General features: G+C 47.3%; 2 protein-coding genes across 4 annotated transcripts; one reads left to right on the forward strand and one right to left on the reverse strand.

Moving 5' to 3' along the window:
* The first annotated feature begins 7,176 nt into the window (after nucleotides 1-7,176).
* On the forward strand, nucleotides 7,177-26,897 carry EEF1AKMT1 (EEF1A lysine methyltransferase 1). 2 transcript variants are annotated; one of them, XM_031465719.2, is made up of 5 exons: nucleotides 7,177-7,232; nucleotides 18,827-18,989; nucleotides 21,910-21,992; nucleotides 25,568-25,851; nucleotides 26,732-26,897. In XM_031465719.2, the coding sequence occupies exons 2-5, from the start codon at nucleotides 18,837-18,839 to the stop codon at nucleotides 26,866-26,868; spliced, it is 657 nt and encodes a 218-aa protein (XP_031321579.1). In that variant the 5' UTR covers nucleotides 7,177-7,232; nucleotides 18,827-18,836; the 3' UTR covers nucleotides 26,869-26,897. The 2 variants fall into 2 exon arrangements, with proteins under 2 accessions (XP_031321579.1, XP_031321580.1); XM_031465720.2 differs by lacking the exon at nucleotides 7,177-7,232 and adding an exon at nucleotides 7,266-7,394.
* Nucleotides 26,898-27,795: 898 nt separating this feature from the next.
* On the reverse strand, nucleotides 27,796-52,688 carry IL17D (interleukin 17D). 2 transcript variants are annotated; one of them, XM_064493289.1, is made up of 4 exons: nucleotides 52,417-52,688; nucleotides 52,240-52,276; nucleotides 30,416-30,585; nucleotides 27,796-29,410 (listed from the first exon to the last, which is right to left on the reverse strand). In XM_064493289.1, exons 3-4 carry the CDS (start codon nucleotides 30,496-30,498, stop codon nucleotides 29,092-29,094), a joined length of 402 nt encoding a protein of 133 aa, XP_064349359.1. In that variant the 5' UTR covers nucleotides 30,499-30,585; nucleotides 52,240-52,276; nucleotides 52,417-52,688; the 3' UTR covers nucleotides 27,796-29,091. The 2 variants fall into 2 exon arrangements, with proteins under 2 accessions (XP_064349359.1, XP_064349358.1); XM_064493288.1 differs by lacking the exon at nucleotides 52,417-52,688 and having other exon boundaries at nucleotides 27,796-30,585; nucleotides 52,240-52,391.
* Between the last annotated feature and the right edge of the window lie 4,097 nt (nucleotides 52,689-56,785).

The raw sequence follows: 56,785 nt of genomic DNA on the forward strand, positions 1-56,785 counted from the left end.
GCCTTCGAACGTAGTGTTCACACCCAGGTTGCGTATGGTCTGTGCGCCTTCGCATGTGACGCTGTGCACGTCTGTATAACTCTGCTCTTAACAGTTGTAGTTAACCAAACCGGAGCATCTAAATTACATCCAACCTGTGCGTGCGCTGTTAGACGCAGGTTGATGCAAAGCGGGGAGCTTTTTGAGGAACATTTCTCTTGATTAGATCACAGTTGAGTAACAACTGAGGTGGAGCAGAAGTGTCTTCTAAGAGACATCTAGGAAAGAACTGGTACCGCTCGTCATGAACTGCACGTGCTGTTAGATTCCGCAGCATCCCTTGGACAGCACACTGTTAGATTTCTCCTTTCCCCTAAAGAACCTGAAGTCAGGTGCAGCGGTCGGCACTTCGCCTTGGGCTCGGTGTTTACGTTTCCTAGCTCCCACAAGCTCAGCAGTTGTGAGCTGTGTGTATCTGTGTGCATGCAAAGCGTGTCCCTTTGCCTAAGGGCCCTGGACACACAGCTGACTGGGTAGGTCCACTGACTGCTACAAAATCGTAATCAAGTTGTTATTAAAAATAAGGAAGAGTTGGAAAGGAATGCCTTGGTAAATAAAAGGACATCTGTGTTTAATAGCTTATCTAGACGGAAATGTGTTTGCTAAATTTGCCCAGGTGCTGCTGCAACACGGTAGTCTCATTAGACCGCTTTAAATTAAGACAATATTTACTTCAGATTGGACTAAATAATATTCAAGATCACATCAGAGTGTTGATTTGTGGCCAACTGGAAGGAAACACCACCATTTCATGGAATGGGGATGCCACCTGCAGCAGCCAGACTCTTCCCAGATAGTTGCTTGTGTTTTTTGCTGATTGGATGCTTGTTTCGTCTGGGTCTTTTGTTTTATTTCATCCAGTTTTGTCTTTAGCTGTGGTTACTGGCTTTTCAGTTTGGTGGGGTTTTTTTTGGTTTTTTTGTTTGTTTGTTCTGCTTTTTTTAAAAATGCTCTTGGCCCAGTGGGTGTCTAGAACACTGGCTTAATTCTAGTAAACTAATCTTTACTGTTAGAACTGACTGTTAAGTAGTCAAAAGAGTTTTAAAAACAGAAGCATTATTTGTGTCCCCTTTTATGTATGTTAAAGGAACACTGTCAAGTATCTGATGTTTCAGTTATGCTGTGTTGTATAAAATTGCTGTTGTTCACGCAGTACCTTTGACCTCCATTTCCAGTTCACTCTGCTTGAGTTTACACTCCTTGGCCCACGTGTTTGTGAAGGCACGGTCTCTGCAGTCTTCGTGCCTTTGCGGTCTGTGTCCATGTGGCAGCACCGTGCCTGACTCCCTCAGCTGTTGGCGGGGTTGGTTTGCATTTGTGGTCCTCGTAGGTAGAGACCTGAGACAGTATTTGACAGCACCCTTTCAACACAGTTGTTCGGGTCTTTCTGCCTCGCTGTGTCTTCACCTGTTGGGAGCCAGTGGCATGGCGCCATCGCTGCACTGAGTTTCCACCTGGTATAAAGTACGACATTTTACATGAAAAAACTCTGCGACTTTTTCAAGCTAATTTTAGGAATGTAGTCTCATTTGGTTGTAACCCATGTATCTAATTATCTTATATTACTCTGTTCAGAGGAGATGGTTACTACTTTTTTCCCCCACAGTCTGTATTTCAAAACCAAGCATCCGTATAATTTCCCCCAGTCAGCATTATTTAACTCCCCTGTTTTTGACTGATCTTTCTCTTTTACCAAAAATGTTAAGTCTTTGTATTTCTAATATCACCAAATTTCCCATTTCTGTTAATACTTGTACGAAGGGAGCTGGTTGTCAGTTGCAAGGATTTCAAGTTTGAGTATCTTAATTCACAGTGTCAGTTGAACCTGTAAAATACTATTTTTGTCTCTTACGGTTTTCCCGGGTTCTGTCTGCCGCCTCTGTCGTCAGAGGCGTTGTCCTCAGACCTGAGGGAGTGAGCTGTCTCTGCCGGGCGGTTATCATTGTTAACTGCTGAATGAAATAGTAACTGCTGAGGCAGAAGGAGCCTCAGTACTTCTGAGGGGTTTTATAAAACCGGAGAATGAGGAGCTGGTTTGAATAGGTATTCTTTATAAGTTGCTGTAAATTTCTCCTCAGAATAACTCAGCTGATTTGAGGCTATAATAATGCTTTAAATTATTTTAAAATGTAAGTGGATATTTTCTGCCTTGGTAACTATGTTTTAAAAACACTGCATCTAAGACTTCTATAAAAATTTAAAATTTAAATTACATTAAAAATTTTAAAGATTTTCTAAAATTTAAAAATGTCCAACTTAGGTTTACTGCTGAGCTAAAATTGATTTGAAGTGCCGTGGTTCAAGGTGAACTTTAAACATTCTAACTTAGATGTGAAAATGTGAAATATTCCTGATTGATTGTATGGGAACTCATGACATACTTAGCCAAAGAATATATTTGGTTCAGGTAAAGGTAAAAGCTTAGTAATGGGCATCCATTCTGTTCTGAAGAGGGCGGGTGAGGTGACTCTCCTGGGCCTCACCCCCTGGAGAGTCAGTGTTTGTAAAGGTGGCCTTGGGGGTGGTGGGGTGAGGGGCTTGTGCAGGGGCCTCTGGAGCCTCACACCCAAACCCCCAGACCGACTTTGTCCACCTCGCCCACTGTGCTTTGCTCCTGGCCTGGTCCCAGCTGCCCCAGCAGGGGGAGGTTTTGTTTTGGGGTTTCTATCCCGCCTGTTCTCTCGGCGGCTTCGGAGCTGTTAGGAGCCGTCAGATCCGTACTAGTAGCTTTCCTGGCCCGAGATGAAATACTGCGTCTGCACGAGGTACCTAGTGGGGATCTGGCCTCACGTGTGCTGCTGAGCCCAGGCTTCCTGGTGTGGCGGCTTTTACCACATAAAATTATGACAGGTTGCAAACACTGGTATTGTGATACTGTCTTCTGTACAAAGGGGAAAGTGAGCTTGTGGTTTAATGGTCACAAAATGTTGGCACAGCTACCATTCAGCACGTGTAAAATTTTTTAAATTTATAAATATTAAAATTTTAAACTTATACTAAGACTTTTCAGTTTTTTTTAAGAGACCCAGGGACAAATATACTGTTTAAATATTTACCTCTATTAACATTATTAATAAAGGTATAAAGTTGCATTTAGTTTTTCAAAAGATGCTACAATACAGTATTGGGAGATAAATCACAGCGATGTATTGAGCCAGTTACAAGCTGAATATCAAATTGATAAAATTTTATTTGTGTTTTTTAACCTATAAATAGGAGTTAAAATGTGTCTTTTCACTAAATACTTTTATTACATTTTTGTTTTGACCATGTGTGATTTGTTCATAGGTATTTAGACTGTTTCATGAGACTTCTTGAAGTGGTGACAGTTCATTTACCAGCCTAGGATAATTGACACTGGGGACATTACACAACCGTAAAGTAATTTGAAATTAAAAACACTGAGGACATACCTGTTAAAACAGTTAAGACAAGGATTTGTGTTACCTTCTGGGAGAACCCCCGACCCTAACAGAATACCCAGGATTCAGAAGAGCACAGTTTATGTACTGTAATATTGAGCATATTTATTTTTATCTCAGCTCATGGTCTTAGAAACAATTTCAGAGTTACTAGTTAAATCATTGGATTTGGGGCATATTTGTAGTGTGTATTTTTAGCAGTTTTGGTCGTTCTTTTTGGTCTTTCAGGGCAAGTGGAAAAGTACCATTCTGCTGTGTGTCAGACAGACTTTCCTTTTTACCTAATCCTAAACCTTGTAAACATACACAGTGAAAAGTTAATTTTTTAAAGAAAGAAAATCCATTTTGAAAATATATTTATTTTAAACTTGATTTTACTTTGAATGTTCATTGATTTGTAACGGTATTTCTTAGGTTATATTGAGACTTGGTTCCACTCCAAGGGTGGTTAAAGAACAACGAGGCGGTCTAGGAACTGAGTCGAGCGCATTCATTACTAGTGGGGCTTAGGCCCAGGCTAATCGTCTGTCCTTGGAGAGAGCCGCAGATGATTTTAAAGGTCCCAGATAGCGAAATCTGATCGTTTCTTAAAAAACATCTTTAAAATAGTGGTGCTCTTTGAAGGTATAGTCTGGTTATACTGAGTCACTTATGAATGATGACTTTGGTGCAGTGATTAGAATACGAAACATTTCTTAGACAGTAGTTTCCCAGATTAGGTCTTGTGCATTCTTTGTAATCTCAAATAGCCGTTCTTTTAAAACTAAGTGGAAGCGAAGGACATGTTTGGTGAAATTAATGAGAAATTCCTGCTTGGAGATTGCATGCAGTTCTAATGGCAGCATACATACCAGTTCTAGCACGTAAATCAGCATCCTCCTGAACTCTCATTCTGAAACTGTTTTTAATGTCTAGCATGAGAATGAACTGAGGTAGGTCACTGATGCTTCCAGAGCTGATAAATGAAAAACACTGAAGCAAAGAGAGTTTAAGCAGGGATGTGCTAAATGTTTTTGTTTCCATAGTAGTCAGCAGTTTTGTTTTTAAGATTTGGTAGTGTTCATTTACTACTTTGCCAGGTTAATCTTCAGGTGCTCCTTTTACTAAGTCCAGGGTCTTAAGGCCTTCTGACTTGTACACCTGCTCATAACTGGACTGCTCTGCACAGTCCTTTCTGAGGGCTGACCTGGTAAAGCCGTTTGAACTGGCAGAGTACGGGGTGGAGGCAGAGAGGCCTGGGTTCAGTTCCTGGCTAAGCTACTTAGGGTTCACGTTGATTTCCACGGGTCTGCCATCCGAATCATAGGACCATAAATGTTAATTCCCAGAGAAAGCATTTACAGCATGGTGGTGGATACAATATACTAGTAGATGCTCAATAAACCCCATTCTATTTAAAGGTTATTTGTAAGAGCACATTTTGTTCCATTAGATAAATGTGTCCTCACACGGAGACTAATACCTGATAAGTCACTCACTATTTTTAAATCCTGTGGCATCAGTACAGTGCGATCTCACAGCCCTAGCCACAGCACTGCGGTGCTGCTGTGACAGAGGTCACCATGTTATTTACTGTATCTTTTCTCAGTGAGAACATTGATTAAAGTCAGTGGTTTCAGTTTCAGCTGAATATGCTCATATTATTACTACAACAACAAAAAATCCTAATTAACAGTGATTCCCAAAATGACACTAATTCTTTACAACTTAGCTTTCAGGAAGTAATTAAAGAAATAAAACTAGTTTCTTTACTGTGAGAAGTCGCATGTTTTAGCACACTGGTGGATGTCGTGAGGCTCTAGAGGATGATCCCAATCCGCCTTTCCTCCGCTCATTTAATGGTCTCTTCCCAGAGCGTCTTACAGGACTACACTTCTCGGAACAGCCTTTGCAACATACTGAAGTTAATTTGAGTAATTTGATCACAAAGCACTCAGAGAATGGAAGAAAAACCTGAATCTGTTTTCTTGCAGTTGTAAGTAATTACTGGTTATTTTTAAAAAAGGAAAACCGAGTCTAGCTCCAGTTTTATCTTCAGAGATCTTTCCAGAGTAATCGCCATTTCTTTTATGCACTATTTCTGAAGAGTAAAAAGATGAACGGAAATCACTTCTGAATACGCAAAAGGGAATAGTTCCTAAATTGATGTTGATTTGAAAGTATCTTTCAAGTCTGGTTCACTTGACAAGTAATTTCCCCTTCAATGATAATAAAATTGTCTCTTAATATTTTAAATTTTTTATGATTAGCTAAAACTATTAAATTACAATGCAGATGTTTCACCAGGGGAATTTTAATTTTCATTACTGTGTCTGAGCAATCAGCACTGTTGGTGGAGGTGTAACTATTTGAACTTCCCGACAATTATGGTTCCTTTAATTATAAAAATAACATAGTAATACACATTACATGCTGGAAACTGTTGTGTCTCACATGCTATGAAAGCCATTGAAACTTTAAAGGCTTAAAAAGATCTGTTTCAAACCAAAAATAATTAGCTTTAACAAACCTTTCTGTTAAGTAAGCCAAGGCAGTTTCCTATGTATGGAACACTACCTCTGTAAAAAATATACTGCCATAAAAGTTGGTTACTAATTGTTTCTTGAGCCTGTTGATTTCTTTTGGCTTGTTTTATATATTCTCTCTCCTGTGCCTTTGCGAAGTTGCACCTGGTTTGGAATATATGGCTTAGTGGACTTGTCATCAGTTCAAAGCAATCAAAGAGAAAATAAATCGTGGGTTGCTGCTATAAGCCTGGAAACAGTATTTAAAATAGAAATTACGGTACTTTCAAAAGTACCGTTAAGAAAAGTTTGTAAACATTAAAAAGAAATTGTATCCTCACCTTATACCAGAAAGGATTTAAAGCTACTTAGCGGAATTTAAGTTTACCAAGATTATTAAATTGGTAAAGAAATGAAGGAAAGGAATGTCAGAACATAATACAGATTGACAGCCTTGAGGAATGGAAAATATGCCACTCGCGATCTGTAACTGCCGAGGTGGAGGGGAACCTTGCTCAGTGAGTGCCTGTGACGTGCCGGGTCCTGTGCTAGGTGTTTCGAGCCCACCGATGAGTGCCCTGGACGCTGCAGGCTCTGAAGGACTAAGAGCTGACCAAACAGCATCCTACAGTTGGAGTCATTTTCGTAGGGAGTGTTGTTGCTTCGTAATTAGATTATTTGCCGCATCAGGAGCTCGTCTTGTTCCAGCAGGGAGACAGCTGTCTGCATCTTCTGCTCAGCCTGATGTTACCTCTCTTAACGCAAACCCTGGGCTTGCATTAGCCACGGAAGGCAAGTCACAGGGGAGGAAACAGTGCCGGGCTTAGAAGGGTTTTGTCTCATGCTATCGGTTTTATAAAGCCTCAGTTTAACGTTTGAATTTCTGGATTAGACTGAGTAGACTGGACAAATGGAGATTCGATTAATGTTTGTGAAACGTATTCCCCTCAAGTGCAGAGTAGCAGACCCCCTGGTATACGCTTTAACCTGAAGGGAATCTAGTCAAAACCTTAACTATCTTTTATTACCGCCGTCCTCGGAGGCACCTGCGGAGCTCGTGCGGCTCCGGCGCCACGCGACCCCAGAGGTGGTGCGAGACCCACCTCCTTCCGGAAGCGCCGACTGGGCGGCGTGCGCACGCGCGGGTGCAGCCCCGCCCACGCCCCGGCGCGGCGGTGCTACTGCGCACGCGCCCCCGGCGCGGCGTTCCTGCCCTCGCTTCCGGCCCGGCGGTGAGCGCACGCGCGGGCGCGAGCGGCTGGAGGCGGTGAGTAACCTGGGCGGCTTGGGCTCTGCCGTGCGCCCTGTCCGGTTTCCCAGCGCGGTGGGCGGCGGTGTGGACCGCGGGCCGGGCCGGGCCGGGCCGGGAGGTAGCTGAGGAGCGGCGGGCGCGTGTGCACCCGCACTCACCGCGCGGCTTCACCTCAGGGTTGGTTCGTTGTTAAAGCCCCCGGACGGGTGGAGCGTCGGAAGGCGGGGGGAAGGCCCCGAGTGAGGCGGGCGCTCCTTGACGGTGGGCGGGCTCGGCCCCGGCGCGGCTCCCCGGCTCGCGGGACGCGGGGGCTCGGGAAGGCTCTCCGCCCGGCGCCGCGGCCGGAGCTTGCGGCGCTGCGTGCGTTTGTAGACGGGGAGGGAGGGTCTTGCTGTGAATCTGATACGTGGAAGTAGAATTTGATAGTTTCCAGATGCGATTGGAATCCCGCGTTAGCTTCTGCGCGCTGGATGACGTTCGCTAAGAACGGCTCACCCGTCGGCAGCCTGCTGCGCCCGCTCCTCCGCGCGCCGCCCTGCGCTCCTGCTGCTCCCCGTGCGGTGCCCCCCCTTCCCTCCCGTTGGGGCCGTCCTGCCCGCACGTGCTCTCGATTCAGGCCTCGTGGAGCTGGGCTCCGCCTCTCCCGTCGAGGGCTCTCCACGATCATCTGTCTGTCTGTCTAGAGCAGGGTCGCAACCCCAGCGCTGTTGACCTTTTGGGCCAGATAGTTGTTTGTTCTCTAAATTGCTGGGGAGTTGACCAGCATCTCTGGCCTCTCCCCGTTAGATGCCGGCGGCACCCTCTGGAGAGGCCTGCAGACCTGGAGTAGGAGCCACAGAAAGCCCAGCATCAGTTTCATAGCAATACGGTGGAGTTCTTCCCAGCTCCTTGGACTGAAAAGTCTCACAGCGGTTTCACAAGCCCACTTAGGAAAATTTTAAATTATGCTAAAGATACGATAGTGACTTAAGTTTAAAAAATTAGTATGTTAAAACTAGATTCATTTAATTTGATCTTTATTGATGTTTATTACATAAACAGATTTCAGCTTTTCCCACTTAACAAGTGATGCTCTCGTGAACTCTTAACAATGTAGGAAGGTGTCTGGTTGCTAAAATTGCAGCCCCTACACTTCCCACATGTCTCCATTGAACTTCTCTTAACCATTATCCAAAATATATCAAACTATTTTCTGTCTGCCTCACCAGAATGTAAGCGCCTAGAAGACAGAAACTTTGCTTCCCATCACCACGAATAGTGCTAGTGCAAGGTAGTGCCTCAGTAAATGATTATCAAATGATCATCAGCTTTAAAATAAACTTCTATTATAGGGCCAAATTCATACTGACATATAGATTGAAATTTAATTGCATTTTACAGCCATGCTACTAGACAGTTATCTTAAACTGCTCTTTGGAATTCTTTGTTTTGAACTTAAAAGTCAGCTTTTTTTAAACGATTTTCATGTTTTCTAAATGAGTAGATGACACATTTCAAGCTGCAAATTAAAAGCCTTTCTCCACAAATACAGCTGTGGAAAAAGTTTAGTATTAATAAATAAAAATTCAGATATTCCTGTCTACATGAAGGATACACATATATACATACATTTGTGTATATGAATGTATATGGACATACACACATATACTTTGTCTTGCCCTTCAGTTCTTCTAGGCAGTATTGTGATGCAGCTTGGATTATGAACTGGTTGTACACTTCAACTCTCAAAGGAGACACGGAATTTTAACAGTTGTCTGATTCTCAGTCCTTAAATAACATGCCAAAATGAAGCCTCTTCATACGTTGCAGATGAATTTGCTGTGTGTTATGTCTTTCTCAGCTCAGCTTGTGCACACACTAATAATATGCCCTTTTTTCTCTTCTGGGACTCCCACAATGAGTATATTGGTCTAAGGTGTACCCCATCTCTGTTGATGTTTCCATTTTGTTTTTACATCGTCTTAACTTTCTCCACATCTTTTAGTTCTTTTGCATTCTTAGGACAGTTCTTTTAAAGTCTTTGTCTAGTGGGATTGCCATCTGGTCTTTTTCGGGGATGGTTTCTGTTTACTTTTTTCCTTTGAATGGACCATAATTTCCTGTTTCTTTTTATGCTTTGTGATTTTTTGCTGTTGTTGAAAATGCTGGAAATCAGATTCTTCCCCTTCCCCAGGATTTGCTGGGGTGTTGTTGTTGTAGGCAGGTTGTTATTGTGCTAAGGATCAGCCTGAGGAAACAAGTTTTTCTCATGTCTTTTTTGAGCCTGCACTGTTTCCTGGGCATTCATGGTGATCTAAGTTCCTCTGTGTGTTTGGTTGCTTTTTATAATGGTCTAGTCCTTATATCTCTGGGTCCCAAAAGGGGGAAAAAAGAAAAATGAAAGGATGGGAAAAGGTGCTGGCCCTTTAAGTCCTCTCAGAGTTACTTCTGCATACAAGCTGCTCCTGGAGCCGTTGTGTGTTCTTAGATTTTATGTTTGTCTACTTGGCATTGATTAATTATATGGCCATACTAATGGCCAGAGTTGCTTATATCTTCCCTGCGAGTTAGCCATCATGGGCACATGAAAGTCACATCACAGACCTCCCAGCCACGCATCGTGGGATGTGTATTTTCCCTTCCTGCCCACTGTCTTAGGAGTAGAAGTGCTGTCCAAGTCCTCCCCCCCCCCGCCCCCTCCCTCCTCTCTTCTTTCCCTCTGTGTGAAACAAGTTTTGTGTGGACTTTCATGGTGTGCTGTGCCTCTCATTTCTAGAGGAGCTGTAAATAATACTAAACTCTTCTTTCAGTGGTATTGACCTCTCTATGCCCTCACACAGTTAGCTGTATAAATTAATCCTCGAGCAGAAAACGGGGACCTGTGCACAGCTTGCTGACATGGGAATGAGGAGTGGGGGATGGGTGGTTGCTGCCTAGGTAGGTGCCCAAACTGACTGGAATTAACCACATTTTAAGTCTTCCTCTGGGAGTTGCAAGCCTTTAAATAGACTGTATCTCTAGCATCCAAAATAGTTACATCAGACAGATTGTGCCAGTACCATTATCTGGGTATGGAGGCAGTCCTCCCAGACTCTTCTAATGACTTTTAGATGCACTCTTTCACCATTCATTTCCGTGGATACCAGCTTGATGTCGTTAATCTCCAGAACAGCCTCACCTCTCTGACCACTTTATTTTGAGTATGTAAAATGATGGATTTGCTACATCTGCATTTTGCCTACAGTTGATATAGTGATAATTGTATTTCATCAAATCTTAAGAAAATCTGCTGACAATTAAACTTATACTCATTTTAAAGTCAATTGTTTCGAGGGAAAAAAGTACATCTTACACCTGAATGTGATGTATGTGACATAGTCAAAGCCAGTCCTGCTCCCTGCAGGCAGCATTCACTGTGCTCATCAAGTGCTGGTCAAGGTTCCTGTCACACTTCATATTATTCCCTTTAAGTGGTTGATTTCCTGTGGTCCAGTTTCACTCATCCTCTCTTCTGCCAATTTGCTTTTTGTAAAGTAGACAGTCATATGAAGGTTTTGAAGTGTCTTATTTAGTGGTTACCACGGATACCATATTATTAGTGATAACTGCAACTTCAAAGAGGAATGGTGGGTAGTATTTGTGTTCCTTCTGTGTGCCAAGGACTATTAAGCACTTTATAAATAGTAACCCATCTAACTCACAATAACTCTATTAAGTAGGTATTAATATTTATTATCTCCATTTTTATAGATGAGAAAATTGAGGCATAGAGACTTTAAATACTTGTTCAAAACTGTGCAGTCAGTAAGTGGCAAAGCCATGATTTAAACCTAGGTAATTTGGCTCCGGAGTCCATGCTCTTAATCCTGTATCGTACTATTTTTCTGAATGTCTAATTAACAGCAGAAATGCTTTTTCACAGTCAGTATAAAGTTTTTCATCAAATACCTGCTTTAAGAGTTGTTTAAATTATCTAATCCAATGAAGTATTAGATGGAACATCTGTATCTTGAGGTGGAAGTGTACACAAATTACAGATAGTTTACAATGGAAAATTTCAACCATTTAAAACTACAGCCTGTATAATAAGTTTTGTATTATGATACATGACCCAGTACACACATGTATGTTTATGCTAAAACATTTCACAAAGCAATACTTCTACTATAAGCCATATACTGTGATGCTTTTTTTTAATATATTTTTAAAGGAATGTTGATGTGTCCTATATTGATTTTGCAACTTAATGGAGAATCATTGTACAGTGTGAAAAATATGGAAAGAAGAATAGATGAGTTGTTCTGTGAGATTTATTCTAAGTTCTTTGAAGAATCTTAGTACTCGAGTGGGGCATCAAGTTGTTTGGAAGCCATTTCACGCACTTTTTACTTACAGAATCAAGTCTCTGCAGATATGTAATAAACATTTTAAAAATTATGTTTGTTCCTCTCCAAGCCTATTCCTCACTCCCAGAGGTAACCACTGCCTTTAATCTTCTGTTTTTCATTAACTTGCTTTTATCTTCTTGTTTCTGAACTTCATTTAAATAGAATCAAACTTCTAGAGATAAAAACTGAAAAATCTGAAATTAAAATTACACTGGATGGGATTAACAGCAGATTAGACAATAAAGAAGAAAAAATAGCAAACTTGAAGACTAGAAATAGAAACTATCACAAATGAAATACAAAGAAAAACGTTGTTGTCGTTGTTGTTGTTGTTTTAATGAACAGAGCATCAGTGAGCTTTGGAATAATTTCAAGCTACCTAATATACCTACGTTTGGGATCCCAGAAAGAGAAGGACAGCAGAAAGTTATTTGAGAAACAATGGCCAAAAATTTTCCACATTTGATGAAAACAAAGATCCAAGAATCTCCACTTCCCCCAAAATATTTGCTATTACTAGTCTTTTTAATTTTAGTCAATGTGGAGGGGTATAGTAGTATTTCATTATGATCATAATTCGCATTCTCTGATAAACTAATAAGGTTGAACACTTCATATGACTTTTGACTGTTACCTTTTGTAAAGTGCCTATTTAAGTCTTTTGTTCATTTGTCTTTTGGTATAAATGGAATTCTAAAAAATGTTCAAGTAATGTACAGGAAGGCAGAAAACAAACAGGAATGAAAAAAGTTAACAAAGCATATAATAAAATGGCAGACTTCACTTATATAGCAAGAATAACATTAAATGTAGTCTAAACACACCAATTAAAAGAGGTCAGCAGAGTGGATTTTTAAAAATAATCAACTATATGCTGTCCACAGGGAACTAACTTCAAATATGACAGTCTAACTAGGTTGAAAGTCAAAGAAGGGAAATATATATACACTATGCAAACATTAATCAAGAAAAAAAGGAAGAGTAGTTTTATTAGTACCAGATAGAGTTCAGAGCCAAGAATGTCAGCAGCAACAAGGGAGAGACCTAAGGTAAACAGGAGTAACGCATCAAGAGCACACAGCAGCTCTAAATGTGAAAGCACCGAACAAAAACAGTTTTAAGTACATGAAGCACAAAGCAAAAACTGGTAACACTGAAGGGAGAAATAGACAAGTCCACCGTTCTAGCAGGGGGCTTTAATTTTTCTTGACTGACTGAACTGTTTGATAGGAAGCCGGCAGGTATATAGGAGAACGTAACACCATCCACCAGAGGCTCTGTTTGCATTTACAGAACATGCTCCTCAACAGCAAAATGCACATTCTTTTCAAGCACCCATGGAACATTCTCCAAGGAAGACTCTATCTGAGCCACAACAAAAAGTTCAAAACTTTTAAAAAGAATTGAAATTATATACAACTAGGAAAGAGATAACAAAATCTACAAACACTTGGGAAACATATTATTAAGTAATATATAGGCCAAAGAGAAGTTCTCAGGAGAAATTTAAAAATACATTGAACTTAATGAAAATGATTAAGAAATACCCAGTTTTGTTGGATGTTGCTGAAAGGTAAATCTGTAGTGCAACAACACTCCACAAAACTTGATATTTTTTTCCATTTTCATTCAGTGTATTTTTTAATTTCTCAGTTATTAAACTGAGAAAGTTTTCAAATCAATGTTCTAAATTCCCACCGCAAAAAAGTAGAAAAAGAAGAGCAAAATATACGCAAAGAAGGAAGGAAAGAAAGCAGGAATCAATGAAATTGAAAATTTAAAAAGTAGAGAAAATCAGTTAAGCAAAAAGCGGATTCTTCAGAAGGATCAATAAAACTGACAAACCTCTAGTAAGACTAAGAAAAAGAGATAAGGCACAAATTACTAATATTAGGAATGAAATGGGATATCACTACATATCCTAAAGAAAATACAATAAAGAAATGCTACAAACATTAGGCACATAAATTTAACAACTTGGATGAAATGGACCAATTCCTCAAAAGCAACAGACTATCAAAACCCATCCAACATGAAACAGATAATATCAATAGTCCTGTAAATATTATTAAAGAAATTGAATTTATAGTTAATGACTTCCCATAAAAGAAATCTCCAGGCCTTAGGGTCTTAGTCTGCTCAGGCTGCTAAAACAAAATATCAGACTTAACAGAAATTTATTTCTCACAGTTCTGGAGGCTAATAATTCCAAGATCAGGGTGTTGGCAGATTCTGACTGGTGAGAGCCTGCTTTGTAGACAACCGTCTTCTCGCTGTAGCCTCACACGGCACTCTCATTTGTAAGGGAACTAACACCATTGATGAGGGTGGAACCCTCATGACCTAATCACCTTCCAAAGGCCCTGCCTCTAGATACCATCACACTGGGGATGTGTTTTTGACGTGAATTGGGGGGGGGGGGGACACAGACAGTCCATAGCAATAATCAAGTTGGTCTTAGTCTAGGAATTCAAGACTGGTTCAACGTTAGAAAATCATTGTACTTCATCATATCAATAGGCTAAAGAAGCAGCACATGATGTGGGAAAATTGATGTGGGAAAAGCATTTGAAAATTCAACACCTATTCATGATAAAACTCGGCAAACTACAAATAAACTTTCTCAGTAAAGAGCATGTACAAAAATCCTACAGCCAACATCATTCTTAATGGTGAAAGACTGAATGAATGCTTTCCCCCTTGAAATCTCAGACAAGCCCAGGATGTCTGCTCTCACCACTCTTGTGCAACAGTACTAGAAGTCCTAGCCAATTCAGAAAGGCAAGAAGAAGAAAGGGCATCCAGATTGGAAAGGAAGAAGTAAAACTATCCCTATTTATAGACATGCTTTTCTAAGAAAATCCAAAGGAATCCATTAAAAGAAAAAAAAAAAAAAACACTTCTAGAGCTAATCTGAGTGAGTTCCTCATTGTTACAGAATAGATCAGAATGTAAAAGTCAGTGGTATTTCTATACTGACATTTAACATATTAAGACTAAAAATCGAAAACAATTTACAATCACTCTCCTGGAAAGAAATGTTTAGTATAAATCTAACAAAATATGTACAGAATCTGTGTGCTAAAAGTTTTTAAAGGCTAATGAAGTAAATCAAAGAACTAAATAAATAGATGTACCACTTTTTATGAATTAGAAGACTTAACATAGTAAAGATGTTAATTCTCCCTAAATTTATATATAGATTTAACCCAATTTCTATCAAATTCCCAACAAATTTTTTTGTAGCTATAGGCAAGCTTATTCTAGAATCCTTATGGAAAGACAGAGGGTCTAGGCCATCTAAAATAATTTTAAAGAAGAATTAACAGGAAGAATCATGCGCCCTGGTTTTAAGAATTTATGTATAGCTATAGTAAAAATAATCGAGTTAGCATGGTACTGTCAGAGACAGACACGTAGATCAGTTGGAAAGAGTAGAGAACCCAGAAATAGACCCAGACGAATATGCCCAGCTGATTTTTGACAGAATGAAAAAGCAGTTTTTAAAATATCCTTTCAACAAATGGTGTAGAGCAGTTGTATATCCACAGATGATCCCCTCCCCCCAAAAAAACCTGACCTAAAACTCACACGTTACCTGAAAATCAGTTATTTCAAAATGAATCATAGGCTTGAATGTAAAACTATGGGACTTCTAGATAAAGTTATACATAGAAATTCTTTGGGACTTAGGGCTCGGCAAATCTTTATCAGACTTGGCACCAAAAACAAGATTCTTTAAAAAAAGTTTTTTGATGTATTTGATTTAACCAAAATTAAAAGCTTTCACGCTGCAAAAACCCATGAAGAGGATGAAAAAAACGAGCTACAGACTGGAGAAAACATTTGCAAGCTACACGTCTGACAGAGGACTGGCATCCAGACTATTTCAGAGCAGGCAGGGTTTTAATCCCCTCTGAAATTGGTTATGGACGTGGAAATCCTAGTTGTCCACCCTCTCACTGCAGCGGGGAGATAGTGCAGCATTGGTATTGCAATTTTGAGTGTGGTGTTGGGCTGGAAAGCAGTATCATTTAAGCTCTGAAAGAAAGAAAAAAAAAACCACACAAAAGAACTCTCAAAACACTGCAGTGAAAAACCAAAATCCAGTTAGACTGTGACACAAAGACATGAACAGACATCTCACCATAGAGTCTGTATGGATGGCAGATAAGCACATGGAGGGTTCAGCATCTCTAGGACATGCAAATGAAACTATAACGAGGCGGCATCACCCACCCCTTGAAAGGGAAAATAACAAATACCAAATCCTGGTGAAGATGCAGAGAAGGCGGTGGAAATGTCAAAGGGTATGGCCAAAGGGAGGATGATTGGCAGTTCTTAAAAAACTAAACATAAAACCACTCACAAAGACCACATGTGTTATGCTTCTCTTGGTATGAAATCGGCAGAATAACCAAATACATAGAAACAGGAAGTAGATTAGTGGTTGGCCCAGGGCCAAGTGTGGCTGGGGACAGGGGACTGACTTCTAAAGGGTATGGGGTTTCTCTTGGGGGTTGAGAATGTTCTAAAATTTTAGGATGGTCATGATTGAAGAACTCTGAATATACTAAAAATTACTGAATGATACATTTTAAGAGTCTCATGCTCTACCGACTGAGCTAGCTGGGCGCCCTGAATGATACATTTTAAATGGACAAATTGTAAGGTAATTTAATTATATCACAATAAAGTTATTTTAAAAATTGAAGTTCATTTAAGTATTTCTAAAATAATCTACATGATTACAAAGAGAACTGCAGCCTCTCTGGCCACAGTGAACCTCCTATTTCAGGAATTCAGTTCTTGATTTGATGAGACCATCTTTTATAATTCAACTTTATGAAATAAATCATTTTGATATTCTCAGACATACTGTTAGCATACAGTCAAGCATCCTACTGCTGGGCATTTTGTCCCAGAAATGAAAATTTGTGGCTGTACAAAAACATGTACATAAATGTTCCTAACAGTGCTATCTAATACTCTAAAATCGGTAATAATCCATGTGTGTTTTAATGAGTGGATGGTCACAGTGTGCCCACACCGTGGATTACTGCTTGGCAGTTAAAAGGAGTCAACTGCTGTAAGCACAGCCTGGGTGAATCAAAAGGGAATTATGCTGAGTAAAAAAAGCCAATCAGAGGTTATATAATACATGGTTCCACTCATATGGCATTCTTGAAGTAATACAATAATTGAAATGGAGAAGACATTAGTGCTCTCCAGGAGTTAGGAATGGGGGGGGCAGAGAGGAGTAGGATCTTGTCTGTCGTCTGTTGGTGGTGGTCACACACACCTACGCGGGATGGCACTAAAACAATACACACAAGTGAGTGCCCGGGGGACAGGGGAACGCTGAGGGGGCGGGGGTGGTACCAGCATCATCTTCGGGTTTTGTAAAATACGTAAGATGTTACTACTGGGAGAAGACAGTCCATGCGTGGACTACTCTGTACTGTTTTTGCAACTTCCTGTGAATCTAAATATTTCAAAATAAAAATCTTAGGAATGAGAATTGGGTCAGAAAGTAGGAATATTTTTATGTCTGGATTGTCAGATTAATTTCCAAAAGGAGACTGTGTCTCCTGGCCTGTCTCCAGCAAAGGATCCTGTTGGGTCAGTTAGCCAGAATCCCCCTCACCCTGATGTTTCCTCATAGAAATTTTCTGTCCACCGGCCTGCTGCCGGCCCCTTAGCTGTACATTCCCTCTTGTCCAGGCTGTTGAGAGTTGAACCCAGGTCTGTAGTAAGTCTTTTCCCCTATCACAGAATTCCCAAATAAAGTCTGTTTTCATGGCTTTACCATCCAGTTCTGGTGTTTCTTTGATACCTGACCCCTGTATTCCTGAGATAGACCACACTTGGTCAAAATGTGGTATCCTTTTTATTATTTTTTTTATTATCCTTTTATATATTGTTTGATTCAGTTTGTTAATATAAAGGATTTTTGCTTCCATGGTCACGTGGAATATTGGTCAGTGATTTTACTTTATAGTGACTGACAAGTTTTCTTTTGTTTGGTGCCTCTGACCTCACCCAAAGAGAGGTCTGGCCTTTGCCATGCCCTGGGGAGGTGACCTGCAAACACTTGGACTTACCCAAGTAACAGGAATGTCTTTGTTATTCATGGATGACCCTCAGGCCTCATCAGCCCAGCCTCCGGGACAGGGGAGCTGGGGACTGACTTTGACCAGGTGGACAGTAACTCAGTCACACCACTTAATGAAGCCTCAGTGAAAACGTCCACTGCAGCGCAGCCCCGGCGCCACGTGCGCGGCCTCGGGCCATGCCCCCGGGAGGTCCCGGTATGGCGCTCTGACAGATGGTCCTGTGCGTCTCTCCCCACGGCTGGTTCTGCTTTGTATCCTTTCCCTGTAATGAACTGTGAGTGTGATTACTTTCCGTGAGTTCTGTGGGTTTTCTGGCAAATTACTGGATGTGAGGATGGTTTGGGGAAGCTCCTCAGTTTGCAGTTGTCGGTGGTTTGGGGCAGACCTGTCTGTCCGGAGGGCGGGGCCGTAAAACCTCACACTTGGCTGACTGGGTGCACCCCGGGAAGTAACTGGGCCTGGCCGTCAGGTCCTACGAAACGCCTTTCTTGCCTCCCTCCCTGTTTTACTTTTCTTCTTCCCTTTCTCCTTTCCTCCCTCTTTTCATCTCTCTTTCTACCTATACTTTTTTTTATCGATACTCCACCTGTCCCATCAATGATATCCATGAGCGTAGGTTGCTAAACATGACATTCACACGTAAACAGATCTGATTCAGAGAGCCCACTGTGAATCATCTGCATGTGGCCGTGGTGGGTACTGGCAGAAAGCAGCACGTCTTTAGATATTTATGGTAAAGTTTTCCTTCTGCAAGGAATCATAAAAATGTGAAAACCTCGTTGTAAAAACTGAATACGTTTACAGAAAAAGCCTGCATTTATTAAACTGGAGTTCAGTAGGAGAGCTCTGCAGAAGTTTGATCTCAGAAATTTTAAATATGTGTTTCCTTTATACAGCTCACTTCCAGTTTGGATCCCTGCTGTGAGATAAAATTCTATTTATTTATTTATGTATTTATTTGTAGGAGAGGGTAATTAGGTTTCTTGATTGATTGTACTGGGAGTGCAGTGCAGGCCCTCATGAGTGCTAAGCGTGCTCTCTACCACTGAGCTGTACCCTCCCCGCTACTGTTATTTGATGGAAAGGAGAAAACCGATTCACATCACTTACACTCACTTACCTGCAGGTGACAGAAGATGTGTGAAATGAGTGACTCTGAAGATGACGGTGTCCCCCAGCTGTCGTCCCATGCCCTAGCAGCTCTGCAGGAATTTTATGCTGAGCAGAGGCAGCATGCTGACCCCGCTGGTGATGACAAGTATAACATTGGAGTAATAGAAGAGAACTGGGTATGTAAATGATTTCATGTCTGTCAGTAAGTGTGGGGTGGAGCCCGTCTGCACGCAGTCCATGTTTGTCTGTGTCCCACCTAGTTCCAGTCTGTCTCACCTGTCACTTAGACTTCAGTGACCTGTTCAGGAGCTGAGACAGAAAGCTGACCTTGAACGTTGTAAGGCAGTATAAATGCAGATTTTCCTAATTCTGACCCTTGGGCTGCTTGGTGATCAGAGGAGGAGACTTCTCAGGTTGGGGAGCAGCACATTGTTCTGTCCGCAGCCGTGCTCCCTTCCTGTACGCAGATGCATCTGCTGGTTTTTATGGAGCCCAGCAATCCTTGTGGAAAGGGAAGAACTGCAGTAGTGGGTAACTGGATGTACACATATAGGAAAGACTGATGAAGGGGAGTTTTTAAGAAGATACAGTTTCGGGTAAACAGTGGGTATTTTAATTGTATTTTTATGGTCAAAATAAAAGAGAAAAAAGTGAGTTGAGGAAAACTAATCTAAGCTGGAACCTAGAAATTTAAATTTTTTGAAGGACATAGTTGAGAAATAGACGAGGCTTGAATTTCCTGTCTGTGACGACCCCTTGATAACAGATCTGTCTCCCTTCATCACTTTGAACTGGAAGCAGGCTTGTGCCTTTGTGTGTGTATAAGCAGTCTTACGTTTGGTACCATTTGGATCTCCTAGGTTAAAGGCAGTTTTTCTGTCTGAAACTGCGTTGACCATGTTTCTGTACATTGTCTCTAAATGTGCCGCCTGCTCAGGCGCCTGTTTCTCACTGTTTCCCTTCTTCGTGTGTTTGTCTTCAGCTTGATTCTTTGGGCAGGAAATACTAGAAGCTTGAAGTACATTATTGTTCTTGAGACGCTCTATCTTTTTCTCTTTTCCTTCTGCTTAATGTTTTAAATACTGAGTACTTTTTTATGATTCTAAAAGCAATCTAAGATGATTGTAGAAAATATATTAAAACATGAACAAAAAACCAAGTCATAATTCCACTACTTGAATTAACTATTTGTATATTTTTCACACTTTGTTTTGGTTTGTTTTGTTCATAAAATTAAGGAAGTCTCCCAGGAAGTTTAAAAAAAAAATGATACAAATTGCAGGAAAGAAAACATTCTAAAACTGGAGGATAAATCCAGGAGGCACAGTTCCAGAACTATTGGAGTTCCAGAAAAATTGGAACTCCAGAAAAATAGAGCAGAAAACAAAGGGGAGGAAATCTTCAAAGAATAATACCAGAAAATTTCCCAGCACCAAAGGCCCTCACTAAGACACGTGATTATTATGATTGTGAAGATCCTGGATGTAGGTGACAAACCAGGTCCTTCAGCCCTTCAGAAGGAAGGCAGGTTACCTGCAGTCTCTGGTCTGCAAGTCACGCTGCACTTCTCAGTGGCTTTATTAGAACCTAGAAGAAAATGGAGCAGGGCCTTCAAAATTTAGCCAGGGTTTTGTTTAGCCTGGAGTTCTATCCCCAGCTGAGCTGTCAGTCAGACGTGAGGATAAAATGAAAACGTTCCAGACATGGGAAGTCTCACAACACCTGCCTCCCATGTACCACTTCTCAGAAGTTGCAGGATGCTGGAAGAGTCAGGGATAGGCTCAAAGAAGCCAAGTGGAGGAAACAACCACTCATTTATTAACTCTGGGAAAAGCAAGAGGCACCAGCCAGAAGGAATGCAGTCACAGCGTGTCGCCTGGCTCAGCGCTGGACGCTGGCGCTTGACCGCAGCCAGCCAGCACGTAACTGCGGGGAGGTAGAGGTAGAGGAAGGGTGTGTATGAGACAGTGAAATCCTCATCTGCCATCACAGGTATGTCATAAAGTAGAGTTATCAAGAGATAGCAGCTAAAGCATAATATTTAGAAGTATGGGGGTAAGCGGTCCGAGCCAAGAGCTGAAAATTGCTTCTGAGGATTGGGGCTCTGGTGGGGAGACACGGGGCCAGGACTGTTGTTTCTTCATGCGCCTAGCAGTGCTTTGGACCCTCAGAACGGTATTCATGCAATACTTTGCTCAAGAGCAAGGTTTAAAATTTTTGGGAATGATTGGAAGAGAGCCACAGCCCTCGCAGTGGCCTGACAACGCTGGAATGAGGCAGAAGGGCAGCTCAGTAGCCAGCGCTCAGAAAGCTGCCGTGTCCCGAATCAGGTGAGGCCGCGCCCTCCGTGCCGCGTCCCTGGGGCTCTCGCCAGCCCTCCTGAGCAGAGGGGGTCGGAGCTCGGCACTCAGCCTGCAGCCAGGAATGGCGGACACAGAGCATGCGCGTTTCCACGTACGTATGTGCGTCCTGCCTCTGGGAACACCGTCGAGCCTGGACCGGGGGCTGCTGGTGTGCACTCCTGCGCTCACATGCTCATACCACACTGGGAAAACAGGCCTCTTCCATCTCCGAGGAGTCCGTTACAGTCATCCTTAGTTCTTTAACTGTGAGCAGAATATTAGGAATCACTAGAAATTTAAAGAAAATTACCCATCCCATGAATAGAAGGAGTAAGATGAAAAACGAACAACTTACCCCTGAGGCCGCAGAGAGGAGGCACAGGCTGGATCTTTCTGGTGACGCCCTTAGGCGTCCAGGAGCTGGCTCGCCGTCCTCTGCCTCGTGGTTCTGTTAGTGGGCGGCTGGGCCTGGAGGCTTAGTCAGGTTCAGGTTTGGTGTTTTGGGCACAACTTACAGGATGTGGGAGCGTGCCCTTCTGTCAGAAGAAACATGGTCTCTTGTGGTGCCAGCAGCCACTGGGACTCACTGCCTCAGGTCCATTAATTAGTTAATTTGGGCTTTCTATTTAAAATAATTTCAAAGAAAAATTAGGTCAAAAAATTTTAATACATGCACACCGGTGTAACAGGTATAAATTAAAAGAACAGAATACATGATGGTTCTAACATGATTTTGCCCGTTCGCCTGTCACAGCAGCTGAGCCAGTTCTGGTACGATCAGGAGACTGCCCGGCGGCTCGCAGAGGAGGCCGGGGCAGCTGCAGGAGAAGGTGGCAGGTGAGGTTCAGTTCTGTTTCTCTTTGTCTTTTACTCATATTTCACATGTCCTTCCTAGATGAGAGATGATTGGTAACAAGTCTGAACTATAATCCACAAAACTTGTAGTTCGTGATTTGCAGAACTTGAGGAATTAAAAATTGCTTCGATGTCGCCGCTGGGGACACGTTCAGAAGTTTATTCGTTGTAAGATGTCTTATCTCAGTTCCTTATTTTAGCATATTCTAGCCTGTTTCTTACTTTAAAGTTAGCTTTAAGAGAAAAAACCTTACTGTTTAACCTTTTTGAAGTTTTAACAGTATAGGTTTTCTTTGTCAATTGGGTGTTTATTTTTATCAGAACTTTGCATGCAAATAATTTTAAGTCAAAAGGTCCTAAAAGACTGTTCAGACACACATCCGTTGTTAATTTTCCTTTTCAGCTCCCTTTCAATTGATTCTTTGGGTATTTGCAACGTATTTCTAAGTAACATGTTTATGTTGGCACCTCTTGATTTTGTCACGTGTAGTCAGTGTAGCTTAACTTCTCACCTGAAGAGGCGAGGACTGTTAGCTCCCTTTCATTCTCTGCCATCGCACGTACACGCGCGCTTCCTAGCCACGCGCCCAACAGCGTTACAGCCTAGTTACGGTTAGAACAGGGTTACTATGACAACATAGACGCTCTTTACAGCCGAGCTCTTTTTGGTACAGTTTTTCACTTTCCCTGAACAGAAGAACTCTATGTTTTAAAGTATTTCTGTCCATATCACTAATTAACCGTCACCTTCTCCCCGGTGGCATAAATCTAGTGGTAAATTCAAATACATTTCAACTCCTTGAAAAAAACCCCTCCCAGGGCTCTGCACCCTGTTCCCATCTGGACTGGGTGGCTCCTGGAAAGATTTGCGGCAGCTCCGGTCTTGAGACTTCCTCTCCTTCACCACCATGCTGAGGACTCCCTTGGCCTCTGTTTTGTTTCCGACGTCCTGTGGCCAGTACCCCCGTTCTTGGTTTACATCCTTCAGTACATCCTTCAGTAGCGTCCATGGGAGGGAAATTTTAAAAACTTTCCATGTCTGAAAATACTTTTATTCTATCCTCTTTCTTGGTGTGACAGTTTTGTGGGTGGCGCATTGCCTCCGCGTTCAGTACGCTGTTGAGAAACCCAGTGCCACTCTCGTAGGAAGCCTGTTCCCCGCCCTGCGCACCAGCAGCTTTGGGTTTTCTCTGAAAGCCCAGGGTTAGGTGTGTCTTGGTGTGGAGCTTTCCTTCATCTGCTGTGCTTGGGGAGAAGCCTGCCCGTTCTCGTAACTCAGCTCCTTCTGTTTGGGGCAGTTGTTCTAACTTCTTTGACTTCCTCCCCACCGTTTTTCCTGTTCCTCTTTCTGGAACTCCTATTATTTGAATGTTGGACCTGATTGACTTTTCTTTCTGTCCTTTTTCCATCTGTTGTCTTTTTTACCTTACCTCCTGGAAAACTTCCTCAACTTTATTTTCTAAACTTTCTACTGAGTTTACTATTTCTGCTGTTATGCATTTAATCATCTGTATTTTGGGGGGGATCTCTGAATATTTCTTTATTATTGTATCTTGTTATCTTTATGAAGACATTGAATTGTGGGATTTTTAAAAAGTTTTCTTCTTGCTGCAGTCTCCAGCATGCCTTTTCTCTCGACTTCAGCCTCTCGTGTTAGATGATTTCCCTGAGTGTCTGCGGCCCTCGCCGTCTGTTCATCTCAGGTGGGCGCGCTGGGGCCGTGACGTAAACCAGGCCCCTGCCCAGGGGGCCTGGGCTTGGCTCCTGGGTCTGCTGAGCGCTTGCTTTTCAGCTTCCGAAACTGTTTGTTTTGTCTCCTCTCACCTTCTCTTGCTGGAGGTTTATGCTTAAACAACAGAACAGATTTCTCACGCCCTACCGAGTCAGTGTCCAGGAAGGGGCACACCTGCGTAAACGTGTTCTCCACCTGCCACCGTGAACTGGATGTCGTGAGGGTTTTTTTCTATCCTTTTCTTTTTAAATTGTGTGTAGTTGTTTCTTAGATTTCTCTTCGTGACGGTGCTTTTACATGTATTTTCTCTTCCACTCACATGAGGGCTTTGGAAGCAGCTTACTATGTTTTCTGGAAGGCGCCTTCAGTACCTCAGGGCTGAGGAATAGTACCGGTAGCTCCGACCGCGGCCTTGCCAGGTGCCCGTCCCCGCACAGCCCTGAGCTGGCTGCCGTTACAGTCTCCGTTCTGAAGACAGACGCTGAGCCCAAGAGATGAGTCACGTGCCGAAGGTCCCCGCTCCGGCCGGCTGTGCCACCTCCACCGGGGTCACCACACACTGCCTCCGCTCCTCCTTGCACCTCAGACCACTTTCCTTCTGCCTGAAGTACACCCTTTGGAATTTGTTAGTGAAGGTTTGCTGATGACAGTCTCAGATTTTGTCTGTCTGAAAATACCTTTATTTGGCCCTCTTTCTCAGAAGGGATTTCCACGGTGCAGCTAATCCTTGGATGCTGCCCACTGGCTTTCAGCAGAGTGAAGACACAGCTCTGTGTCCTCTCCCGTGCCCCCCAACCCCGCTCTGGGCCCTCCAGGGCTCTGGTCCCCACAGAAGCAGATGGGGTGCCACCAGATTTCCTTACATGCTTCATGTGTGTTTCGGCTGAGAAGCCTTAAGCCCAGTGTGGGCACCTAACCAGTGCATGTAACACTTCTCTGTTAAGAAATGCATCTCACAGGTTTAGAGTTGAAGTCCTATTTTGAATGATAACATATACATGTGATAAAAATCTGAAAGTGACAGAGGAGACTGAGAAAAGAGTGAGTCTCTTCTCCATTGTCTGCAGGTCCCCCCCTCCCAGGAGGCAAGCTGCGGTCTCCACCTCTCCCATCTCCCAGAGGTGGCGGTGCACCTGTGAGCATGAGTCTGTGCACCCGTGGAGGCACGGTTTACACTCTTCCGAACTTGACTGTCCTGGAGAGGACTGACTACAAAGTGTTCCACTGTAACAGATGTGCCACGGTCAACTCAGTGATCCAACATTTAAGTCCCTTCTAGCGTTTTTAGCAGGTGGTTTTAAAAGTGAACTGGTGGAACACTGCCCATTCACAGACTGGAGACTGCCTATAATGAAACAGGTTCCTTAACTTCCTTACACAAAGCAGCAGCAGAAATTCAAAGTAGTCAGTCTACATTGAGACCTAATGTCGGTATCTCTTTTTGGAAAATGAAAGTTATTTAGGTAGTTATTAGGGGTTTTTCTTTCAACATTATGAATATTATAAAAATAACTTCAAAATATGTAGTTTGAGGCTAAAAGTATTTGAAATAAATGTTAAAGGACGAACATGAAAATAGCAAGCACATTCGGGCGATGGGCCGCCTGGCTCTTGTCCCGACGTTTTACATGTTTTACATCCTTATGCCTTAAAATTATGAGTTGCTGATTTTTAAATACCAGACTCCTTAAAAGTGAGGCAGTATAAAGTTTTCTCTCGAAATTTACTGCTCTTATTTATTCAGGATCCCGCTTTTCAGTGAAGCGGTTGTCTGACGCCATCAGCTGTCCTAACGGTCTTTCACGAGCGGGTTCATTTGTTCCAGGATAGCGTGTGTCAGCGCCCCCAGTGTTTACCAGAAGCTGAGAGAGCTGCAGGGGGAGGCAGCCTCGTCCGTCTACATCTTCGAATATGACACAAGATTTGCCGTGTACGGAGAGGAGTTTATCTTCTATGATTACCACAATCCAATGGATTTGCCCAAGAAAATTGCTGCACACAGCTTTGACATCGTAATAGCAGATCCCCCCTACCTCTCCGAGGAATGTCTGAGAAAAACATCCGAAACCATAAAGTACCTGACTCGGGGCAAGATTCTGCTGTGCACAGGTAGGGCTGGGCTGACCGCACACAAGTGCCCTGACCTCTCTGTGCCTGTCTCCTGCTATGCGGCCTGGGAGTGAGACATGAGCTGCCTTTCAGGGCTGTGGGGGGCTAAGCGGCCTGACCCTCGTGCAGCAGGGCTGGCCCGGGGTGTGCGCACCCGCCTGTTGCTTGTCCCCGTTGTCCTCAGCCGTAGTGGCAGGAGGTGACTCAGCCTCTGCGCTCAAAGAGAAACCTGGAGTTAGGGGGTTGAAGCGGGTGCCGGAGGTTGCAGAGCTGGGGTTCGATTAGGTTTATCAGAAGACTCTGGCTCTGGTAGGGTGGACATGCTGGCCCTTGACTGAGGCCAGCAGCGTTAACTGCTGGTTCCCTACTTCCGGGCAGCCTGGTGTCCAGGCCCCGCTCCGGCGCCCCAGCGCCTCAGAGCCCACGTCTCCGGTGCGGTGGGCCTCAAGGAAGAGGCGCTCTGGGGCATCCCCTAGGGCAGTGTCCCAGCCAGGACGGAGCTGGTGGGAGAAATGGGACTTGTCAGCCAAAAGCTGGTGTGAACATACTGGCACAAGTTTGCACGATTAGGTATTATTGGAAAAGGGTTTCAAATGTTGACTCAAAAAGTTGGAAAACGCTAGTTTTTAGTAATTGTATTTGCTTCCCTTGTGTTACTGTATGGAATGTAATTTATTTCTAAATTTCTAAGTGTCTCAGCTTTGCAGAGGTAGGAAAATTATTAAATTAAAAAGAAGGGGAAAAAGTAGGTAATTTGCAAAACTGTTGGAGGAAATGAAAAGGGATAGGTAACGACGCCCTTGCCCTTCCTGCTCCGTCGTTCTGTCCACTCCCTGCTCCGTTGGCTCAGTCCCCGGGTGCATCTGGTGGTTCTCTTCAGGTGCCGTCATGGAGGAAGTGGCAGCAAAACTTCTTGGAGTGAAGATGTGCAAGTTTATTCCAAAACACACTCGAACCTTGGCAAACGAGTTTCGCTGTTATGTGAATTATGAGTCTGGGCTGGACCGTGAATTGTGAATGCAGTTGGTAATACAGTGCAGAAAGGACCCATGTGAGTTCCCTCTTTTTATTTTCTTAGTAGACTGAAAAGCTATGCCCCCTTCATCCCCCACAAACTGGGGCTCCCCGGCCTAATTATCATTTCATTTCATTTCAAGAAGATACCATTTCATTATAATTTCCTAATGAGGGCATCCCCAGAGCTCAGGACGCTCCTGCCAGCTTGAATCCGTGTAGTTAGATCTGGGAGGTCCTAACAACCATCTGACCTGTACTCCTCATTTAACAGAGCCGGAGAGCAGAGCACTCGCAGCTTAGCGACTGGCCAGGATGCTGATTAGACAGGAGCTTGGCCTCTCCGTCGGGTGCGTGTCGCATGTGTGGAGTGGCCCACAGATGTCCCGCTGTGCTTTGACAGCAGTGTGGTTTGGAGCTGTAGTTGAGGATGAAGGTCGTGTCCGGTTCACAGCTGTCTCCCAGGAGCTCAGAGCCCAGAACAGGGCCATGTGCTCAATAAATATTAAATGAATGACTGTTCCCTTCGGAGAAAAATGCAAATGAAGGTTGCTGTTCTAGGTCTGGGAAGAGAAAGCTGATTTCTCCCATGGGGAATGTGCTGCCTTCTAACAGTTAAGGTTAGTTAAGCTAACTCTTAACACAGCTAGTGGAAATGGTATATTGTTCGTGCAGTATACTCTCCTTCTGCCCGCTCTCTGCTGATGTTTACACTATTTGTATTTGTGGAGTGGCTGGAAAATGAACTAATTACCCAAATCACTGGTCTGAAAGGCAGGTTTTCATTTACTGACTTGTTTGTTACTGCTCTGAACCGCCTGTTTCTGGGACAAGAATGTATTCTCGGTATACACCACTGGGGTTACTTTTCTTCCCCTAGAGGTTGAACAGAGTAGTTTCCCAAACTATAGAACTGTCCACGGCTACTGATGCAGTTGCAAGTTTTTTATTTGTAAAATACGAATTTTGCTTAGCGATATTTTTCATGTACAACTTCTGTCAAGATTTAGTCAAGTTAAAAGTTCCCTCAGTGACCCTTCCGTCACGAGGTAAGTAGGGGGCGGCCTCTCGGTGACCTGCAGGATAGCGAGGCTGGGCCCAGAGCAGATAGCCACGGATGCGGCCAGGTGACCGTCCTACAACCAAACCAATTTGTTAGTTTAAGCTTCAACCATAAAGATAAAGGTTTTAATTAGCGTATTCTTTCCTTTAAAAATTAGCTGAGCCCATCAGAGCAGAGTCCAGAGAGGCATACAGCTAGTGTGTCCTTGACCTACAGGTGTTTTAATGATTCCAGAATGAGTTAAGAACATCTCACTTTTACAAATGATTGTGTTTAGGGAAAGACCTTCGCCTAAAGAAGAGTTAAGGGGTTAGCGCACACTGCAGTACGTAGGGAGAGAGGCCTCCAGCCCGGGTTTCTGGAGACCCTAAGCCCACTTTCTCCTCACGTTTGGCTAGTTCCCGAAGTCCTTAACACTGAGCAGAGCTGGGTTCTTCCTGGGGCCTGGCGCAGCTCTCACCCTCCACCGCGTGCCTTCTCCACCACCTCTTAACCACAGCCCGGCCCCACTACCAGCACCTGTGGTCATGGATGTACTCACGAAGAAACTGAGGGGCCTTGCTGGGGTGAGCCGAGCCCCCTGTGAAGCCGGCACCAGTCAGTCATTTTCAGCCCCGTCCGTTTTGTTACTGTCGGCAGGGGCCCAGGCCACAGGCCAGCTAACAACTGATTCCAGTTGTGCGTCTAAAAAATCCTGGCAGAGGAAGTGAAAACTGTTTATAAAATGTTTATATGCCAAGTAAAAAAATTTTAATATACCTGCTCAAAATGGCTAATATAGTTTCTGCCCCTACTGAAAATAGCTGAGTGAAAAAGGAGGTATATGTTCTACTTTTCAAAGAGCGCCTGCCTGTCCCGGACCTGGTGAGGCTCTGGCCCCTCGCAGCTGTCCTGATGGTGTGGGAGGGCAGGGTGGGCCGGGAGCCCCTGCAGAGCTGGGGCACGGGTCACCTGTGGCGGCCCCGGGCCACCTACGCGATGCTGTTACCTGTTCATTTCTGAACCGTCAGCTGTCACCCACCCTGCGCTCCTACCTAAAGGGAAACCAGGAGCAAGGGGGAGATCGGCCTCCTGAGCAGGCTGGGGGAAGGGCCCCCCAGCCCAGTGTTTGACTCTCACAGCCGAGTCTCCTCAAGCCTCGGGGGTGGGGGTGTGGAGAGGCCTCAGGGCCGGCCCGGCTTGTCACTGGGGCTGAGCAGGAGCTTGCTGCCCGGCTTGTCCATGCTGGAGTTGACGCTGTCCGCTTCCTTCTCCTGCTCGGGGACGCAGGTGCAGCCCACGGGGACAGTGACATACTCCTCGGTGTACACGGAGCGGCCCCCCGCGCAAGCCGGGGTTCGCCGGAGGACAACAGCAGGCACGAACACTGGGGTGCTCCGGAAGCGGAAGTCCTCCTCCCCGAACGGCCCAGTCAGGCAGCCCCGGCACAGGCAGTAGGCTTCTGGCAGGTACTTGGGGTACCTGGCAGGGTCATAGGAGATTCTGCAGGGAAGAGAGCACGGTGAGTCCACGCCTTGTGGGCAGCAGGACCACGTCGCCTGTTGCGAAGGGACGGCCTCTGAAAGGCTCTGCTTCTGGGACCAGTCAGTGGTGGGGGTCACTGATGAAGCAAAGCTGGAGGAGTTTGGATTGGACAGTTCCATGTCCACACGAGACCCCAAACTAGAGCAGATCAGCTCTAACTTCTTATATTTTAAATGGTGAAGGCAGTTCATAGCCATTCTTGGGCCATTCTCTGAAAATGCTCTGAGCCTGCACCAACGTTCAGTCTGCTCACTGAGGTGACCACAGCCCGTGAGAACATGGGGAGGCACCCTTTCTGCCTGGAATCTGCAACTCCAGCTCTGAGGGGGCCACTCAGGAACCGGCCGCAGAGCAGTGGGCCCCAGGCCAGGCCACTCCTGCATCACACCCTGTGTGGTGCCGGCACTGCCCCTGACGGAACCACAGGCAAGGGCATCTGTGAAGTATGTGTCCTGGAGGCTACGAGGGGGGCCCTGCGTCTGTCTGTCCTTCAGGGTCCATGTGCCCCACCCTGGTTCACCGTGTGGGATTGTGAAGGGGTGAGTCACATGGCAGGGGTGGTGCACAGGAAGGACTGGCCGGCCCAGGACACAGGAGTGAGGGCTTTCCTGATCCCCCAGGTCTCCCTATTTCCTGGTCAGATGCCAAGAGCCAAGGGGACATTAATGGGGACCCAAGACTTTGCCCTAATGTCCCCTTGCAGGGGATGTGGGGAGAGGCCCCATCTCACGGCATTGCCAAGAGCCCAGATTCTCATTTCCCTTAATCTGACCAATTTAAAACATGCATGGTCCTCTTATAAACGTTTCTGTTCCGGAGCTGAGTCCTGAGACCTGAAGGCTCACAGCTGTGACCTCTCGAGGGGCACACATTTGGTACACTTCCCCACCTCTGCCACCCAGTGCTGGCCCAGGAGCCCAGGGTGGAAATGAGCTGAGTGAAGTGAGCCGAAGGTTCTCACACCTGGAACCCGAGGCTCTAGTGGGGAGGGTGGCTGGTCTGTGGGCCAGTTCCCTCAGGGCCTCCCGCCCAGGGCTGCAGTTCATCAGCTGAGTTAGGGGTTTCCAGTTCTGAAGTGTGTGCAGACGACGGGTCAGAGGACAGCGATGGCGGGCAGTGCCATGGAGGAGACCCTGCACAATTTCCAGCACAGGGTGACAAGAAAAGCTGTGTTATGAAAGCCAAGAGAACCCTCCCCAAAGGAAGCCATGTGCACGAGGCTACCTGTCCGTGGTCTGAGGAGAGCGGGTGGCCCTGGGCCTAGAAGCAAGGGCCATGGGTCTCTTTGGTCCAGCATCTTCAGGCACTGATGGACTGGATGACTTGGGCAGGGAAGAGCTTAGAAATGGTTTCTTCACATAATAAATCCACCTGATGCCAACCACATGCCACACACAGTAGGAAAGAGCCCAGACAGTGTGTGTGGGAGACCTCAGCACCAGACAGTACCTGCGACCAGTAGGTGGAAGGATGTGGGGGGTGGGGGTGGGGTGGCAACAGGGTTGCCAGAGAGAGGGAGGGTGACGGTTGAACTCGGGGAGCACACCCACCCCAACACCTCAATGGCCCAGAGCAACTTTCCCAGCTCCGTGGCTTCCACGGGAATGTGGGGAGGAGGCCAGGAGAGATTAGCAGTGAATCTTGAGGCTTCCAGACGGGGTGACCAGAAACAGTGGGGGAGGTGGTGGCCCCAGTCAGGCATGGACCCCCTTCAACTTCTTCACTGGGGGAGGAGGGAGGGCTGGGAAGTTGGTCCTGAGCAAATGTGAGGGTTGGGGGAATGCCTGCAGATGGGCTGAGGCACTCAGATTTACACCAGTCCCACCCATCCAGGGTCCCCCCACGTGCACACAAACAGGTGAGAACGTTTGTAAGGCTCTTGGCACTTTCCCTCAGTTCTGCCCTTACCTCCCCTGCTTTTTCGCCCCGTGATGCCTCGTTCCCATCCCTCACCCGGGACACAGGTCCCCCCAGAACCCCTTGGGTCAAGAAAAACCTGAAGTCCTCTTCTTTGCCTTCAGAGGCCTCCAGGACCTGCTCCTCACCCACTTTCCCCACCCGCTTATCCTCCACACACCTGATGCTCCTGCATCAGCACCCAACTTGTGCTGCCACTAAGCTTCTGCTCAAGGAGAACTCTTCCCAAAATCAACTCAATGAAGACGTGCCATTTTTTCTAAGGTCCAGTTCAAGTCATTATCTTGAGTTTTCAGATTTCTTCGAATTTAACCTGTTTTTTCCCCATATTCTTATAACACCCCGGGGCTCTCAGACCTGCATGTTTCCTGTGTCTCCCCTGGGAAGGTGGGGTGGGGCTGTGTTTTCACTCAGCCTTGTGCTCTAACACGCCCATCACAGTGCTTCACGTACAGGAGAGCTCAGCAGACGGCGAGTCTGGACTCACAAACTTCCTGTCCTTCAGACCCTGAGGTCAGTATAAGATCCTGACTTACAACAGCCATGAACAACGATATGGAAACAAACTGGACAACCTAGAAGAAATGGACAAGTTTCTGGAAACACCAAGACTGAGTCAAGAAATAGATCACTTGAACAGACCGATCACTAGAAATGAAACAAACAGCAATAAAAAAAACCTCCCTACGAACAAAAGTCCTGGACCAGATGGCTTCACTGGGGAATTCTACCAAACATAACAAAACTCATGCCAATCCTCAGACTCTCCCAAAAGACTGAAGAGGAGGGAGTACTCCCAAACTCATTGTATGAAGCCACCATCACCCTGATACCAAAACCAGAGACACTACCAAAAAAGAAAATTACAGGCCAGTATCATTGATGAACATAGATGCAAAAACCTTCAACAAAACACTCGCAAACAGAATGCAACAGCACATAAAAAAGATTATACACCATGAAAGAGTTGGGTTCATCCCAGGAACACAAGGATGGTTCGATGTATGCAAATCAACGTGATACGCCACATCAACAGGAGAAAGGACAGAAATCACAGGATCATCTCAACACATGCAGAAGAGGCATTTGATAAAATTCAACACCCATTTATGATAAAAACTTACCAAAGTGGGTACAGAGGGAACATACATCAATATAATAAAAGGTACTTATGACAAACCCATGGCCAGCCTAATACTCAACCATGAAAAACTGAAAGACTTCCCACTAAAATCTGGAACAAGACAAGGAGGCCCACTCTTACCACTTTAATTCAACATAAGTCTTGGAAGTCCTTGCCACAGCAATCAGGCTAGAAAAAGGATCTAAATTGGAAGAGGTAAAATTGTCACTATATGGGAATGACATAATACTATATATAGAAAAGCCTAAAAGCTCCACACAGAAACTACTAGAAGTACTAGAGCTGATAAAAGAATTCAGCAAGATAGCAGGATAGAAGATTAACATAACAAATCAGTTGCATTTCTTTACACTAACAAGGAAATAGCAGAAAAAGAGAGTAAAGAAACAATCCCTTTTAAAACTGCATCCAAAAGAATAAAATAAATCTGACCAAGGAAGTTAGATTTATATGCTGAGAACTACAAAACGCTGACAATGGAAACTAAAGATAATTTAAAGGGGGGGCAGTGGGAAGGGATAAATTGGGAGTTTGAGATTTGCAGATACTAACTACTGTATATACAATAAACAAGTTTATACTGTATAGCACAGGCAACTATATTCAATATCTTACAGTAACTTTTGGTTAAAAAGAACATGAAAATGAATATATGTATGTTCCTATAAAAAATGACTTAAAGAAGTGGAAAGATGCCCCATGCTCTTGGATTAGAATTAATATTGTTAAAATGGCCATTCTACCCAAAGCAATCTACAGATTTAATGTGATCCCTATCAAATTACCCAGGACATTTTCACAGAACTGGAGCAAATAATCCTAAAATGTATAAGGAATCACTAAAGACTCAGAATTGCCAGAGCAACACTGAAAAAAGAAAGAAGCTGAGGAATAACCCCCCTGGACTTCAGACAGCACTGCAGAGCTACAGTCATCAAAACAGCATGGTGCTGTAATAAAACAGGCATGCAGATCAACGGCAGAATAGAGAGCCCAGAAGTAAACCCACAGACCTGTGGTCAATTAAGCTTCTACAAAAGAGGCAAGAGTATACAGTGGAGAAAAGACAGTCTCTTCAACAAGTGGTGTTGGAATAACTGGACAGCAGCATGTAAATCAGTGAAGCTAGAACACACCCTTACAGCATACACAAAAATTAGCTCAGCATGGCTCAAAGACTTACACGAAAGCCAAGATACGATAAACTTGTTAGGAGAAAATATAGGCAAAACATTCTCTGACATAAATCTTAGCAGTGTTCTAGGGCAGTCTACCCAGGCAATAGAAATAAAAGCAAAAATAAACAAATGGGACCTAAACTTACAAACTTCTGCATAGCAAAGGAAACCATAAGTAAAACAAAACAACCCCCTACAGAATGGGAGAAAATATTGGCAAATGATGTGACTGACAAAGGTTTAATTTCCAGAATATGTAAACAGCTCATACAACTTAATTTAAAAAAAAGAAAAAGAAAAAAAAGCCCAATCCAAAACTGGGCAGGAGACCTGAACAAGCAGCTCTCCAGTGAAGACACACAGACAGCCAACAGGCATGTGAAAATGTGCTCAGTACCACTAATTATCAGAGAAGTGCAAGTCAAAACTACAGTGAGGTGTCACCTCACACCTGTTGGAATGGCCATCATTCAAAAGTCCACAAATGACAAATGCTGGAGAGGGTGTGGAGAAAAGGGAGCCCTCCTACATTGCTGGTGATAATGTAGGTTGGTGCAGCCACTGTGGAAAATGGTATGGAGATTCCTCAAAAGACTGAAAAGAGACCTATTATGTGATCCAGCAATCCCACTCCTGGGCATAGGCCTGGAGAGAACTCAAATTCGAAAAGATACATGGCCCCCAGTGTTTATAGCAGCACTACATACAATAGCCAAGATATGGAAGCAACCTAAGTGTCCATCAACAGATGACTAGATAAGGAAAATATGGTATATTTATACAATGGGATACTACTGAGCCATAAAAAAGAATGAAATAGTGCCATTTGCAACAAAATGGATGGACCTAGAAATCGTCATTCTAAGTGAAGTAAGCCAGAAAGAAAGAAAATACCATGTATCACTCATGTGGAATCTAAAAAAAGAAAAAAGGACACTAATGAACTCATCTACAAAACAGAAGAAGACTTGCAAACATAGTAAACAATCATAGGGTTGGGTTACTGGGGGGAAGGAGGTGGGAAGGGATAGATTTGGGAGTTTGAGATTTGCAAATGTTAAAATAGATTTAAAAATTTCTTCTGCATAGCACAGAGAACTATATTCAATATCTTTTAACAACCTTTAATGAAAAAGAATATGAAAATTAATATATGTACTTATACGCATGACTGGGATGTGCTGTACACCAGAAGTTGACACACTGTAACTGACTACTTCAAAAAAAATTAGAAGGAAAAGGAATTTGTAGTATCCCCAATCACATTCAACTTTTAATCAACAAACATCTGAGTCCCAGTGACATTTTAGGCACTTGGGGATACAGACGGACCTAGAGATTATCATACTAAGTGAAAGCAGTCAAAGAAAAATATATGATACCACTTATATGTGGAATCTTAAAAAATGACACAACTGAACTTATTTATAAAACAGAAAGAGACACAGACATAGAAAACAAACTTTTGGTCACCAAAGGGGAAGGGAGGGAGGGATAAATTAGGAGAGTGGGATTAGCAGATACAAACTACATATGAAATAACAAGGTCCTACTGTATAACATAGGGAACTGTATGTTCAATAGCTTATAATAACCTGTGATAAAAAGTGTGTAACTGAACTATGCTGTACACCAGAAACTATCAACCCTCTATATCAACTATACTTCAATTAAAAAATAAGTAGCCTTGAGAAACCATCAATAAAATGAAAGGCTGCCTATGGAATGGTAGAAAACGTTTGCAAATCACATTTGATAAGGGTTAATTTCCAAAGTACATAAAGAATTCATGTAACTCAATACAAAAAAAAGCCAATCTAATAAATGGGCAGAAGACCTGAGTAGACATTTTTCCAAAGAGTGTATGGAGAGCCACAAGGCACAGGAAAAGATGCTCCACATCACTGATCATCAGGGAAATGCAAATCAAAACCACAGTAAGGTGCCACCTCACACCAGTCAGAAGGGCTCTCATCAAAAAGACAAGTCACAAGTGTTGGGGAGGGTGTGGAGAAAAGGGAGCTCCCCTGCACTGTTGGTGGGAATGTAAATGGTGTAGCTGCTGTGCAAGGCAGTATGGAGGTTCCTCAAAAATTTAAAGATAGCACTCCCATATGGTCCAGCCACTCCACTCCTGGGTGTTTATCCAAAGGAAACTAAAGCACGAACTTGAAAGGATGTATGATTGCTGCGGCTTTATTTACAGTAGCCAAGATACGGGAGCAGCCTAGTGCCCAGCAATGAAGGAAAGATGAACAGAGAAAGTGTGAAAGTGTGACACACACACAGTGTGATATTCAGCCACAGTCAAGACGAATTTTACCAGTGCGACAACATGGATAGACCTTGAGGGCATCATACTAAGTGGAATTAGTCAGACAGATACAACATGATCTCACTTATATGTGAAACCTAAAAAAAAAAAAACACAAAAATCACAGGTACAGAGAACAGATCTGTGGTCGCCAGAGGCAAGGAGTAGAGAGTGGGCAGAGTGGGTGACGGGTCCACAGGTACAAACTTCCAGTCGTAAAATTGAGTCCTGGGCTGTGATGCACAGCACGGTGACCACGTTCACAGTACGGACTGCATGTCTGAGTCACTAAGAAAGCAGACCTTAACAGCTCTCCTCACACAGAGATGTGTGGCCGTGTGGTGATGAGTGCTGGCTGCACTCCCGGGACTGTTCCACTGCGCAGGCAGAGACGGAATCACTGCGCTGCACACCTGAAACTGATGGGACAGGTCAGCTACATCTCGGTTAAAAAAGGGGCCTGGTGCAGAGTGACACAAGCACGGGGGCCCGCGGACCTGGGTTACACCTGCTATCCTGGGGCAGCAGGTCTGGACTGAGCCCCACTTCCAAGCCTTTTCATTCGGATGAGAAATTACACGGTTCCTTAAAAAGCAGCTCAAGCCCTTACAGAGGGACGCCTGACAGAACAATGCAACAGCACTTCAGAAGTGTCACGGTCCTGGGACAGAGGGCTGAGGGACTGTCCCAAGCAGAAGGGGTCTGAAGCACCCAAGGCTACAGACACTGGACCCCAGGGCAGGAAAGACGCACGAGCGGGCCGGCCGAAGGACGCACGTCGGGTGACGGCGCCGCGGCCTCGCGCCCCCGTCCTGCTGAGCCTGCTGGGCGGGGATGTGGACGCTCGGATCGGGAAGGGCCCAGGGCAGCACGCTAGGTAATTAGTAACTCCTTGTGCTAGTTTCACAAGTTTTTCTGTTTGAAATTATTTCAAAACAAAGAATTTAATAGGAAAAGAGAAAAAAATGTACACTTAAAAACTACATGTACAAGACGATCAGGAAATTCTGAACCTGACTGAACATTTGAAGATATTAAGGAACTATTAACTTTTAGGTGTTTTGTTTAACAAAGGGTCCTTATCTTTTGGAGACATGTACCCACCTGGTGAGGGTGGGCGGCACAGAGTGACATCAGTCAGCCAGCAGCGACCTTTAATCCCTGAGGCGCAGCCAGGGGTCGGGACACGGCTGCTGCCCCCCGAGGCTAAGGCCTGCGGTGTCCAAGGTGACTGAGGCCAGAGGGGTGTGTCTGCGTGTGCGCGCCTTCACGCATGTGTGCACGGCGTGGGGCAGAGACCTGGGGAAACTAGGAGGCGGCTGCAGCCTTGAAGACCAGAGCAGGGAGCCCGCGTTTCGGGGCTGGGGTGCCAGGGAAGGCACGCAAGCAGTGGACGGAGCAGACCTGGGGTCGGGGGAGCCTCTCAGGCTCAGTCTCCTCCTCTGATGTGAGTGTGACCTGAAGCCGGGAAGACCCCTTTCAAGCTGGGACTTCTCTTTCCAGGCAGGTGACAACCCTGCCTCACCTGCAGTGGTGCAGGCAGAACAGACTGTCCTGGGCCAGGAGGCGCTCCGACTAAAAATACCCACCTGCTCCCACCCGTCAGCCTGAGGGACTGAAGTTTCTGCTGTCACCGTCACAGCTCTGGCCAAGGCACCGTGACAAAGAGACACCTGCCCACCCCTGCCTGGGACATGGGGCGTGGAGGGCACGGCCCCTCCTGGGGTTTTCAAACTGTGCTTTTATGTCCGTGCTGCCAAAGGAGGGCAGCTCCGCCCCCCCCCCCCCCCCCGGCCTCGGGCACGGCCAGCGGGACCACAGGGGACACGCCCGCAGGGCTCCGCTGCGGGTGGGACAGAGGTCGGGGGAAAGGTCTGTGGTGCCTCGGAGCAGCCAGGGGACAGGCAAGGCTCAAGCCGGCCACCCAGCCTCCTGCACTGAGGCTCCAAAAAGTTCTCAGGAGTGTTTCTGGGTAGAAAGCCGCCAGCAGGGAGTCTTCCTGTCACCAAACAAGGACGCAACCCCGGGGCCCACAGGCCGCCACCCCTCGCAGCAACATCGCGTTCACCTTCTGCTGCCGCTCTGTGAGGCTTGGCCCAGGAACACTGGACACCAGCCAAGGCTCCTTCTCCATGGGACCCACATGTGAAGCTTGGCCGGAGGGAGCGACAGCTGGCCCGGCTTAATCCAGGAACAAAGGACGAGGAGGGGGGTGATGGAAACTGAGCACAGAGGAATGCGAGTGGCAGTGGGGACACAGAACAGGGCTGCCCGCGACCCTGACCTGGGCAGAAACAGTTCGAGGCGTTCCAGGAGGACACTGAGCCCACGCAGCTGAGCTCACGCAGTCGCCAATTTGATGGCACAAACTCACCCTCCCACTTTGCAAAGTATGAAGTTAGGTTCAGAACGGCAAAGGTGCAGTGAGACTGCTTCTGTCACAGCAATCCCAAGACCCCGACCCCGGAACAAAGCGGGGGGAAGGCGCTCTGCCCACAAGCCCAGGACAGGCGTCCGCGGCCTCAATGGTGCTGGTTCCCAGACCTGAGCAACGGGCTTCCTCAAAGGGGCAGCGCAGAGGAGGAGTCCTGAACCTGCAGCTTTGGGCCCGTCTAGTCACTCACCAGCGACACTGGGCAGATCACCGCCCCACTGGGCAGGAAGTGGAGGGGGCAGATCTGATGGCCAGGCTCCTTCCTCCAGCATCTGGAGGGCAGGACTGATAATACAGTCTTTTCGTTAATGTTTTCTGCCTAGAAAAGACATCTGTAATCCACTGGGTTCACACGATAGCGAAGAGTTCCCCACATTAATCCGTAAAGTCACTGCCATGCTAACAGACTTCTCTTAGAACTTGGTAAGCTGGTCCTCAAGTTCACACACGAGGAAACAGCCCAGACTAAGCTGCACTATGTGAGGAAGACCTGGGGGGCCTCCTGTCTCTGGACGTCAGGTCGCGATGCGGTCCGGCAACAGGAAGACCTCTGCCGCCCCCTGGGGAGGCTGCGGGACGGCAGCTCCCCTCTCCAAGAGCGGGGATTCTCTGCGATGTGGGCAGGCAGGGGCAGTTCAGGACCACGCGGGGCCCTACTAAAGGTGCATTTCCTCATGCTTCACCTCACTCCCCGAATCAGGAGCTCTGTCTACTGACCAGCTGCCGAGTGACCTTGTGCCCATGTAAATGGGTGACCCCGCAGCTGGCAGAAGCCCAGCCAGGGCACCAGGAGCCTCCGAGGGCAGTGACCACACGGCCTGCAGCTGATGTTAAACAACCTGGTGGCTGCATTTTCCCAAATCCTCTCTGGCCTCGTGACCCTCCAAGCCAGGACTCCCATGCCAAGGAGTCTAAATTAGTGCACAAGGTCACAGTGAACCGACTGTGGACAGGGCGCGCTGAAACCTGGCTTATTCTTTGCTGGAGGTGCACAGATGAGCTGCTGGGACCTCTGACCACTGCCCGCTCCCTGGGATGCGGTGCCCAGGCTGGGGGTGGGGTGGGGTGGGGCGGGGTGGGGCAAGGCTGGGGCCATGACTCCTAAATCCCCATAAAATTCTAACTGAGCCTTGAGCCAGGCTGCTGGGCTGCAGGTCTGAGAGTTATGAGTCACTGAGACAGGGTCTCCCTCTAGGTCAGGGCCTATCGCCGGCAGTGCAGTGGAGAGCTGGGCAGCGGGGTCAGGCTGGGACACCGGGGACAGAGACCACAGGCTCCCTCGACTGGGGAGCTTAGGACTGAGCCGCACACAGACCTGTAACACATGCTGCCAAGAAGCCCTGGAAACTGCCCTCCGGCTGAACAGAGGACCTTAGTGTGTGCGTCTCCTGCAGGAGGCTGTGGGGAAGCCACTGGGAGAGCAGAATCTGACCCCTGCCAGCCAAGGACAGCCAGGGGTCAGTCCTCCTGGGGGAGCTGAGTGCACTGTGATCTCAGCCTGGCATCCAGGGCAGCCCTGGAGTCGGGCCAAGGAGGCCAGGTCCAGAACCACCCACTCCTCTGCCGGCCGAGCTGGCCCTGGGCCGGGAGCCTATAAGGGTCCCGCTGCTGCAGAGGAAACCAGGCCCCAGGGGGCAGGGAGGGTCTCTCAGTCCCAGGCTCGGCCTGACCCATAACCTACGACCCATGCACAGACTGCAGCTCTTCTTCAGGTAGCGAGGGCCTTGTAAAAGGGTCAGTCCACTGAGCCCGCATCAGGCCTGCTCGTCCGGGAGATGAGGGAAGAGAGGAGAGACCAGTGGCCTGGGAGAGTCTGGAAAATCATTCGGGACAAAAGCTTTGCCCGGGGACAGAGAAGGGAGGAGGTGAGCCAGAGGTTCTCAGAGGCAAGGCAGATGCCACACATTCAGGGCAGCGGGGAAGAATCTCTTCAAAGGAAAAACTGAGCTCATCCCCACGGGACGGCCAGACTCCGTCCAGGGAAGCTGCAGAATTTGGGGTCAGAGCCATCCCTGCCGTGTCCGTCCTTGGGATGGGCAGACGGGCCCCGTGTGTGCTGGTTATGAACAGTAATTCATGCAAAACACGAGCCCAGAGGCTTTACAATCCTGGGGAGTTCCCGGTGGGTTATTTCCTCTGTGACATCACCAGTTACTGGGCAGTGTACCCACCGCCCTCCTTCAAAACCCTCGGGTGTCATTTCTGGAAGGCAGACCCCGCGGCGTGGGTGCTCCTTGTCCAAGCCTATCTGCACCCAGGGGACAAACACTGCATTCAGGGTACGGGGCTGAGTGAGGTGACGACAGGATGGAACATTCCTGCCTCTGCTAGGACACAACATAGCGGAGCCCAGCCGGGAGGGCGAAACAAGCCACCTGTGCTCAGGAGAGACGGAGACCGTGACCGTGACCAGCTGACCAGCTCGCCAGCAACTCTCTGATTTTCACCCCGGACCGGTGCTGGCCGCAGCCCCGCCACTGAGATTTGAGAAGCACAGAGAAAACACTGGCGCAGCGCTCGGCCAGTGAAGGGTCACTCACCCGTAAGCACGTTTGAGGGAGAGACGCCAGCATTTCTTAGCAAGCTGCTTAAATAATGCATGTCTCCTTTTCTACTAGAGTCTGAAGACCCCCACCCCCACCCCCGCACAGGCTGGCGGTCACGGCTTCTGTCCCCTGCTCCCCTCCTTAACGGGAAGGACAAAGGACACTGCGCTGACAGACAGCACCCAGGAGCCCTTCAAGGCAGAAGGGCCTCCTTAGTTTTTAAATCATCAGAATAACGAAGCCGGGAGCCGGGAAGCAGCGAGCTGCTCCGAGAAACACAAAAGGGACCTCCCAGGTTCAAAGATCACAGGGGTCGGCGGGGTGGGCTGGCTGGTGCTGCCCCCTGCCGGCCACCTCCCGGGTGCCGGCCTGTCCGCGGGGACCGGGCTCTCGGGGCGGACACGGGTCTGGACGCGCGCAAGGGGAGGGGTGGAGAGAAGGAGTGGGAGTAGCGGAAGGGGGCGACTTTCTCTAATGTTAGGCCCGCACCTCTCTAACCTTCTCGAATGTTCTTCTACAGTTTTAAGAATAACATGATGAGAAAGTGATGTGCGGACCCCAGCCTCGCACAGTGGACTTGCCCAGTGGGTGACACTGTCCTGGGGAGAAGGGGTGGCTCCCAGGACGTGACGCCTGGGGGGGGGGGGGGCGAGCAGCTGCATCCTGTCACCTTCCTGACACCAGCGTCATAAATATCCGGTGACGGACTGTGGGGCTACAAGGTCATCTCTGCAGGCACCTGGCTGGCCCAGCAGGGGACAGACCTCGCCCCTACATGAGCTGGACGCTATCTCTGTGCTGGAAAGTTCTGGGGACACAGAGTAGAGCCGACTGGGGTTCTCCGTGGGCAGACTCCAGCTCTCCTGGCCCTTCCCGACCCCCACGGCGGGCCCGTGAGCCAGCGGTCCCCACCCTCCTCCTCTCCGTACTTCCTGTCTTGTTTCCTTCTATTTCCATTTATTCCCTTGCTGTCACTGCCATCCACGGGGCTGTTTACTGCAAAGTAAACGTAGGTGTCGCCTCACATTCCCAGGAGGAATTTATATAGAAAAGCAGCAAACCCCAACAGTAAAGTGTTGTGTATTATTCACCCCTAAAGAGGTTATCTTTAGGCTAGTACCCAAAATTGAAAATACAAACAACTGAAAATTACTTAAGAGTGCTGGTGGGTGTTTATTTTTGGGGTTTCATCATAAATGAGTGATGTGTATCTTCAAATCTCAATGAACCTGTGTTCTTGCAATAGGTTTCTATGTTAACGTGGCTTAAAGACCTTACTGAGTGATCCCATTGATTTTATTTTTGGCATATTTGTTTCTAAAGTTCAAGAGAAACAAACATGATGCCACACAGTAAACAAGAAAGTATTTTTATACTCTGGAGGCTGAATGTTGCTTTTCTAACGCCCGTCAGTGGGGAGCGCGGCGGGGGAAGCAGGCAGCCCGGGCTGCATCCCGGCTCTGTCCCGCCCAGTCCGCGTTTCCCAGCTGCGGTCTGGGCACCGACCTCCGTCCACCAAGGCCAGAGAGGGCCTCCCCCCACCTGAGAGCGGTCGCTTCCCCAGGGTCAGTGCTCTCGCTAAGTCCAGGCTGTTGTCACCTGGTGAGGCTTCAGTTTTTCAGTATCTGCTTTTTCCTCATGATTGGTGGATTTCCCTTCCTGCTCGCAATTTTAAAATTAAGATGTTTAGGCCCATTTTTCGGAGCTTGGCCAAGATGGTGGAGTAGGAAGACCTTGCGCTCACCTACCCCAACGGGTGCCCCAAAATCACACTATTTACAGAACCATCAGTGCAAAAGACTGGAACCTACCAGAAAAAAATCTTCAACTAAAGACATAAAGAAGGAGCCACGTGGAGAAGCGTAGGAGGGGCAGAGTCGTGACGCAGCCCAGACCCACACCCCCAGGGGCAGCCCACAGACAGGAGCGGAATCACAGTGCGCAGCGTCTCCCACGGGAGCGAGGGCGGAGCCCACACCGGGCTCCCCAGCCTGCGGGCCCTGCATTGGGAGGACCAGCCCCCAGAGTGTCTGGCTTAGAAGGCTGGGGGAGCTGACTTTCAGGCTGCACGGGGGAGAGACCCCACTCTCAAAGGGCACACACAGAATCTCACCCCCTCCAGGACCCGGGGCAGAAGCAGTAACGTGAAATGAGCCTGGGTCAGGCCCACCCACTGATCCTAGAGCGGCTCCGGGAGCAGCGGGGCACCGCATCTCAGCTGGGGACACAGACGCAGCAGCCACCGGGAGCTCCCGCCCTGGGGCCGTGGTGGAATCCTCTCTAGCTCACTGGCCCCAGGGTCCCGCTCTGTCCGCCCACCAGCCTGAAGGCACCAGGGATGCCCCAGGCCACTCAACTAACTGGGCAGAGGCACAGCCCCACCCACCAGCAGACAAGCTGCCTTAAGACCCCCGAGCTCACAGCCGTCCTTGGGACGTGGCCCAGCCCACCAGTGAGGAGGCACCAGACCCACAAGGGCCCTGTGGGGCCAGAGCCCCTGAGACACACTTCTGCCCACCAGTGGGCAGGCACCAGCCCTGGGACCCCCAGTCCTGCCCTCCAGCAGGCCAGCCTGAGCCTTGGGGCCAGTCGCACCCACTCGTGGGCCCACACCAGCGACCCAGGACGCAGCTCTACCTGCCAGTGGGCCGGGCTCCCCTGGGCCCTGGCCCCACCTGCCAGCAGGCCAGCACCAGATCCTGGGACACTGGCCCCACAACAACCCACCCCAGGGCCTGGCTCTGCCCACCAGAGGGCCAGAGCTATCCCTGGGACACCCCAGGGCCCCATAGCCAGCTCCCCGTGACCCGGCCCCTCCAAACAATGGCCAACAGTCTCCCCACAAGACAGGACCTGCTAACCAGACTACCAGGGACCATCAAGGCCTGCTGGACCATCCACAGTAGTCACCCTACCACAGCAGAGGGCCCCACGCCACCCACATAGGGAAAATCCTAGATCACAAGCTCTGGTGACCAGAGGAGAGCGTGCTGCTAGGACGCGCAGGATGTCTCCTGCAGAAGGCCACTTCTCCAAGGTCGGGAAATGTGATCAACCTACCAGACACATGGAAATAAAAACAGCAAATCAGGCAAAATGAGGCAACAGAGGAACATGTTCCAAAGGAACAAGACAAAACCCCAGAAGAAGAACTAAGTAACGTGGAGACGGGCAATCTGCACGATAAAGAGTTCAAGTGACGATCATAAAGAGGGTCAAAGAACTTGGGAGAAGCGTGGAAACACGGGGGAGAAGTCAGATGTCTTAAACAAAGGGTCAGAAAACATAAAGCAGCACCAAATAGATGAAGAATACAATAACTGAGTGATGAGCACACTGGAAGGAATGAGCAGCAGATTGAACAGCACAGCACAGACCAGTGAGCTGCAAGACAGCAGTGCAAACCTCCAAAGCTGAACAGAAAAAAGAAAAAAGGAAAAGCAATGAGGACCGTTCAAGAGACCTCTCGAATGAGATCGAACACACTAATATTCTCATGACAGGTTCCCAGCAGAAGAGAGAGAGAGAGAAAGGGGCAGAGAATATATCTGAAGACATAAAAGCTGAAAACGTCCCTAACTTGGGAAAGGAAACAGACATCCAGGTCCAGGAAGCACAGAGAGTTCCAAACAGGACAAACCCAAAGAAGACCAAACCAAGACGTGCTGCAAATTAAAATGACAAAAATCAAAGACAAAGAGAGAATACCAAAAGCAGCAGCAAGAGCAGCACCTTGCGCACACGGGGGCCCCCACAGCGCCGGGGGCTGGCTTCTCAGCAAAGCCTGCCGGTCAGAAGGGGACGGTGCGACCTCAAGCGACTAAGGGGAAACCTAGACCAAGAATGCCTTGCACTGCAAGGCTTTTGTTTGGATTTGATCGGAAGTTTTACAGGCAAGCAAAAGCTAAGAGTTCACCACCAAACCAGCTCTACAAACACGTTTAAGCGACTTCTTGAAGTGAGAAAGAAGGCCACAACCAGAAACATGAGAATTACAAAAGGCACAGCTTCTTGGCAAAAGTAACTATAAAGACAGTCAGTCAGTCCCATACCAGGCTAGCAGGAAGGTTAAAAAGTAGTAAAATCATCTATATCCACAGTAAGCAGTGAAGGAACACACAAAACAAAAAGACGTAAAATACGTCAAAACAGCATTTGTGAGCAGATGCACGGTTGCTAAAATGCATTCGAAATTTAAGCGGTTGGCAACTTAAAATTAACCATGTGCAAATACAGACTGCTACATGTAAACCTCATGGTAACACAAACCAAAACTCTGTAACAGATACACATACAAAGAAGAGAAAGGAATCTAAACAGAACACTGAAGACTCATCAAATCACAAAAGAACAAAAAAGAACTGCAAAATAACCCAGAATCAGTTAACAACATGGCAACAAGTACATACCTATCAAGAATTACTGTAAATGTCAATGAACTAAACGCTCCAACCGAAAGGCACAGAGCGGCTGAATGGATGCAAACGCAAGACCCACAGACACGCTGCTTACAAGAGACCCACTTCAGAGCTAGAGGCACGTTCAGCCTGAAAGTGAGGGGTGGGAAACACATGTTCGATGCCCCCGAAAGCCAGGACAGCAACACTCGTGTCAGACAACATAGACTTGGAAGCAAAGACCATAACAGGAGACAAAAATGGACACCACATAATGATCAAGGGATTAATCCAAGAAGATACAACAATTATAAGTATAAATACAGGATCACCTAAACACATAAAGCAAACCTTAATAGACACAAAGGAAGAACTCGACAGTAACACGACAGTAGTGGGGGACTTTAAACACCACACTTACTTCTGGACAGATCATCCAGACAGAGAATGAATAAGGAAACACTGGCCTTAAATGACACATTAGACCAAATGGACTTAACTGATATTTACGGAACACTCCATCCAAAAGCAGCAGAATACATTCTTCTCAAGTGCACGTGGAACATTCTCCAGGACAGATCACATGTTGACCCACAAAGCAAGCCTCAGAAATTTAAGAAAACTGAAATATCAAGCACCTTTACCGACCATGCTATGAGCTAGAAATCAACCACAAGGGAAAAACCTGCAAAAAACACAAACACCTGGAGGCTAAACAATATGCTACTAACCAACAGATCACTGAAGGGAGCAGAGGAAATCAACACACCTGGAGACAAGTGACAGCGAAACCCCGACAATCCACAACCTCCGGGACACAGCAGAAGCAGTTCTAAGAGGGAAGCCTACAGCAATACAAGCCGACCTCAAGAACCAAAAACAATCTCAAACAAACGACCTGAACTTATACCTGAAGAAACCAGAAAAAGAAGAACAAGCAAAACCCAAAATTACTAGAAGAAATCATAAAGATTCGGGTGAAAGTAAATGAATTAGAGACTAAAAAAAATTAAAAGATCAATGAAATTAAGAGCTGGTTCTCTGAAAAGAAACAAAATTGATAAGCTTTTAGCAGACTCATCAAGAAAAAAAGGGAGAGGACCCAAATCTATAAAATCAGAATGAAAAGAAGTTACAACTGACACCACAGAAATACAAAGGATCACAAGAGATTACTACAAACAACTGTATGCCGATAAAATGGACAACCTAGAAGAAATGGACAAATTCTTAGACATGTACCATCTCCCAAGACTGAACCAGAAGAAACAGAAAATGTGAATAGACCAATTACCAGTCCTGGAATTGAATCAGTAATTTAAAAACTTCCAAGGAAACCCAGTCCTGAACCAGACAGCTTCACAGGCGAAGTCTACCAAACATTCAGAGCAGAGTTAACACCTGCCCTTCTCAAACTATTAAAAAAACTACAGTGTAAGGAACACATCTGAACCCATTCCACAAGGCCACCCACCATCGCCCTGATACCAAAACCAGAGAGAGGGCTCACAAAAAAGAAAATTACAGGCCAGTATCACTGATGAACATTAATGCAAAAATCCTCAATATTAGCAAACTGACTCCAACAATTCATTAAAAAAGACTATACACTATGATGAGTGGGATTTATCCCAGGGGTGCAAGGATTTTTCAATATCTGAAAATCAATGCGATACACATTAACAAATCAAAGAATAAAAACCATATGATCATCTCAATAGATGCAGAAAAAGCTTTCGATAACATTCAACATCCACTTATGATAAAAACTCTGTAGTACTGGGTATAGAGGGACACACTTCAACATAATAAAGGTCACCCATCTGTGACAAGCCCACAGCTCACGTCATACTCAATGACAAAAGGCTGAGGCTCTGAGATCAGGAACAAAACAAAGGCCACTCTCTTTTATTCAACACAGTATTAGAAGTCCTAGGCGCAGCAATCAGACATAAAGAAGAAATCAAAGAATCCAAACAGAAGAGGAAGAAGTAAAACTGTCACTGTTTGCAGATGACATGATTCTAGACATAAAAAATCCTAAAGACGCTACCAGAAAACCACTGCAGGTCATCAGTGAATTCAGTAAAGTTGCAGGATAGAAAGTTATTACACACATGTCTGTTGCATTTCTATACACTCACAGTGAAGTATCAGGAAGAGAAATTAAGAAAACAATCCCACTTACCATTGCATCAAAAAGAATAAAATACCCAGGAATGACCCTAACTACAGGGATAAAAGACTTGTACTTGGAAAACTACAAGACATGATGAAAAAATTGAAGATGGCACAAACAGACGGAAAGATACACCGTGTTCATTGATTAAAAGAATTAATATCATTAAAATGACCATACTACCCAAAGCAATCTACAGATTCAATGCAATCCCTATCAAAATACCTACGGCATTTTTCACAGAGCTAGAATAATTCTAAAATTTGTACGGAAACACAAAAGACCCTAAGTAGACAAAGCAATCTTGAAAGAAAAACAGAGTTGGAGGAATCATGCTCCCTGACTTCAGACTGTACTACAGAGCTACAGTAATCAAAACAATATGTTACTGGCACAAATACAGACACATAGAACAGAATGGAACAGAATAGAAAGCCCAAAAATAAACCCATGCACTTATGTTCACTTAATCTACGACAAAGAAGGCAAGAATATACAATGGGGGAAAAGACAGTATCTTCAATCAGAGTTCGCAAAACTGGACAGCTACATGTAAAGAGTGAAATTAGAACATTTTCTCACGCCATTTACAAAAATAAACTCAAAATGGATTAAAAACCTAAATATAAAGCTGGAAACCATTAAGCCAGAAGAAAACATAGGCACAACGTTCTGACATAAGTTGTAGCACGCTGTGTGTGTGTGTGTGTATAGTTGGATCTGTCTCCTCAAAGGAAACAAAAGCAAAAATAAACAAATGGGACCTAACTAAACTTAAAAACTTCTGCACAGCAAAGAAAACCATCAAAAAAATGAAAAGACAACCTACTGAATGGGATAAAATATTTCCAATTACTAATTATATATTTTGGATATTAACCCCTAAACAGCTCATACAACTCAGTATCAAAATCAAGACAAAAACAACCTGATTAAAAAGTGAGCAGAAGACCTGAGTAGACATGTTCACAAAGAAGACATACAGATGAAGATGCTAAACTGCACTGTTTAAACAGCAGGGAAATCAAAATCAAAATCACAAGATATCATCTCACATCTGTCAGAATGACTATCATCAAAAAGACCACAAATAATAAATGTTTGTGAGGGTGTGGAGAAAAGGGAACCTCGTGCTCTGCTGGTGGGAATGTAAACTGGTACAGCCACGGTGGAGAACAGTACAGAGGTACCTCAAAAAAAAAAAACAAAAAACAAAAAAAACTACCATATGATCCAGAAATTCCACTCCTGGGTACATATCTGGAAAAAATAAACACTAAATTCAAAAAGATTTATGCACCCCGATGTTCATGGCAGCACTGTTTACAATAGCCAAGACATGGAAGAAACCTAAATGTCCATCAACAGACAGATGACTGGATAAAGAGGTTGTGGTATATTTACACAATGGAATACTACTCAGCCATAAAAAATAAAACAATGCCATTTGCAGCAACATGGATGGACCTGGAGGATATTATACTTAGTGAAATACTTCAGACAGAGAAAGATAATTACTCTATGTTATTGTTTATATGTGGAATCTAAAAAATATGATGAATGAATATAACAAAACAAACAGATTCACGGATACAGAGAACAAACTAGTGGTTACCAGCTGAGAGAGGGGAAGGGGGAGGGGCAGGATGGAGGTGGGGATTAAGAGATACAAACTACTAGGTATGAAATAAATAAGTTACAAAGTTACACTATACAGCACAGGGAACACGGCCAGTATTCTACAAAAACTTTAAATGGAGTATAATCTAAAAACACTGAATCACTACATTGTACATCTGAAGTAATACTGTAAGTCAACTATACCTCAATAATAATAAAAATCAAAATGTTTTTTAAATATGTAATACGGAGACTTCACAGAAAAAGCAAAAGGCTCAAAGAGTGAAGGGTACATCTTCCCATGCCTGTCCCCAGCCTCCCACCTCCCCGCCTGAGAGGCACCGCGACAGCCATGCCCCAAAGATGCCCAAGGTGTGTTTGCAGGGACACGTCTTAAATGCCATTTAGTCTGCGGACGAGTCACCCACGGCTTCTCTTCCGACGCCCCCGCAGCAGCTCTGTCTGCTCCCCCAACTGTTTTTACGCACTTTCTCAAACTCGATGCCTCGTGGTGGGCCTCGGGCAGTTCCCGCGCAGAGCACCCGGACACACAGCCGCGCGGGGCGGCGGGCGGGCTCACACCCGGGTCCTCCCTCAGGGCTGAATCCGCTCACCTCGCCTTCCTCCCCACGCCGCGTCCTCGCGAGCGACAGGCCGCCACCCCGCATCTCACGGAGGCCTGCGTGCGAACCAGTCCACCGGGCGGCGCTGGGTCACGTGACGCCCCTCCCTGGGGACCGCCCCTCCCTGGGGACCGCCCCTGGCCCCTCTCCCCTTTTTCTTGCTGGTTTGCTCTTGAGAAAAAAGCCCTTTGTCACATGGGTTGTCAGTATCTTCTCCTAGTTTGCCCTGTTTTTGTTTTGCTTTGTTTTTTTAATTGTGCCAAAAAGAAATGGCACATCATTATGTAATTAATCCATCTCCTCTTTTATGACTTTGGGATTCGTAAGCTACCAACTACACCTTCTTCATTCAAGAGTATAAATATAATTGACCATGTTGTGTGTTTTTGTGGCTTTATTTTTTTACATTAAATCTGAGTCATCTGGAACTTACTTCCATACGGGAGTGAGATGCAATTACGTTTTTCCAGCGCGTCACTCAATCCCAACACTGTCTACTAAAGGGTCCACCTCCCCAGGAGGGACAGTAGGGACGGAGAGCCCCCTCATATTCCGCATTTCTATTTTAAGATATCCTATCCATCCGAAGTGGTCCCTCCTGTGCCTGCCGTCCGTTTCCCCCGCCCCCTTTCTCAGGGGACCTAACACACTTCTGAGTGTGCGTGGTCGCCAGGTGCACAGACCCTTCGACCGCGTCCCCGCCCCGCAGGAAGGTCCCTGCAAGGCCCACCCTGGCCGCCACCCCCTCTAAGGGGCTCCTCGTGTACTGCTTCTAACGCTCACAGTAACCGAGGAGGCGAGAGGCAGGAGGCGGCCCAGGGTCAGGGCGGAGAGGGGCTCCGGGCAAGACCAGGCAGGACCGGCCTCGGCATCCATGCCTGTGGTCCTAGAAGCAGGGGCAGAAGCCGTGGGGCCCGCGGGCTCCGGGGGAGGGGCTCTCGCCAGCCTCTCCACAGATGAGAACGATGCAGCGCCCGTTCCCAGGCCTACACGGCCAAGGCTCCGCGGGCAGGACCCGACGCTGGGCGCGGCTCTGGCCCTGACCTCCCTCAGCCTCGCGCTCCCCGCGGCGCAGGGGTCTTCCCTGGGGAGCAGCGCGGGCAACTCAGCCAACCCGCTCCGTGCAGAGCTCTGGGTGACAACCGCCATCGGGACCCCAGCCCTGTCTCTCCTGAGACCACACTGCCGCCCGCCTGCTCTCACAGGCCCAGGACCGAACTCATGTCCTTCCAAAAGACGTGCTCCTCACTGTCGCTTAAACACCTCAACAACCCACGCCTGACACATGACGGACATGCCCCAAGGAGGTCCTCGCGGGCCGGGCCTCAGCCTGTCCCCCGAGAGGGGTCTGCCACAGCAGCGTGGCTGGGAGGCTCCCCACATCTCCTCACTGCTGTTCAGCACGGCACACAAGGCCGGGCCCTGGGAGGAGGGGGAAGGAAAAGGCAGAGCAGCAGCCCCAGGACGGGCGGACACGCGTGTCCGAAGCCAGGGGAGCCCAGGCTGGCTTCAGGCAGTCTCTGCACACCTCGGTGTGGACTGTCACGCCACGTGCATCGTCCCCTCCCGGGAACCATCCTCCACTAGATCCTGTCACCTTCACCTCTTCACACAATATCGCTGGACTCGGCCCCGGTCTCACCGTTTCCTCCGGCCTCCCTGCGTGTGTCCAGTATTCCCCCTCCAGTTCACTCTCCCCACCCCAGGAACGGCTTCCTAAAACATGAGGATTTGAATGGCTTCCTCGATTAAAAAAAACAGCACCCTCAAGGATCAACGTCAGCCTTGAAGTGTTGCTACTAAAGCCGAGACCAGCCCTGCGCCCTCTCCGGCCTCCTGTCCTGCCGCCCCCGCCACCCACCCGTGCTTCAGGCTTTCTGTGCCTGCGGCCCCTCTCTTCCTCCCCTTCCCCTGGGCCACCCCCGACCCAGCTCTTTCTCTAGCACCTCTCCCGAGGCGTTGGCACTGAGGGCTCCCATCTTCTCCAGCCAGACTGTGAGCCCCTCGGGGCGGCTACACTCAGCAGCGACGGCGAGGAAGGAGACAGTCACGCGTGTGCCGAGGGCACGCCCCGCCTCCCCCATCTGCACACCCTTTCTTTTGAGATGATCCCTGTACCGACTGTCCAAAGTGCACGACGCCACGTTGGTCCTCCCCCAGCCAAACTATCTCCCCTTAACCTCTCACGTCCTACCACGACCGCCCCGTTTACTCCCCGAGTACCCACCGCCACCACCCCTCCCTTCGACTACAGGCCACAGGGGCTCAGAGGAGGTGCTCCTCGGGGTCCGGGCCCACAGCACCGGGACCATCACAGGCGCCCAGGAAGCGTCTGCAAGGCCCCACATCAGCCCTCGCACAGGCCTCCCGTGCAAAACCCCGTAGCAAAGCGACCACTGGGCTCAGTCCCTGGCGGAGCCCACTTCACCACGTACCTGGCCAAGGACAGGTTCTGGAGAGAAGCCGCTGCGTCTGAAATCACGGAAAGGTGACCGGAGGAGGCAGTTTCCTTCGAGGGCGGCGCGGGGCCTCTGCGGGGACGACCCGCTCCCAGGCCGCCGCCCCGCCGGCGCCCCGCCGGCGCCCCGCCCCACCTGCCCGCGCCCGCTCACCTGTAGGCCCACGGCGACACGCTGCGCAGGTTGGTGGGCGGCCGGAAGCGGCGGTCGGCGGGCCTGCCCCCGGCCGGGCAGCTGGCGTTGCGCGCCTGCTCGCGCGGGCCCAGCTGCAGCGTGTGGTGGAAGGCGCCGAGCACGCCGGCCGCCAGCCGCCCGTACAGCTGCTCCAGGAGCTCCTCCGGCCGGTCCGCGCAGCCCCGCGCCCGCGCCGGCCGCCGGCCCGCCCTCGGGGCGCCCCCCGCCCGGCCCGGCGACAGCGCCAGCAGGACGCCGGCCACCAGCACCCAGACCTGCGGGACAGGCCGCGCTCAGCGCCGCGCGGAGGAGGGGCCCGCGCCCCGCCCCGCGCCCCCTCCCCGCGCCCCGCCCCCGGGCCCCCGCCCGCGCGCCCCCCGCCCCGAGCCTCCAGCGCCCCGACCCCCGACTCCCAGCCCGCGCCCCCGCCCGGAGGATGGGTGCGGACCACGCCGGCCCCCGCGCGCCCTCCCCGCCCGCGCGCCGCCCGCGGGGACCCCGCGGCCCTGCGCCGCGCCGGCCCGCGCGCCCCCCGCCGCCGCCGCCCCGAGCCGGGGTCTGCGCGGGGCGCGGGTGCGCGGTGCGCGTGTGCGTGTGCCGGCCGGGCTGCTGCGCCGCGGGCTGCGAGTGCCTGTGACGGCGCCGCGGGGGCGCCGCAGGGACCCCTCGGCGGCCCCTGCGTGTCCGGGGCGCGCGGGCCGCACGAGGCCGCCGCCGGACCCCGGACGGACGGCGTCTGCACGCGGCGCGCGGGGACAGGAGACGTCGGCTGCTGGGGAAGCGCGCTCACCGGCGGCCCCAGCATCTCCCCGAAGTGCCTCCGGTGGTCGCAGCGGCGCGGACTCGTCCGAACGGAGCGGCGCGGCGCGGCGCTGAGCGGAAGGAGGCGGCCTCGCTTGGAAGGGAAGTCGGACAGGTCCTGGCTCGGGTGGGAAGAGCTTCCCGGCGACTGAAGCGCTCCGGGAGTAGCACGGGCCACCTGGAGAAGAGCCTCTTCTTTACGACGACTTCCTCTCCGAGATGCCGTGGTTCCGAGAAACCTATTGGAGATTTTCAAGTGTTTCCTCCTGGGTGAGGAGAGGCCGCGTCTCCCCTCTGAACACCCGGGAGGCCGTGCGCCCCTCCACCAACTCTCACATCCAAGTACCAAACCTTCTACACAGCTTGTGCTTTTGTGGCCGGAACTGGGCATCACTTGGGCGCTGCAGGGTCGGAGAGTCCTGCTCCGTGATGACGAAATTGTAAGTGCGCGCAGGCATGTGAAATAAGCCTGATACTCTGTAAATAAAGAAAACGCTTAAATGAAGGAATTCTGTTTAAAGGACAGAAAAAAACACGCTCATTTGCTCATTCTATAAATTAATGCTGAATGCTTTTTAGGTGGCAGGCTAATGATTAGGGCCATCTTACAGCAGTCATACTTTGCAAATAAGAACAAAAGATTGACAACAGCTGAAAGGTTTTCCAAAGTGTAGAAAACACTTAACTGGTGTCTCCCTAAATGGTTTGCAGCTGTGGTATCTGCCGTGTAAACCATTGGTTAAACTACATTTCAGTTACGCTGTGTAGAAAACAACACTTCTGTACGCCTTGAATATTCTATAACTGAAGAGTGTAGGAATTTATTTACTGCTAAAAAAGTCCCAGAAATCTCCAATTTAAGCGGTTTAAGCAATTTACAGCTTGGGGAGTAAACGTCTGTTCTGAGGTTGCAGAACTTTTTTTCTAAGTAGCAGATAAATTGTTTATGTTCTTTGTTTCCCTTCTGGTAAAATGGGAATAAACATGTCAATATATAAACACATACTTGGTTGTTTTTTTTTTTAATTTGGTAAGAGTGTGGGAGTCCTTTAGGAGAGAGACCATCATTACAGAGTTTCATAGGAATTCTCAATACATCCTTTCAAAGGGAAGGGGATACTGTGCCAGACTGTTCATGCTGTTATGTTCCTCAACACCTTCTACTGCCTGGTAACATGGCAACTTCTCTCTCCTCCCTTGTTACTTGGAAATTAAAATACTTACTTTCCAGCAATTTTCATTTTGTGAAAGATCATAAATTACTGAAAATGTTGGCCCATTTAATAGAACAAAACACACCTTTGCGATTAAACAATTGAGAAAATGTCGTATAAACAGGTGCAAAATGTCAATTTATAATAATTATCCTCAAATCTAAACATATTTATGAACATGTGAAATAAACATGTTAATAGTTAAATCCAAAATTAAGTGAGAAAAAGGCAACCAATACTCAAAAATCAACTTCATTGTTTCCTTGGAAACGAATGCCTTTCCAGAAGTCTCCACTCAAGAAGTTGCCATCCCTGTTGTCACAAAAGCTTGGTTTAAGGCCACCTCCACCCCTCCCTCTCACCCCCGGGTGGCTCAGCCGCCCCAGACCAGGCCTAGTGCGACTCAGCACGGCCAGCTGTTGGGGGTCCTGTGCGTACCATCGCTCCAGGGCCAACGTGGGCCTGGCCGCTTCCACACTTAACTTCGTGCATCAGCGATGGGCACGTGGTGCAGACCTCTCCCTCCTGTGAGGATCAGGTTTCCAGCCGCGTCTCTTCATTGTCATCTTCTCGGTCAGCACCTGGCCTCCCACCACCCCATTCATCATTCCGGCACCCTTAACACCTGCGAGAGGACTCTCGCTGCCTGGCCTCTAGTGGCTACCTTAACTCCGACTGTCTTTTCTCCCGTTGGGCTCAACTCTGGAAGCATGTGCTTATGCCTCAGAGGTCATCATCACCAGGGCCGGCCCCTCCCGAGCATGCAGTTTCCTCCCTGACACAGCACCTCCCCTCCTCACCACGCCTGGAACCCTCTGATCTCATCAAGTCTTCTGATCCCACCTCTTCACCAGCCACCTCCTCGAGTCCCTGTTTCCCTTCTTGTCTGGTGCAGAGTTCACGGTTCAACACCACCACCACAGCCTTGCGAGCACCCTTAGTGCCCCGTTGCATTCACCTGGGATAACCTCAGCTCTGTCGAGTTCATGCAGCTGGGCTGACTGGACTCCGTTCTGATTTATGTCACACGTCTCAGGTTACCGTTCCATCACGCATCCATCACACCTTCCACGTCACAGGCTTTCCCCAAGATCACTGATTCCCATTTCCTTCCACAAATCTGTCCTCCCCAGCCCCCTTCGCCGTGCTCTGCACACACAGGTGCTCTGGCACTGACGCCGCCAGCCTGCTTGCATCCAACTCCCACGTGTGTCCTGCTGCCTGTCTTGATACGCTTGTCAAGCCCTTTCTCGACCCCAGGTCACACCATCGCCCGCATTTCTCTGTCCACCTTATAGCAATTGTTCTGAGTTGTCCTCATTCCCTGGCTCCAAAGCCACTTTCCTTTCTCTGCCCAACCCACGCAAACTGGGCGTTTGTCCCCACACTTCACTGCAACCGCTTCTAACAAACTTGAAATGACAGAATTACTATTGCCAGTCAGTTTCCTTCATCTTTTTACATTTGTCTGTCACTGGACGTAGATGATCACTCCCTTATCCCTTGTTCCTCTTCATTCATGTTTGTACAGTGTATCTTTTTCCATCTTTTCCAACCTGTCTGCACCCTTATATTTAAAACGTGTCTCTTGTAACACATGGTTGGGTCTTATTTCTTATCGTGTTGTAATCACCAATGTAGCCTCATTACTCACATAATTGGGTTGAAGTCCCACCATCCTGTTGCTTGTTTTCTATTTTTCCAGCTGTTCCTCATTCCTTTATCTGCCTTTCTTTGAATTAATCAAGTATTTTATTATGATATTTTATCTTTCATTAGCTTTTAAAACAACCTTTTATTTTGGAATAATTTCAGATTTATGGAAAAGTTATGAATAGCACAAAGAACTCTATTTACCCTTCACTCAGGTCAGTAAAAAGGTCAACGTTTTCACACACTTGCTTTATCACTGTGTCTTTTCTGACTACTAGGCTGCAGACATCAGGACCCTCTGTCCCACATGTCTCATTTCCTAGGAACTAGGGTGTGCACTTACGCAGCCGTGGTGCCATTACCCACGCTACGGAGCCTCACAGATAGAGGCCACTCACCCCACACACACTCACCAGCTGTCCCCATGGTGCTCCTAGAACACTCTCTCCGGACCAGGATCTGAACCAGGGTCAGGTGTTGCGTTTAATCCGGAGCAGCTCCTCTGACATTCTCTGTCTGAGCTGGACGGTTTTCAACAGTTCAGGCCAGTGATTCTGTAGGACGTTCCTCACTGTCAGGTTAGGGTTAGACGTTTTGGTAGGAACATCCGCTGAGGAACCTTGCGACCACACCGGGAGGAACGCAACTTGGTTTGTCCTGTTATGGTCATGTTAACTTTG

Source organism: Camelus dromedarius, chromosome 13 (genome assembly GCF_036321535.1).
Source record: "Camelus dromedarius isolate mCamDro1 chromosome 13, mCamDro1.pat, whole genome shotgun sequence".
Classification (NCBI taxonomy): Eukaryota; Metazoa; Chordata; class Mammalia; order Artiodactyla; family Camelidae; genus Camelus; species Camelus dromedarius.

Bases quoted from the DNA above. Each gene is read 5' to 3' on its own strand.
- EEF1AKMT1 (XM_031465719.2), top strand. From the start codon at position 18,837: ATGTGTGAAATGAGTGACTCTGAAGATGACGGTGTCCCCCAGCTGTCG. The intron at 18,990-21,909 runs GTATGTAAATGA...CGCCTGTCACAG, and splicing joins GAGTAATAGAAGAGAACTGG to CAGCTGAGCCAGTTCTGGTA. The intron at 21,993-25,567 runs GTGAGGTTCAGT...CATTTGTTCCAG, and splicing joins GCTGCAGGAGAAGGTGGCAG to GATAGCGTGTGTCAGCGCCC.
- IL17D (XM_064493288.1), bottom strand. From the start codon at position 29,835: ATGCAGGAGTGGCCTGGCCTGGGGCCCACTGCTCTGCGGCCGGTTCCT.